Here is a 72,089-nt window from a genome sequence, read left to right on the forward strand (position 1 = left end):
TTTTCCCCCTGGCTATTGCTAATCAGAGGAAAAAACATCATCCAAGAAACATGGAGAGTGTTGTACCAGAGAAAGACCCATTACAGGCACTCTTGCAGCTGTCCTATTAGCCTTTCATTAGACCCTGAAACCTCCAACTCTTTTCAGGTTACTTTTTTGCACCACCCTCCCTCTGCTGAAGCCCAACATGACTGGCTGGGAACAAAAAAAAATGTCTCTCCTTGACAGACATGTTCAGATCTACATGTTATATGGGTGCCTGTTCCTGGTTCTCATGCTCTAAGTTGTAGACCCAGGCCTGGGGTTCAGACCCCACACTTCTCAGAGATAAACCCCCTACACACATTTGAGATATCTTTTCAAAACCTCAGTTGTTGCCTGTAGGAGCAGGGTCAGCATTTTTAATGTCTTTGCCTTTTCTACAAGTTTTGATGTGGTTTCTTCTACATATCCTTGGTGACAGGACTGTTCTTCAGCTAGTGTTTAGTTGGATACTCAGGGTGATTGCTTTAAAAAATTACTTGTATTTCATGTTCAGTTTTGAAAGGAGGTGATTTTAAGATCAACCCACTTCATTGCTCCTTGAAGGTTCTTTCCATTCACAATCTTCCCTATGCTATACCTCTACTTTCTCTTTGTCACTTCTTCACAGTCTGTCCAACAGTGCTTTCACACTCAAACTCACCAGTTGCCCCACCATAGTCTTAAAAAAATTGTTACTCTCTTCTGCAAAACATTTCTCACAATCTTTGCAACCCTTCCTTCCATTCCCTCCCTCACCCTCCAATCCATGTCTGTCTTTCTCTCCTTTACAGCAATTTTTACTCTCTCACAATTCTGCTCAACCTCCGCCTCAACATGTCGCTCAAAATCTAATTTTTTTCTCACTGTCTTTTTACCTTTTTCTTTTATATTCAAACTTCCAAAATATTTGTCCCTCTGACTTACAAACTTTCTCACATTTACTCTCAGATTTTACTTTAAAATACTTCTGACAATTTTTGCAAGCTGCTTATCATAATCTGCACAATATCTTAAATGTTTTTTCTTAGAATCGCCCTCACACTCTTTTGCACAATCATCCACTGTGCCTTAAAGTTTTTTGAAAAATTATTTATCTTAAACTGTTTCTTACCTGCCACTTCACAACTCCCTCACTCTATCCACAACCTGTTTCCAATAACTCTCTTACTATTCCCAGTATCCTCTCCTTTTATCCCAGTATCCCAATTTTTTTCTTCCTCTCCCTGACCTACCTTTTAAAATCTTTCTCAGTCTATTTTAACACAACTTTTATCACTTTCCCATTCACAATCACTCTTAATTTGGTCTGTCAACCCCTCCACAGAAACTTCTCTGGTCCAATTTTGTTACTAACCTTCTGTCCCATAACTTTTAACCATTTGTATACCACTACCTGTGTGATTTATTTTACAATCTTTCTCATCCTCAAAATACAATACTCACTTTTACAACCTTTCTTTCCCCCTTTTTTCTCATCCACTCTTTCAATATTCATCATAATCTTTACTCACAGTTTTCTCTACTGTTTCCCTCTCTCAAAATCTTCCCCATTTTTCTCAACTTCTTCATATAATTTTTAGCCCCTTCTTACATTCTCCCCTATCTTTCCTCTCAATCTCTCGTTTAAAATGTTTGACACATACATTTTTCTCTTACTCTCTTCCTTACAATAAACCTCGCTCTCTCCCTCACACTTGGCATCATAATTTCTCTCACAAATTTCCTACATTTTATTTTTACATCCTCCAGCACATTCAGTACTTTAATTTATACCTTTTCCTTAATATATACCTTTTCCTTAATATATACCTTCAATTCTAACTCACAAAGTCTGTGACCCTCTCCCTAACCCTGGTTTCTACCCTCTATCAATCTTTTTCACCTTTCTCCTTACAATCTCACTGATAGTTACTTTCAGTTGTACCCATAGTCATCCTCAACTATTTTATACCATGTCTCTCAGTCTCTTAACCTCTCACACACTATCTCTTCCTTCCATTTTCACAACCTCTTCTACATTACCTTTCTCTCAATATTCTAGCATACTATATGTCACAATCTCCCAATACCATTAACTTTTTGTAACAACTTTCTTTAAAATTTCCCCAACTATTATCTTACACTTTTCCTTAGAATTTCCTTTATTTTTTCTTTCAACCAGTCCTCACGAGCTTCCCTACTCCTTCCACCATTGTCTCTTTCACAAATTCCCTCACAATCTTATTTGAATTTATTACTGTTTAATATTTGATGCCACGTCTGTCTCACAAGGTTTCTTAACTTCTCATTAACTGTTTCCCTCCAACCTTGCTTTCTAAATATCCCATGTAATCACTTATGCAATTATCATCTCGGTTTTTATGCATTCTCCCTCATAATCTTAATATTATGCCTCTTTCTTAATCTCAGCCTCCTTCACAACACTCTTTCTTTTTATTACAATCCTTCTCACTGTCTCCTTTAGCCTTTCTCTAACAATTGCCGTTTTTATTTTTGTCACAACCTACCTCTTTGGATCACACTTTTCTGACAATATTTTTTATGGTCTTCCCTTAAAATCTTTTCATACACTCCCACTCAAACTATTTTGCAACTGCCTCACAATGAACAACATCCTTTGGTTGAAAAAGCTTCTCACGATCCTTCTCACCCTCTCCCTTATAATCATAATTGCAATCTCCCTCAAACTGTCTCTCAAAATCTTTCTCAAACTCCCCGTCACACTCTACTTCACAATGTCCCTCAAAAACTCCCTCACCTCCTTTCTTACAGTCTTCCTTACAATTCACTTTATTCTCTAAATCATCACCTTCCTGAAAAACACACTTTTTCTCTCCCTTACACATTATCCAGCTATTTTCAACAACCTCTTTATACTCTCTCTCAAAATGAAGCACAGATTTTGCCTAATATCTATCAATTTGTACCTTGTTCTCATTATTCTTTTTATTCAAATCTCATTTAGAATCTTTTACATTCTCTTACATTGATCTCTACTTTGTTTTTTACACAGTCACCATCTTCAACAACATGAATCAAATAATCTTGTTCACATTATTTTAACCCCAATTAACCATCTCTCTCACTCTGTCTTACCACCATACTTATATTCTTATGCAACTTCCTTCAACATCTATTTTTACTCTCCTGTTCATTTTCCATTTCAACCTCTCTCTCTCTCTCCTTCTTCATCATGCACTCTTACAGTTTTCTCACCCTCTTCTTAACTTTTTTGTCACTGTCTCCCTCGAAATCTTTCTTTAGATCTTGTTTTTTAACAGTATGCCTCAAAATACCTGTCATTCTCTTCCACAGTAAAAATTCAATCACTCTCATTCTCCTAATTTCTTGTGCCACCATCTTTCTCTAAATTTTTCTGAGAATGTCTTCATCACCTCTTTCTCACACCAGCACATTATATAATCTCCTGAAAAATGTTATTAACTCTCCTTAAAATAAAATTCAAAATTCTCATAGTTTTCTTCAATTTTCCCTTAACATTTAACTTCTGAACTCAGCCTCTCTCACATTTTTCTTCTTTTTTAATGTATTGAATTTATTGAAGTGACGTTGGTTAATAAGACCATATGTAACTCAAATTTACATTTCTATAATTCATAACCACATATCACATTTTCTGCTGTCTGCCCAAAGGCTCGCCAAAGTGAAATCATTTTCTATCACCATATGTGAACCATTTAACTCTTTATGCTCACCCTCCCAACTTTTGCACTGATAAACACCATACTGTTGCCTACGTTTAAAATTTCTCAATTGCTTTTTTATTTTGTTTCTGTTTCTTACCCTTTGGGTTAGTTGTTACTTTCAGATTTATAGTCTTTCTTATAACTTTCTTATAGCTTTTCTTAAAATACTTATACAGTATTTTACTGCATACATGTACCACAGAGCCTTAGTCTAACAACCTACCAGAGGACACTTCAGGTTTAATGTCTTGGCCACCATGATCAATGCTGCAATAAACATAAGGGCACATATACATTTGCAAATAAATGTTTTTACGCTTTTTGGGTTTATGCACAAAAGAAGAGTGTACTGTTTATGTGGAACTCTACCATCAATTTTTTTGAGAAACCTCCATAAAATTTTTCATAGTATCTAAAGCAATGAATTTTCACCAGCAATGAATGTAGGTGCAGTTTCCTGCACAACCCTTTCACCACCTGTCATTACTCACCTCATCAAAAAATATCCAGTCTTCACAATGTTCATAGCAGCACAATTTACAATAGCCAGGTGCTAGAAGCAACCTAAATGCCCACCAGTAAAAAAGTGAGTAAAGAAACTGTGGTAGGTTCACACAATGGGATACTACAGCAGAAAGAAACAAGGAACTCCTACCCTTTGCAACAGCATGGATGGAACTGGAGAGCATTATGCTGAATGAAATTGCCATGACCAGCATAGAGTGGAGGCCTCTGATTGGGGGCAATGGGAGATTAAGAAAAACACAACACAACACAACACAACACAACACAGGTTAAGAAAAAGCAGGGGCCAGGTGGAGCATTGTCCTAGGATGAACAGACAATTACCATGAACGTGGTCTCCACATTTATTCTCTAGGGTTTGGTTACAGAAAGCTCAAGGGAACCTTGCAGACTTAGGGAAATGCTGAGGGCAATGATTGTTCTGTTCCCAGGCTATCTAAATGATAAATTTGTCTTCTGCAAAAGCTGCAGTCACGTTCAGCTGAAGCTTGCAGTTATCTATTTCATTCTCAATCCCACATGGGTTCTGGCTGCCAGCTGCCCTCTGCTGCTGGCCTGCTCTGCTTTGCAGATGCAAAGGGTCAAGTGTGGTTTTGCCAGAATTCAACCTGTGCCTTGATGCCAGCCTTCACAGTCCTCCACATGAAATAAGCAAGGCAGTGAAAGACAAATACATATGATCTCACCTATAAGTGGAACCTAATCAACAAAACAAACAAGGAAGCATAATGTAACCTGAACCATTGAATTAAAGAACAAACTGACAGTAACCACGAGAGAGGGAGGAAAGGGATAATAGGAGAAAAATAGGGGGAGGTCCATCAAGGAACCTGTATAAAGGACACATGATTAAAGTCAAAGGGGGCAGGTGCAAGGGTGGGAGGTGGTGGTTAGTGGGGTGGGGGCTGAGGTGAGGTGAAAATGGAGACAACTGTACTTGAACAACAATAAAAAAGTAAATACATAAAAATAAACATTTTCCATTCTTCAGCTGTGGGATGCTATTTCATTTTAGTTTTAATTTGCTTTTCTCTGATAGCTAGTAAGGCTGAGCATTTTAAAAAATTATACATGTTTAATTATTTTTAAATATTTCATTTATTTATTTTTAGAGAGAGGGGAAGGGAAGGAGAAAGAGTGGGAGAGAAACATAAATGTGTGGTTGCCTCTCATGTGTCCCCTACTGTGGACCTGGCCTGCAACCCAGGCATGTGCCCTGACTGGGAATCAAACCAGCAACCCTTTGCTACACAGGCCCATGCTCAATCCACTGAGCTACACCAGCCGGGGCAAAGCTGAGCATTTTAAAAATATCTTTCTTGGTCATTTTTATGTCTTTTGGCAAAAGTGATTTTTTATGTCCTCTGATCATATTTTATTTTCTAATAATTTTATTTATTAACTTTAGATACAGAAAAAGAGAGATTGACTTCTTTCTCACTTGTGCATTTACTAGTTGATACTTGTATGTGCCCTGAGCAGAGATTAAACTCACAACATTGGCAATCCTGGACAATGATCTAGCCAGCTAATATTCCCAGCCAGGGCCTCTGCCTATTTATAAATTGCATTTTGTTTATTATTTGGTATTGAATGGTATGAGTTCTTTATGTATTTTTGGATATTAATCTCCTTCAGATTTCTTAATTGTAAATATATTCTCTCACTCGATTTGTTGCCTTTTTGTTATGTTTAAATATTCTTTTTTAAAGTGTTTATTTATTTATATATTTTTAATGGTCAAGTACAGTTGTTTCCATTTCCACCCCATCACTCCCCCCTACACCAGCCATCCCTACTCCCCATGCTTGATACTACCCTCTTTGGTTTTGTCCATGTGTCACTTGTACATGCTCCTGAAAACCCTTCTCCCTTTACTCCCATTCTCCCCTCCTACCTCCCTTATGGCAACTGTCAGTTCGTTCTTTATTTCTATGTCTCTGATTGTATCTTGCTTGCTTTTGTGTTTGTATTGTTGATTATGTTCCACCTGAAGGTGAGATCATATGGTATTTGTCTTTAATGGCCTGACTTATTTCACTTAGCATAAGGGTCTCCAGTTCTACCTATACTGTCACAAAGGGTCAAAGGGTAGGAGCTCCTACTTTCTTTCCAATGTGTGGTATACCATCATGTAAATGTACCATAGTTTTTTGATCCATTCATTTACCAATGGACACTTAGGTTGTTTTCAGCACTTGGCTATTGTACATGGTGCTGCTATGAACATTAGGGTGCACAGGATCTCTTGAATGGAAGATTCGGTGTCCTTAGGGTATAATCCCAGCAGTGGAATTGCTGGGTCAAGAGCACTTCCATTTTTAGTTTTCTGAGGAAATCCCATACTGTTTTTCAGAGTGGCTGCTCTCATCTGCATTCCCACCAACAGTGGGTTCTGTCCACTAGGGCTTTGTTTTCTCACAACCTTTCACAACAACATTTGTTGTATGTTGATTTCTTTATGATGGCCATTCTGACTGGTGTGAAGTGTGATCTCAGAGAGAGTTTCTACTTTGCATCTCTTTGACTGACAGTGATGCTGAGAACCATGTGCCCATGGAGCCTTTGTATGTCCTATTTAGAGAAGTATTTGTTCAAGTCCTTTGCCCGTGTTTTTTTTTTTTTTTTAATTTATTTAATTATAGTTCAGGTACAGTTTTCTGTTATTTACTCCAATCCCAGCCCACCCCACGCAATGCTCCCCACCTCCCTCCCATTTCCACTCCCCCTCCATTAGTTGTTGTCCATGTGTATTTTATACTAGTTCCTGTAAATCCTTCCCCTGAAATTCCCTCCCCTCTCCTCTCTGGTCACTGTCCCCCTGTTCTCTATTTCAATGTCTTTGTTTTTATTTTGCTTGCTTGTTTGTTTTGTTGTTTAGCTTCTTGTTAAAGGTGAGACCGTATTGTAATTGTCTTTCAACACCTGGCTTATTTCACTCAGCATAATACTTTTCAGTTCCATCCATGCTGTTGCAAAGGGTAGGAGCTCCTTCTTTCTTTCTGCTGCATAGAATTCCATTCTGAATATGTACCATAATTTTTTGATCCATTCACTTACTGATGAGCACTTAGGTTGCTTCCAGCTCTTGGCAATTGGTAAATTGTGATGCTGTGAACATTGGGGTGCACAGGTTCTTTTGGAATGGTGTTTTAGGGTTCTCAGGATATAATCCCAGCAGTGGAATTTCTGGGTCAAAAGACAAGTCCATTTTTAGTTTTTTGTTTTTTTAATTCCATACTGTTTTCCACAGTGGTTGTACCAGGCTGCAATCCCACCAACAATGGATTAGGGTCCCCTCTTCTCCACAACCTCTCCAACACTTGTTGTTTGTTGCTTTGTTTATGACGGCCATTCTGACCTGTATAAAGTGATATCTCATTGTGGTTTTAATTTGCATCTCCCTGATAGTTAGTGATATTGAGCATCTTTTCATGTCTTCCTGAATCTTCTGTAGGTCCTTTTTGGAGAAATGTCTGTTCAAGTCCTTTGCCCACTTTTTAAATGGGTTGCTTGTCTTCTTAGAGTGGAGTGGTGTAAGTTCTTTGCATGTTTTGGAAATTAAACCCTTGTCTGAGGTATCATTGGCAAATATGTTTTCCCATAAAGTTGGATCTCTTTTTATTTTAATACTGTTTTCTTTAACCGTGCAAAAGCTTTGAATTGTGATGAGATTCCATTTGCTTATTCTTTCCTTTATGTCCCATGCTCTGGGGGACATATCAGTAAAGAGAGTCACTGGGTGAAATATCTGAGATTTTCTTGCCAATGTTCTCCTCTAGGACTTTAATGGTGTCACAGCTTATATTTAAGTCTTTTATCCACCTTGAATTTATTTTGGTGTATGGTGTAAGTTGGTGCTCAAGTTTCATTTTTTTGCACATAGCTGTCCAGTTCTCCCAACACCATTTGTCAAAGAGGCCATTTTATGTTGCTACCGCCTTTGTTGAATATTAATCAGCTGTAGAGATTTGGGTTTATTTCTGGGCTCTCTCTTCTGTTCCATTGATTTACATACCTGCTTTTATGCCAGTACCAGGCTGTTTTGATCACAGTGGCCTTGTTTGGTATGAGGTATTGTGATCCCTCATACTTTGTTCTTCTATCTCAAAATTGCAGCTGCTACTCGGGGTCGTTTATGGTTCTATATAAATTTCCTGAAGTGTTTGTTCTATGTCTGTGAAGTATGTCATTGGTACTTTTGTAGGTATTGCATTGAATCTGTATATTGCTTTGGGTAGTATGGACATTTTGATGATGTTAATTCTTCCAATCCATGAACACGGTATATGTTTCCATTTGTTTGTGTCTCTGTTGATTTCTTTCTTCATGGTTGTGTACTTTTCTGCATACAGGTCTTTTACGTCCTTGGTTAGGTTTATTCCTAGGTATTTTATTTTTTGCTATATGGAATGGGATTCTTTTCCTGATTTCTGGTTCTGCTGTTTAATTGTTGGTATATAAAATTGCCTTTGATTTCTATATATTGTCTTTGTATCCCGCTGTTTTAGCAAATTTCTTTATTAGTTCGAGAAGTTTTTAGGTGGAGTCTGTAGAATTTTCCATGTACACTACTCTGTCATCTGCAAACAGTGACAATTTATTCTCCTCCTTTCCGATTTGAATGCCTTTTATTTCCTTTTCTTGTCTGATCATTGTGGCTAAAACATTCAATACTATATTGCATAGAAGTGGTGAAAGTGGACATCCTGGTCTTGCTCCTGATTTTGGTGGAAAAGATTTTAATTTTTTGCCATTGAGAATGATGTTGGCTGTAGGTCTCTCATTTATGGCCTTTATTATGTTGTTGAATGCTCCCTCTATGCTGAGTGCCTTTTTTATGTTGAGGAATGTTCCCACTTTGCTGAGTGCCTATATCCTAAATGGGTGTTGTAACTTATCAAAAGCTTTTCCCACATCTTTTGATATCATCACGTGTTTTTTTTTGTCTTTGCTTTTGTTTGTATGATGTATTACATTTACTGATTTGTGAATAGTCAACCATCCTCACATCCCTGGGATGAATCCCACTTGGTCATGGTGAATGATCTTTTTTAATGTACTGTTGGATGCGGTTTTCCAATACTTTGTTGAGGATTTTAACATCTATGTTCATCAGCGATATTGGCCTGAATTTATCTGGTTTGGAGATTGGGATGATGCTGTCTTCATAAAAAGAGTTTGGGATTCTTTCATCATTTTGGATTTTCTGGAATAGCCTGTGAAGAATAGGAGTTAGCTCTTCCTTAAATGCTTTGTAGAATTCTCCTGTAAAACTGTGTGGTCCAGGGCTTTTTTGTGTTGGGGGCTTTTTGATTAGCGCTTCAATTTCATTTGTTGTTATTGGTCTATGCAGGCTTTCTGCTTCTGCTTCATTGAGTTTTGGAAGATTATATTTTTCTGGACATTTGTCCATTTTACCTAAGATTTCAAATTTCTTGGCATACAGTTCTTCATAATAATTTCTTACAATCTTTTGTATTTCTGTGGGGCAGTTGTAGTTTCTCCTCTTTCATTTATGATTATGTTTCTTTGGGTTGTCTCTCTTCTTTTCTTGATGAGTCTGCATAAAGGCTTGTCTATTTTGTTTATCTTTTCAATAAACCAGCTCCTGTATTCATCGATCCTTACAATTGTGCTTTTAATCTCTGTGTCATTTAATTCTGCTCTGATCTTGCTTATTTCCTTCCTTCTACTTGCTCTGGGCTGTCTTTGTTGTTGTTCCTCAAGTTCCTGTAAGTGTAGGGTGAGGTTGTTTGTTTGAAATGTTTCTATCTTTCTTAGGTAGGCCTGTATTGCTATGAACTTCTCTCTCAGGACTGCCTTCACTGTGTCCCATAGTTTTGGGTTGTCGTGAGTTCATTTTCATTTGTTTCCAGACACTTTTTGATTTCTTCCCTGATTTCATTCCTGACTCATTCATTGTTTAATAGCATGCTCTTCAATCTCCATGATTTTGAATGTATTGGGTCTTTTCTCTTGGGGCTGGTTTTTAGTTTCAGTCTCTTGTGGTCAGAGAAAATGCTTAAGATGATTTCAATTTTCTTGAATTTGTTGAGGCTTGTTTTGTGTCCTATCATATGGTCTATCTTTGGAATTGTTCCATGCACATTTGAAAAGAATGTGTATTTTTCTTGTTTGGGATGAAGGACTCTATGTATATCATTTAAGCCCATTTCATCTAGGGCATTGTTCAGTTCCACAATATGTTTGTTGAGGTTTTGTTTGGAAGATCTGTCCATTTTCGACAGTGGGGTGTTAAAATCCCCAACTATAATTGTGGTGCTGTCAATATCTTTCTTGAAGTCCTCTAAGATTTTCTTTATATATTGGGTGCTCCTATGTTGGGTGCATATATATTTACAATGTTTATGTCCTCTTGGTGGATTCTGCCCTTGATTATAATAAAGTGACCTTCCGGGTCTCCGTTTATGGCCCTTTTTTTGATGTGTATTTTGTCTGATATGAGTATTGCTACCCTGGCTTTTTTTCCCCTGGCCGTTGCTTGAAAAAATTGTTTCCAGCCCTTCACTTTTAGTCTGTGTAGGTCTTTTGTCCTGAGGTGCGTCTCTTGTAGGCAGCAAATGTGTGGGTCATGCTTTCTTATCCATTCAGCTATTGTATGTCTTTTGATTGGAGCATTTAGTCCATTTACGTTTAAGGATATTATTAATAGGTACTTATTTCTTGTCATTTTATATGTGTGCTTCTCATTTCCTCTCTCTTTTCTTTCCTGTCCTTAATGCAAACCGTGTAGTATTTCTTGCAGAGCTGGTTTGGTGGAGGTGTATTCTTTTACACTTCTTTTGTCTTTGAAGGTTTTTATTTGGCCTTCTATCTTGATTGGGAGACTTGCTGGATAAAGTAGCCTTGGTTGTAGGCCTGTGATTCTCATTACTTGGAATATTTCTTGCCATTCTCTTCTCACTTGGAGTGTTTCCATTGAGAAGTCACTTGTTAACTTTATAGGGGCTCTCTTAGAGGTTACTTCCTGTTTCTCCCTTGCTGCCTTTAAGATTCTCTCTTTGTCTTGAAATGTTGCCATTTTAATGAAGATGTGGCTTGAAGTGTGTTTCTTTGGGTTCCTGTTGATTGGGACTCTCTGTATATCCTGGATTTGTGCAAATTTTTCTGTCATCAAATTAGGAAAGTTTTCCATCATTACTTTTTCAAATAGGTTTTCTATCCCTTGCTCCTCTTATTCTCCTTCTGGTATCCTTATTATTTGAATATTGTTATGTTTCGTATTATCTTGCATTTCTCTTAATCCCTCTTCATTCTTTCTGAGCCTCTTTTCCTTTCTTTACTCTTTCTGGGCATTTTTTTTGTTTGTTTGTTTTTTTACTTTGTACTCCAACTCGGTGTTCTGGTCTTCTGCTTCAATGATCCTGCTGTTGATACCTGCTACTGTGTTCTTCAGCTCTGACATTGTATTTTTCACTTCCTCTTGACCCTTTCTGATAGTTTCTATTTCCTTTTTTATGTTGATATAGTTTTCAGTGAGTCCACTGTAGCTCCCCTGTAGTTTCTGGTAGCTCATTGTGAGCTCTTTTAACTCCCTGATAACGAGTGCTTTGAATTCAATATCTGATAGCTGACTTGCCTCTATTTCATCTAGCATTCTTTCTGAGGCTTCCTCCTTTTCTTTCATTGGGGGGGTGGTTTCTTTGTCTTCCCATTGTTTGTGAGACTCTTCTTGCTAGCTTCAGTGGCTTAAATTAATTTCTTCTGGCTTTCTGGATTTATGGTGTGCACTTCTGTGGTATAATACCTGTGAGATTCAGTACTGTAGTATCCTTAATCTCCCCAGATCACTGGTCTTGGGCTGTCCTTAATGTTGGCTCCGAGTTTGTCTTTGGGTTTTTTTTTTTTCTGGGTCTTTTTTTGTGAGTCCTTCCCTATTGCTGGCAAACTGATGGTCCCTCTGTCCCCTACCCATTTAAATTTGCTGTGCTGGTGAGGGATGGTTGCACTGAAGCTAGTACTTCTGCATATACAGGGTTTTGAAGATTCTGTTTTGCTCTTGTTCAGTTGTTTGCCATGAGAAGTTTCTCTGCTGTTTACTTGTATTTCCAGGTAGATCTTAGGTTGAGATCTGTGTGGTATTATAGTTCAGGCAACAATGCAGTGGGCTAAGATCGGGGGGCGGGGCGCGGTGGGTAGTTGAGTAGTATTTACAACAGCATGCAACAACTATTACAATAACATTAGAGCAACAATTATATGACAGAATCTATGATATACTAGGATTAGGGAGTATTGGACTTTCAATAGTTTGGTAACTGGGCAAGGGGAAGTGAAGGACAGTAAATTAGCAATATGCTATGGTTGAGGGGGCAGGGGAAACCTGTCAAATGATAAAATATATCCATCCGAGGTAAAGAAGACTATACAGAAAGAGGAGGATTACAGAGATACTATTAAAATAAAAGATGTAATAATAATAAAAATAATGAAAAAAATCAAATATGCAGTAACTTGTAGTTTTTCTGTTATAGCAAAATGAATTTTGTCTCTCTGTCTCTACTGTTGGGATGCCTCCTCTTTGAGGCCAACTCTGGTCTTTTCGCCATTCCAAGTCTTTTGTCTCACTTGGGGGGGAGGGGATCGAAAAGAGAGGGGAAAAAAAGTCAGCAGAAGGGAGGAAAAAGTGGTGGGTTTGGAAGGAAAGGAAGAAGAAATAAAACAAAAAACAAGAAGAGAGAGGGTAAAAGTATTGAGAAATAAAACAATAATAAAGTTAAAAATAAAAGATGTTTAAAAACAAACAAACAAGCAAACAAGAAAACCTCCTGTTGGTTTCCAGCCAGTCAAGCCTTTTCTTCTGGTCACACTAGCTGCAGCAGTCTGAGGGTCAATTCGTGCTGTGTTTCTCCCTTCTCAGTGAACTCAGCCAGTCTCACGTTTACTCTCCCCAACCCCTTTCCTCAGCGCCCCACTGAGAGCAAACTTTCCCCAGGATTCAGAGTCCTGGCCCGGAGTGTGGACATGCATTCCAGCCAGGCTTCTCAGGTCCCGCCCGCCTGGGTGCAAACCCTTCCCAGTTCTATGGGGGAACGCAAAGGCAACTCTCAATTCTCTCAAGCTGGCAACCACAGACTCCACGTGTGATCAATGCTCTCTGATTTGCTTCTTCATACCCACTCCTCTCTCTGAAAATCCAAGCAAACAGATCTCTCCTGGTATTTTTCAAACTGTGCCCGGGTGGGTAGGGAAGGAGCTGATGACTGGCTCTCTCCCAGGCACCTTGCAGCAAACCCTCAGCTCCCAGAGTCCATGGCAGACCCAGAAGACCTGGCCCAGGCCCAGTGCAACAGGGGACATAAGGGTGACTCTCAATTCTCCTAAGCTGGCAACCACAGACTCCACCTGTGATCAAAGCTCTCTGTTTTACTTCTTCATACCCGCTCCTCTCCCTGATATTCCAAGCAAACAGATCTCTCTTGGTGTTTTTCAAACTGCACCCAGCTGAGTAGGGAGGTAGCTGGTGACTGGCTCTCTCCCAAGGTCCTTGAGCCAGCCCTTGGCTCCCAGAGACTGAGATGGACCAGCCCAGGCCCCGGCATGGCCTGGTCCCTGGCACGGCCTGGCGGAGGGCCTGCAGCCTCTGTGCACTTCCCTCAGACCTTATTGACCTGCAGCCATCTCCCCTCACCATCTGATCATTCAGAGTCTGCTCCAATTTCTGGAGTCCTACCTTCCTATATGCTGGGTCCGTGTTGGCTGTCCACTGTGCTCCTCCACAGATCAGCCCAGTTTTACTTTGGTGTGTGGGGGGGTGGAGAAAAATCCTTTGTCCTACTCCATCGCCATTTTTCCAAGAGCTCTCCTGCCCATGTTTTTAATTGAGGTCTTTCCTAGACGGAGTCCTGTGAGTTCTTTATATATTTTGGAGATAACCCAAGGTGTCATTGGCAAATATGTTTTTCAGTACAGTTAGTTCTCTTTTCACTTTAATGCTGTTTCTTTAGCCATGCAGAAGCTTTTCACTTCCACAAGATCCCATCTGTTTATTCTTTTCTTCAAGTCTCTTGCGCAAGGGGACAATTTGATGAAATATTGCTGCATGGAATATTTGAGATTTTCCTGCCTGCATTTTTCTCTAGGACTTTGATGGTGTCATGACTTATATCTAAAGTCTTTCATCCACTGTGAGTTTATCTTTGTTATGGTATAAGCTGGTGATCAAGTTTAATTTTTTTGCATGTGGCTGTTCAGATCTCCCAAAACCATTAGATAAGAAGGTTATTTTCACTACATTTTATGCTTCTGCCCCCTTTGTTGAATATTAATTGGCTGTAGAGATTTGGGTTTAATTCTGGGCTCTCTGTTCTGTTCCATTGGTCTACGTGCTTGCTTTTATGCCATTAGCAGGCTGGTTTGATTACAGTGGCCTTGTAATACAGTTTGGTATGAGGTATTGTCATCCCTCGTACTTTGTTCTTCTTTCTTAAAATTGCAGCTGCTATTTTGGGTCATTTATGGTTCTATATAAATTTTTGAAATGTTTGTTCTATATCTGTGAAATATGTCATTGGTGTTTAAATAGATATTGCATTAAATCTGTAAGTTGCTTTGGGTAATATGGACATTTTGATAATGCTCAATCCTCCAATCTTTGAACATGGTACATGCTTCCATTTGTATGTGTCTTTCTTAATTGCTTTCTTTAGTGTTGTGTAGTTTCCTGAGTACAGGTCTCTTACCTCCTTGATTAGGTTTATTCCTAAGTACTTCATTTCTTTTTCTTTCTTTCTTTCTTTCTTTCTTTCTTTCTTTCTTTCTTTCTTTCTTTCTTTCTTTCTTTCTTTCTTTCTTTCTTTCTTTCTCTCTCTCTCTCCTTCCTTCCTTCTTTCCTTCTTTCCTTCCTTTCTTTCTTCCTTTCTTCCTTCCTACCTTTCTTCCTTCCTTTCTTCCTACCTTCCTCTTTCTTTCTTTGTAATCAAATGTATTTTTTTGTTTTCTGTTGCTGATATTTCATTGTTTGTGTACAAAAAAATTGCTTTGATTTATGAATATTGACTTTGTATCTGTTCTCTTCCCATATTAATTTATTAGGTTGCATATTTTTTTAATTGAGTTTATGGGATTTTCTAAGTACACTATCATGTTATCTGCAAACAATGTCAGTTTTACTTTCTCCTTTTCAATTTGCATGCCTTTTATTAATTTTTTTTTTGTCTGATCGTTGTTGCTAGCATTTCCGGTACTATGTTAAATAGAAGCAATGAAAGTAGACATCCTTGTCCGAATTTTATGTGGAAAGCTTTCAGTTTTTTCTCCTTTTGTATGACATTGTCTGTAGGTCTCTTGTATATGGCCTTTATTATGTTGAGAAATGCTCCCTCTATTCCCACATTTCTGAGATTTTTTTAACCATAAATAGGTCCTCTACCTTATCAAATGCTTTTCCACATCTATTGATATGATCATGTGACTTCTTCTTTCTGTCATTTATGTGACGTGTTAGGTTTATTAATTTGCGAATACTGTACCAGTCTTGCATGCCTGGGGTGAATCCCACCTGGTAGTGATATATGATCTTTTTGATGTATTCCTGGATGTGGTTTGCCAATATTTTGTTGAGGAATTTTGTGCCTATATTATTAGCAGTATTGGTCTCTAATTTTCTTTATTGGTTGTGTATTTACATGGTTTTGGGATTAGTAGGACACTCTCTATGTCCTTCTCGAAGAAGTATGTGCTCAAGTGCTTTGCCCATTTTAGGGGGTGGTTATTTGTCTTCTCAGAGTGGAGTCGTGTGATTTTCTTTGGAGAATCTATCCATTTTTGATAGTGGGGTGTGAAATTCCTGTACTATAATTGTTTTGCCATCAATATCTTTCTTGAAATCCTCCAAGATTTTCTTTATGTATTTGGGTACTCCTATTTGGGGTTCATATATATTTATCATGTTTATCTCTTCTTGATGAAATATTCCCTAGAGTGTTATGATGCATCCTTCTGTGTCTCTTTTTATGTCCCTTCTTTGGAAGTCTATTTTTTCCGATATGATTATCACTACCCCAGCTTTTTTTCCAGTCTATTTGCATGCAATATTTGTTTCTAGCCCTTCATTTTCAGTCCGTGTAGGTCTTATGCTCTCAGGTGGGTGTCCTGTAGGTGGCATATGTGTGGCTTATGTTTTCTTATCCATTGAACTACTGTATGTCTTTTGATTGCAGCATTTAATGCATTGACATTTAAAGATAGTATTGATAGATATTTTTCATCCCCCCCTTTCTACCCATGCTCCTCTTTCTCTCACTCTTTTGTCTTCTTATAATAGTCCCTTTAATTATCTTACAGTGCTGTTTGGCTGGAGATGTATTCCTTCAGCCTTCTTTTGTCTGGGAAACTCATGTTATCTTCCATTTTGAGAGTCTCACTGGGTAGAGAGTTTTGATTGCAGGCCTTTGTTTTCCATTATTTGGAATATCTCTGCCATTCCCTTCTGGATCAGAATATTTCTGCTGAGAAATCAGCTGCTAGCCTTACTGGAGCCCCTTATATGTTATTTCCTCTTTCTCCCTTGCTGCTTTTAAGATTCTCTCTTTGTCTTTAAAACTTAGCATTTTCATTATGATATGTCTTCAACTAGGCCTCTTTGGGTTCATCCTGATTGGGACTCTCTGTGCTTCCTGTTTTGTACCTCTCCAGGTTTGTAAAGTTTTTCATCTCTTTTTTTTTTAAGTTTTCTATTTTTTGCTCCTTTTATTCTCATTCTGGTATTCCTAGGATTTTAATGGGGTTTTTTCTCATGTTATCTTGAAGTTCTTTGAAGCTATTCTCATTTTTTCCCTAGTGTTTTCTCATGCAGATGCTCTACCTGGGTCTTTCTTTCCACTTTGTCTTCCAGCTCAGTAATTCAATCCTCTGCTTCATTCAGCCTGCTTGTAATTCCTTCCAGTGTGTTTTTATTTCCAAAATTGTATTTTTAATTTTCTTCTGGTTTTGGTGTATAGTTACTACTTCCTTTTTCATACTGTCAGTTCCTTGTAGTTCCTCTATGAGTTCTATGAGTTCCTCGAGCATCCTTATAACCATTATTTTGATTTCTATATCTGATAATTTGCATAGCTCCATTTCATTTAGCTCTTTTAGTGGAGAGTCTTCCATTCCCTTTGATCAGGTCCTTCTTTGTCTCCCCATTTTAGGTGACTCTTTTTTGCTTGTTTCTGCACTTCCTGATGTTCCACTTTGCTAGCTGTGTTACTAGCGTGAACTTCTGTGGTAAGAATTCTACCAGATTCAGTGGTGTGGCCTCTTTGATCTTGTCCAGATGCTGTAGGTTTGCCTTTTCTTCTGTTTGTGTGTACTCTCTTGTTGAACTTGGGTTTACACCTTTTGGTGCTTCCTTTTGGGTGGATTCTCTCCTCCAGAAGGTATACTGATGTTTGTTCCTCCCATGTATTCTTGTGTGTAATCAGCGGCAGGGAAAAATGCAAAATGGATTAAGAAAGTGGACAGTATTCTATGGGATTCAAAGTACCAACAAGTAAAGATGAGAAAGATCCTTTTGACAAGTACTGCATTAACCATAATAGTTTACCCATCTACTCATACTTTTCTAGAAAATATGAAAAAGAGATAAGATTCTTGCTAGTGGGGAGAAGGAAGGTGAGCTGAATCCAGAAAACAGAGTGCCTGTGTGAGGTGAGGTGGTAAGATATAGTGAGAGTAAAAGAGAGAAAGTAGGTGTTCTGTGGGGGAGCTTTGCCCACAAAGTGCCCCTGTCTGCCACGGATGAGAATAAGTCTACCAAGACATGATCTGCTTGGGAAGGAAAGGTGGACAATCTGTCAAAGCAGAAGGACCAAGAGCCTTTTCCTCAATGGGTTTTTATTAGTTTCAGTTTGCACAGGAATACAGGTAAAGCTCATTAATCATTGTCAGGCCATAAGGACCAAACAATAGATAGCATACAAAGAACTATGAGGGCTTATCCTAAAGCAGGGTCTGTTAGCTAAAGGGCTACAAAACTTTGGGAAACAAACTCATTTCCTGCTCAGACCCTTATCATTTAATTGAGAGCATTCTAAACAAAGCAGGCTTCACAGAATTTTATGCATTCTTCTTTAGGCCTGATCGCCCTAGGGAATCTGCCCATTTCAGCACAGGGCAGTACCCACCACCAGCATTGTTTCAGGCTTAAGGCATTGTTTCGGGCTTTAGTCAGACAGGGGAAGTAAGGCAGCCAAGAGATTAGGAGACCTCTTACAGACAGAATGAGGACCCAGACTATGTCAAAGACCAGGGTTGAGGGTTGAGGGTTGAGGGTCCATCACCCCCTTTTGCTGTAGCCCTCCAAGTTCTTCCTTGGGGCTTCCACATGATTGTGCCTGTCTTAGGCCACTCTCCCCTTGGGGAATCTTACCCATCATTGGCTAACCGATCAAGCATTGGGAGCCAGGCAGAATGAAGTAAAAGTAGCTGAAGCAATGCTCCTAACAGGAGATAAGCTTTGTCTCCTTAGTGGCTCAGCCTTAACCATGGTGGGGGTTACAGCTTCTGAAACCAGGCAGGGCAGTTCTCAACAGTGTTAGAGAGAATACAGCTAACCACACCAGTAATAAAGCTCTAGGAGATAGTGAAACGGTCTAAGGTCCAGGAGGGGTGCTGTGTAATACTTACAATTATATGGAACAGCAATTATCTACAACAATACTGGAATTATAATATTTTTTATGTTATTATTTTTTATTTTTATTTTTATTTTTTTTAATATTAAATTTTATTTAGTTACTTTTCAAGTACATTTTTTTTATCTATTTCTCCCATCCCACCCCCCCCCCCCACCCGGTCTCCCCCCCCCCCTTCCCATTCCCCCCCCCCAATTCCTCATCTCTGTGTCTTTCATACTTGTTCCTCAAATTCCCTCCCCCTTTTTCCCCTTAAGTTCCCTTCCCTCTCCCCTCTGGTCGCTGCCCACTTGTTCTCTATTTCAGTGCCTTTGTTTTTATTCTCTTTGCTTGTTTGTTTTATTCTTTAGCTTCCTGTCAAAGGTGAGATCATATGGTATTTGTCCTTCAATGCCTGGCCTATTTCACTCAGCATAATGCTTTCCAGTTCCATCCATGTTGTTGCAAAAGGTAGTAGCTCCTTATTTCTCTCTGCTGCATAGAATTCCATGGTGTATATGTACCACAATTTTTGGATCCATTCGTTTACTGATGGGCACCTAGGTTGCTTCCAACTCTTGGCTATTGTAAATTGTGCTGCTATGAACATTGTGGTGCATAGGTTCTTTGAAATTGATGTTTTAGGATTCTTGGGGTATAATCCTAGCAGTGGAATTGCTGGGTCAAAAGGCAGGTTGATTTTTATTTTTCTGAGTAAATTCCATACTGTTTTCCATAATGGTTGTCCCAGTCTGCACTCCCACCAACAGTGAACTAAGGTCCCCTTTTCCCCACACCCTCTCCAACATTTGTTGTTTGTTGCTTTGTCTATTATAGCCATCCTGACTGGTGTAAAGTGGTATCTCATTGTGGTTTTAATTTGCATCTCTCTGATAGCTAACGATATTGAGCATCTCTTCATGTGTCTCTGGATATTCTGTATATCCTCTTTAGAGAAGTGTCTGTTCAAGTCCTTTTCCCATTTTTTAATTGGGTTCGATGTCTTCCTAGAGTGGAGTCGTGTAAGTTCTTTGTATATTTTGGAGATTAAACCTTTGTCTGAGGTATCATTGGCAAATATGTTTTCCCATACAGTTGGTTGTCTTTTTAATTTAATACTGTTTTCTTTAGCCATGCAGAAGCTTTTTATTTTGATGAGATCCCATTTGTTTATTCTTTCCTTTATATTCCTTGCTCTAGTGGACATATCCGTAAAAATGTTGCTGCGTGGAATATCTGAGATTTTCTTGCCAATGTTCTCCTCTAGGACTTTAATGGTGTCATGGCTTATATTTAAGTCTTTTATCCACCTTGAATTTATTTTGGTGTATGGTGTAAGTTGGTGCTCAAGTTTCACTTTTTTTGCACATAGCTGTCCAGTTCTCCCAACACCTTTTGCTGAAGAGGCTATCTTTACTCCATTTTATGTTACTGCCCCCTTTGTCGAATATTAATTGACTGTAGAGGGTTGGGTTGATTTCTGGGCTCTCTGTTCTGTTCCATTGGTCTATGTGCCTGTTTTTATGCCAGTACTAGGCTGTTTTGATTACAGTGGCTTTGTAATACAGTTTGATATCAGGTATTGTGATCCCTCCTACTTTGTTCTTCTTTCTCAAAAGAGCAGCTGCTATTCGGGCTCGTTTATGATTCCATATAAATTTTTGAAGTGTTTGTTCTATGTCTGTGAAATACGCCATTGGTACTTTAATAGGTATTGCATTGAATCTGTATATTGCCTTGGGTAGTATGGACATTTTGAAGATGTTAATTCTTCCAATCCATGAACACGGTATATGTTTCCATTTGTTTGTGTCTTCCCTGATTTCTTTTTCAGTGCTGTGTAGTTTTCTGCATACAGGTTTTTTACCTCCTTTGTTAGGTTTATTCCCAGATATTTTATTTTTCTTTTTGCTATATCGAATGGGATTTTTTCCTTGATTTCTGCTTCTGCTGATTCACTGTTGGTATACAAAATAGCCTTTGATTTCTGGATATTGACTTTGTAACCAGCTGTTTTGCCAAACTCATTAATTAGTTTGAGCAGTTTTTGGGTAGAGTCTATAGGATTTTCCATGTACACTATCATGTCATCTGCAAACAGTGACAGTTTTGTTTCCTCCTTTCCCATTTAAATGCCTTTTATTTCCTTTTCCTGCCTGATCGCTGTGGGCAAAACTTCTAATACTATATTGAATAGAAGTGGTGAAAGTGGACATCCTTGTCTTGTTCCTGATCTTAGTGGAAAAGCTTTTAGTTTTTGCCCAATGAGTACGATATTGGCTGTAGGTCTCTCATAAATGGCCTTTATTATATTGAGGAATGTTCCCTCTATTCCCATTTTGCTGAGTGTTTTTATCCTAAATGGGTGTTGTACCTTATTGAAAGCTTTTTCTGCATCTATTGATATGATCATGTGGTTTTTGTCTTTGCTTTTGTTTATGTGATGAATTACACTTACTGTTTTGCAAATGTTGAACCATCCTTGCATCCTTGGGACGAATCCCACTTGGTCATGGTGTATAATCTTTTGGATAGATTGTTGGATGCGATTTGCCAATATTTTGTTGAGGATTTTAGTGTCTATTTTCATCAGCGATATTGGCCTGAAGTTTTCTTTCTTTGTTGTATCTCTATCTGGTTTTGGAATTGGGATGATGCTGGCTTCATAAAAGGAGTTTGGGAGTTTTCCATCCTTTTGGATTTTTTGGAATAGCCTGTGAAGAATGGGGGTTAGCGCTTCCTTAAATGCTTTGTAGAATTCTCCTGTGAATCCATCTGGTCCGGGGCTTTTGTGTGATGGGAGTTTTTTGATTACTGCTTCAATTTCTTTTGCCGTTATTGGTCCATTCAGGTGTTCTACTTCTTTTTCATTGAGTTTTGGGAGATTATATTTTTCTAGAAATGTGTCCATTTCCCCTAGGTTCTCAAATTTCTTGGCAGACCGTTCTTCATAGTAATTTCTTACAATCCTTTCTATTTCTGTGTTATCAGTGGTAATCTCTCCTCTTTCATTTCTGATTGTGTTTATTTGTGTCCGTTCCCTTCTTTTCTTGATGAGCCTACTTAAAGGCTTATCTATTTTGTTTATTTTTTCAAAGAACCAACTCCTGGATTCATTGATCTTTAGAATTGTACTTTTATTGTACTCTATGTCATTTAGTTCTGCTCTGATCTTAGTTATTTCCTTCCTTCTACTTGCTCTGGGCTGTTTTTGTTGCTGTTCCTCGAGTTCTTGCAGGCGTAGAGTAGGGTCATTTGTTTGAAACGTTTCTGTTTTTTTTAGGTAGGCCTGTATTGCTATAAACTTCCCTCTCAGGACTGCCTTGGCTGTATCCCATAAGTTTTGGGTTGTTGTGAGATCATTTTCATTTGTTTCCAGAAACTTTTTGATTTCTTCCCTAATTTCATTCTTGACCCATTCATTGTTTAATAGCATACCGTTCAGTCTCCATGATTTTGGGTGTTTTGGGTTTTTTCCTTTGGGGTTGGTTTCCAGTTTCAGTCCCTTATGGTCAGAGAAAATGCTTGGTATAATTTCAATATTCTTGAATTTGTTGAGGCTTGTTTTGTGCCCTATCATGTGGTCTATCTTTGAGAATGTTCCATGTGCATTTGAGAAGAATGTGTATTTAGCTTCTTTGGGGTGAAGAGCTCTGTATTTATCAGTTAGGTCCATTTCATCAAGGGTGTTGTTTAATGCTGCAGTGTCTTTGTTGATATTTTGTTTGGAATATCTGTCCATTTTTGATAGTGGGGTGTTCAAATCCCCCACTATAATTGTGTTGCTATTTATATCTTTCTTGAATTCCTCTAAGATTTTCCTTATATATTTTGGTGGTCCTATGTTGGGTGCATATATATTTATGATGTTAATGTCTTCTTGGTGGATTCTTCCCTTGAGTATTATGAAGTGACCTTCTGGGTCACTCTTTATGGCTCTTTTTTTGTAGCCTATTTTGTCTGATATGAGAATTGCTACCCCAGCTTTTTTTTCTTGTCCATTTGCTTGGAAAATTTGTTTCCATCCTTTCACTTTTAGTCTGTGATGGTCTTTTGACCTGAGGTGGATCTCTTGTAGGCAGCATATATGTGGGTCATACTTTCTTATCCATGATGCTATTCTGTGTCTTTTGATTGGAGCATTTAATCCATTTACATTTAAGGTTATTATTGATAGGTACTTATTCATTGCTATTTTTGTACCTGTGTTCCTCTCTGTGTGTCTCTGTTCCTTCCTTTCCTTAAAGCAGACCTTTTAGTATTTCTTGTAGAGCTGGCTTGGTGGTAGAACATTTTTTTAGACTTCTTTTGTCTTGGAAGCTCTTTATTTGGCCTTCTATCTTGATTGAGAGCCTTGCTGGGTAAAGTAGCCTTGGTTGTAGGCCTCTGGTTCTCATTACTTGGAATATTTCTTGCCAATCTCTTCTTGCTTGGATTGTTTCCATTGAGAAGTCAGTGGCTAACCTTATGGGACGCCCTTGTATGTTATTTCTTTTTTCTCCCTTGCTGCCCTTAAGATTCTGTCTTTGTCTTGGAATTTTGCCATTTTAATGATGATGTGTCTTGAAATGGGCCTCTTTGGGTTCCTCTTGAATGGGACTCTGTGTGATTCCTGGATTTGTGTGACTTTTTCTTTTGTCAAATTAGGGAAATTTTCTCTCTTTACTCTTTCAAATATGTTTTCTACCCCTTGTTCTTCATCTTCTCCTTCTGGTATTCCTATTATTCGGATATTATTACGTTTCATATTGTCTTGCATTTCTCTTAATCTCTCTTCATTCTTTCTGAGCCTCTTTTCCCTTTCCTGTTCTTTCTGTGAGATGCTTTCTACTTTGTCCTCCAATTCACTAATCTGATCTTCTGTTTCATCCACCCTATTTTTAATGCTTTCCACTGTGTTTTTTAATTCAGAAATTGTATTCTTCATTTCCTCTTGGCCCTTGCTAATAATTTCCATTTCCTTTTTCATGTTGATATAGTTCACAGTGAGATCATTGTAGCTTCCCTGTAGTTTCTGGTAGCTGATTGTGAGCTCTTTGAACTTCCTGATCACCAGTGCTTTGAATTCAGTATCTGAGAGTTGACTTGCCTCTATTTCATCTAACATTCATTCTTTCTGAGGATTCCTCCTTTCCTTTCATTTGGGGATTGTTTCTTTGTCTTCCCATTGTTTGTGAGACTCTTCTTGTTAGCCTCAGCTTCTTAGATTAATCTGTTTTGACACCCTGGGTTTATGGTATGAACTTTTGTGGTGGAATGCCTGTGAATTTCAATGGTGCAGCCTCTTTTGGTTATCTTGTTGTTCTCTGCTTCCTCCTACTCTAATACGCAGCAACTTGTGGCTTCTCTCCTACAACAATGTGCAATTTGTCTCTCTGTCTCTACTTTTGGGAGGCCTCTTCTATGGGTCCAGCTCTGGTCTTTTCATATTTTCAAGTTGATTGTGACTCTTGTGGGTAAAAGAAAGAAATGATAAGGAAAGAAATAAAAGGAAGAAAGAAAAAAATGGTAGGGGAATGGAAGAAAGAGCAATAAGTTTAGAAAGAAAAGAAAAAGAAATAAAACAGAAAATCCGGGAAAAGAGGACAAAAGTATGGAAAGATGAAACAGTACTAAAGTTTAAAAGAAATAACAGATTACTTTAAAAAAGCAAAAAGATAAAGAAAAGGAATGGAGAAGGAAGAAAGGTAAAAAAAAAAGAAAGAATAAAAATAAAATAAAGTAATAAAACAAAAAACAAAAACCGCACAAACAAAAATAATCTCTCAAAAACAACCTCAGAAAAGGAAATGTCACTTGTTGGCTTCAAACTAGCCAAACCGGTTTTCCTGGTTGCAGTTGGCTGAGGGTCGATTGTTGTGATTTTTTTCAGCCAGCCCCTCTCAGGATCCAGACACTTGGCACCTCTCCCCCAGCTCCCTACAATGGGGAACTAGGACTTTCTCACAGCATGCCCCTCCCAGGGGTTACTGCCATAGTCTGGTTTGCTGTGTTTGCAGGCACCCGCACCGGCCTAGTTGCCTGGTTCCCTTGGGATTGAGCACAGGCCTGCCCCCGTTCAGTTGGGAGGCCCCAGACCCTCTGCCCAGTCCTGGGCTCGCTGCCAAGCTTGGTGTGAAGCAGACCAGGCTGCAGTGTCTACTGGATTCAGAGCCCCAGGCTGCACCTCTGAGTTCTCCTGGGCTGGCAGCCACAGAGTCTTTGGTTGGGGCCCTTTGTCCTCCGCACCCTCTCTGTAAACTCTATCAAACAAGTCTCTCCTGGCCCCCCACCTTGCTTGGCCAGAAAGGGAGGGGGTTGAGGGTCTCAGCTCGTTTCCTGCGACCCCTCAGCGCCCCGGGCTTCCAGATAGTCTGAGGGGGGTAGACTGGAAGCCGGGACCCGATCTGAGGACTGGGAGTTGACCTAGAAAGTCTGTGTGCTCATCATGGCATGCTGCGTGGTGTGTATCCCTTCTGCTCCTGTGTTTGTCTGGGTCCCCTGTCCAACCTCTGGCAAAAAAAAAACAAAACCTAGGGATGTAGCAGCACCATGCAGGGTGCTGGACCCAGAACTGTGTGCAGGCTGAAATCTCCTCTGCTCCCCTCTTGTTTGGGTCTCTTGACCAGTCCCAAAACTCCTAGGGAGGGAGCTTTCTGGGTGCTGAAGGTTGGCCTAGGCACCCTCAGGCACTTGCCCAGACACACTGCGTGTGGAGCAACTAGTTCCCCAACTTGCGCGCAGGCTGAAGTTTCTTCCACACCTCTTTGCCTGGGCCACTGGGCCTGCCCGGCAGAAAAATTCCAGGGAGGGAGCCGTCGGGGCGCTGAACACTGTCCCAGGCGCCTTTAGGCACTCTCCCAGACACAATTCCCACCAGGCGCTGAACCTCAGAGCTATGCACAGACTGAAATCACCTCTGCTCCCCTCTGGTTGGGCCACTTGGCAGGTCCCTGGCCCAAAAATCCTCTGAATTATAATATTAAGAGAAGAAATACATGATATGAATAACAAGAATATAAAGTATAGAACCAAGAATAGTGTGTTATTGGGACACACGTAAAGTAAAAGAAGGAAAATTAAAATAGACCATGAAGGAGAGAATAAGAAAAACCAGTCAAGCAAAGAAATTAAATGAAACAAATAAATGAAATGAAGATAACTAGACAGAAAGAAGAGAAATATACAATACTGATAAAATAAAAGAAGAAACAATAATGAAAAATAATAACATTACAAATACAGGATAAAATAAAATTTCTATAGGATAGCAAAGTGAAATTTGTCTCAGTTTCTCAGTAGTTGGGGTTAGTCTTGTCCTCCCTCTTTGGATCTGTCTCTGGGCCTTTCACAGCTCTGGGTCTTTTTGTCTCACTTGGGTGGAGGTAAAAAAGGAAAGAAAAAGGGAGGGAGAGAAGAGAAAAATAGGGGGGTGGGGGAAAAGCCTCCTGTTGACTTTAATCCTGCCTGGAGAGTTCTGCTGCTATTTCTGAATAACTTAAGCAGAGGGTGGTTTGGCTTCACTTTATCCCTTCCTACTTTTTTTGAGGAAGAGGGCCAGGTCTGGGCCTCAATTTTCAAAATTGTGTAGCCTCTGTCCCAGGTCTTCCATTAGCTGCCAGGCACCCACTGTTCATCTGTGCCAGGCTGGCACCTTTACTCCACCAATTGTGCTGTGGTCCTGTGCAGTGCACCTCCTTCTTGCTTTTTGCCAGCCTACCTTGGCCAACACCCATTGCCAGAGGAGCAACGTGATTCAGCTGCCGGGCAAGCCCGGGGAAGCCCGGGGAGTCAAAGTACATGCAAGTGGGGTGAATCGGCCTCCATGTGAGTGGCGTGAGCTGGCCCCAGTGTGGGAGAATTCCTTAAACAGTAGCTGAGAGCCTTTTCTTGAGTAAAATCCTCATTTAATTTAAGCCTGCCATTCTTAACAAGTGTATGGCTTTTCACAAAGCCCAACTTTCTAACCAGACCAGAGACTATCTGGATCAGGGCCTGACATGGCCCAACACTTCTTGCTTCTCCACGTATAACCTGGCCCCCCAATTTCTCTGGTAACGACCTATCCGGCATCCATAGTCCCAGTGGGTAAACACTGCCTCTGTGTGTCTCCCACTTTGATTTATTTCCCTCAGTGATTTAAAAAATCCAGGCCCCTCCTGGTGCTGCTCTGTTCTCCCTGTTTCTTAGGGGAGGGAGCTGTTGATTTGCTCTCCTCCAAGGATCCTGTGGCAGGATCTGGGCTGTGGGCCACAGCAGCCTAGGTCCCCATGCAGGTACCTTACAGTCCCAGCACAATCTCTTTACCATCTGTTTTTCAGCATCCTCTACAGTTTTGGGCTCTGAAACTTCAAAAAAGCTGGGATTCCATTGTCTGTTCTGTCTGTTCCTCAGAAGATTGGCTTAGGTGTTCCAACTGGGTGAAGGAAGTGGGCTCCACTTGCACCTACCTCACCACCATCTTTCCCTTAGAATTAAAAAGTTCCCTTAGAACTTTTGTTTCCTGTGCAGAAGTTTTTTAGTTTGGTATAGTTTTTAAATGTATTTTTTGCCTTATTTCCCATGCCTTTAAAAATAAGTTAATAAAATATTTCCTTAGATCAAAGTGCAAAAGTTCAGTACTTATGTTTTATTTTATGTAATTCAATGTTTCAGGTTTTATATTTAGGTCTTTGGCCCATTAAAAGTTAATTTGTGCGTAAGGTGCAAACAGAAATCAAGTTTTATTCTTTTACATGTGGGCTTCCATTATTTTTAGCATTACTTATTGAAAGAGCTTTCTTTTTTTCATTGTTTATTTTCAGTATTTATGTCAAAGTATATAAGCCCATACTGATGTGGGTTTATTTCTGGGCTCTCAATTTTTTCCCACTAATATGTATGTCTGTTTTCCTTTCACACAATGTTGTTTTGATTATTATTGCTTTGTAGTATAATCTGAAGTCAAATAGTGTGATTTCTCCACCTTTTCTTCCCCTCTGTATTTTTTGGCTACTTAAAAAACAGATTATTTTCCTGGTACTTAAATCCCAGATTATTTCTTTCTATTTAACTAAAAACGTCATTGATATCTTGTTGGGCATTGCATAAAGTCTGTATATTGCTTAAGGTATACATGGGCACTTTTAACTATGTTAATTTTTCCAATCGACAATACAAAATATCTTCATATTTCATTGTCTTTCTCAACCTCTTTTAATAATCATCATGTAATTTGCAGCAAATAGCATTTTTATTGCAAACTTGTTTCACTGCAATACCAGTTTCCAAGTATCTTGGTTGCAATTGCAAAACCAAATATTTTCGTTATTTATTTTTTAACATTTTTATTTTTGTCCAAGTATTGTTCTCTACATTTTGCTCCCACTACTCTCCCAACCCCTGCCATCTCTACTTCCCACCCTTGATCTTACTCCCCTTTGTTTTTGGCCATGTGTCCTTACTTCATGCTCCTGAAAAACCTTCCCACCTTCTCTCCCACTGCCCCACTCCCCCACCCCTTCAGTATTGTCACTTTGTTCTTAATTTCAATGCCTCTGGTTATGTTTTGCTTGTTTATTTCTTGTGTTCTTTAGGTTTCACTTACAGGTGAGATCATATGGTATTTGTCTTTCACTACCTGCCTTACTTCACTTCACATAATGCTCTCCAGTTCCATCTAAGCTGCCACACAGAGTAGGAGCTCCTTCTTTCTTTCTGCTGCAGAACACTTCATCATGTATATGTACCATAGTTTTTTGATCCATTTCTTTACTGATGGGCACTTAGGTTGCTTCCAGTACTTGACTATTATAAATTGTGCTGTTATGAACTCTGGGATACCTAGGTTCTTTTGAAGTGGTGTTTCAGGCTTCATAGGGTATAATCTCGGCAGTGGAATTGCTGGGTCAAAAGGCAGTTCCATTTTTAGTTTTCTGAGATTCCATACTGTTTTCCACGGTGGCCGCACCAGTCTTTATTCCCACCAACAATGCACTAGGGCTCCGTTTTCTCCACATTCTTTCCAACACTTGTCTGTTGCTTTGTCCTTGATGGCCATTCTCATCGGTGTGAAATGGTATGTCGTTGTGGTGTTAATTTGCATCTCCCTGACCGGTACTGATGCTGAGCAATTTTTCATATGTCTCTGGACCCTCTGTATGCCCTCCTTGAAGAAGTGTCTGTTCAGGTATGTGCTCACATTTTAATTAGGTTACTTGTCTTCCTGGAATGGAGTCATGTGAGTTCTTTACATATTTTGGAGATCAAACCCATATCTGAGGTATCATTGGTGAATATGTTTTCCCACATTGTTAGTTCTCTTCTCATTTTAATACTGTCTTCTTTAGCTGTGCAGAATCTTTTTATTTTGTTGAGATCCCATTTGTGTCTTTCTTTTATGTCTCTTGCTCTAGGGGACATAGTGTTGAAAATATTGCTGCATGACTTATCTGAGATTTTCCTGCCAGGGTTTTTCTCTTAGACTCTGATGCTGTCACAACTTATATTTAAGCCTTTTATCCACCTTGAATTGTGTATGGTGCATGTTTGTGATCGGGTTTCATTTTTTGCATGTGACTGTCCAGATCTCCCAATGCCACTTGTTGAAGAGGCTATCTTTACTCGCCTTTATACTTCTATTTCTTTATTGAATTTTAATTCACCATAGATTTATTTATTTATTTCTAGACTCTCTGTTCTGTTCCATTGGTCTGTGTATCTGTTCTTATGCCAATACCAGGCAGTTTTGATTACAAAGACCTTGTAATACAGTTTGATATCAGGTATAATGATCCCCCCTACTTTGTTGCTCTTTCTCAAAATTTTTTCAGCTATTCACAGTTGTTTATGGTTCCATATATCTTTTGAAGTGTTTGGTATATATCCATGAAATATGCTATTGGTACTTTAATAGGATTATGTTGAATCTATAGATTGCTTTGGGTAGTTCTGTGTGTACAGGTCTTACCTACTTGATTTGGTTTATTCCTCAGTAGTTAATTTTATTTTTGGCTATATTCTAGTGGTATTTTCTCCTGCTATCTCTTTTTGGTATTTCATTATTGCGAAGCCAACTTTTTAAGAATATTTGTTTGAAATTTTATCACTAGTATTTAAAAATGCAGTACTTTTGTACATTGATTGTATATCCTGAAAAAATCATATCATCTGCAGAAAGTGACAATTCTTTTTTACTCCCGGTATTGATTTTGAAAAATATATTTCTCCTTCCCTGATTGCTCTAGATAAGATTTCCAGTACTACATTGAACAAGGGAGAGTAGATGCCTTGTGTTGTTCCTGGGAAGAATCTTTTGGTGTTTCAACATTAAATATAATTTTAACTAAGTTATATTATATATGTCCATTGTTACATTAAGGTACTATTCTTCTGTACCATTGTATAAACCTTTTATCATAAATTGATATTCTGTCATATCAAATATTTCCTCTGAATTATTGATAAGGTTTTATAATTTATTTTTTATTTAATTTGTGGTGCATTGTTTTGGTTGGTTTGCATTTGTTGTATACTTATTGTGTAATGAAATTTATTTGATATGGGTGAATTTTTAATGTGTTGTTTCATTTGTTTCCTAGTATTTTGTTTAAAATTTTTGCTTCTGTATTCATCAGATTTATTGATCTATAGGTGTGTGTGTCTTTGTGTGTGTGTGATTCTCACCAGATACAACTGTCAGGGTTCTGTCGACCTCAAAAACGTATTAAGGCATATTGTTCCATCTTTAATCTTTTTTAATGTTGTAAAAATAAATGGCAATCTTCTATTGATGTTTGGTGGAATTCACTAATGAAGATTCTGGTCCTGAATTTTTTTTTTGACAAAGTTTTTGATAGTTGTTTCTATCTTCTCATTGTTGATTCATCCATATAGTTATTTTGTAATGATTTTCATCTAGCAACACTGTATCTTTTTAGAAATAGCCATTACGTGCAGGCTGCAGTATTTGCCAGCACCTAACCTTTCTTTTCTTTTTTTTTTTAAATTTTTTATTGATTATGCTGTTACAGTTGTTCTATTCCCCCTTTCATTCCCCTCCACCCTGTCCCCCCATCCCCACCATTACCCCCCCTTTAGTTTATGACCATGTGTCTCAAGTCCTTTAGATTCTATATTTCCCATGCTATTCTTGCCCCCCCACCTATCTTCTATCTACTTCTATTTTCTATGCTACTTATTTTCTGTACTTTCTCCCCCCTTCTCCTCCTCCCACTCCCCTGTTGCTAACCCTCCTTGAGATCTTCATTTCTATGTTTCCACTCCTGATCTAGCTGTCCTTTTAGTTTGCTTTCGTTTTAGGTGTGGTTGTTAATAACTGTGAGTTTGTTGTGCTTTCACTGTTCATGTTTCTTTAACTTCTTTTTCTTAGATAAGTCCCCTTAACATTTCATATAATAAGGGCTTGGTGATGATGAACTCCTTGAATTTGATCTTATCTGAGAAGCACCTTATCTGTCCTTCCATTCTAAATGAAAGTTTTGCTGGATAGAGCAATCTTGGTTGTAGGTCTTTGGATTTCATGACTTGGAATACCTCTTTCTAGCCCCTTCTTGCCTGTAAGGTCTCTTTTGAGAAATCCACTGACAGTCTGATGGGGACTCCTTTGTAGGTGACTGTCCCCTTAGCTCTTGCTGCTTCTAGGATTCTCTCCTTCATTTTAACTTTCGCTAATGTAATGATGATGTGCCTTGGTGTGTTCCTTCTTGGGTCCAACTTCTTTGGTACTCTCTGAGCTCCCTGGATTTCCTGGAAGTCTATTTCCTTTGCCAGATTGGGGAAATTCTCCTTTATTATTTGTTCAAATAAGTTTTCCACTGGTGGCTGAGCCTTTTCTCCCTTCTGGTACCCCTATAATTCGGATGTTGGAGCGTTTAAAAATGTCCTGGAGGTTCCTAAGACTCTCCTCATTTCTTTGAATTCTTGCTTCTTGACTCTTTTCTGTTTGGCCATTATTTGCTTTCTTCTGGTCCACTCCATTGATTTGAGTCCCAGTTTCCTTTTCATTGCTATTGGTGTCCTGTGCAGTTCCATTCATTTCAATTAGTTTCGCCTTCATATGTTTGTCTAATTTGTTGGTATAATCAACCAGTTCTGTGAGGATCCTGATGACCAGTGTTTTAAACTGGGCATCTGAGAGTTTTGCTATTTCTTCATCGCTTAGATTTATAGGTTCTGGGGCTTTGAGATCTTCTTGTGACATTTTTGGTCTGTTCTGGCCCTTTAAGTGTGAGAAGTGGCGTCTTGGACTCCCAGGTCGCTGGGTTGTGATGCCAGATGTGGGGGCGTGGTCAGAGCAGGGAAATGGCGGCACCCTCTGCTGTTTTGCACCTCTGGGTGAGGATCAGCGTCTTAGGTGGTTCACCTGGGCCGGGCCACTCAGAGTCGCTGGGTTATGACGCTGTATGTGGAGGTGGGGTCAGAGCAGGGAAATGGCGGCGCCCTCCACTGCAGCTCGCCGCGTGGGGACCCGAGGGGCCCCGGTCCAACCGCCCACTCCCTCGCCTGTCCGCCCGCGCACAAATGCGCGACCACAGTCAACACGCAGCACCGCTTCCCCGCCGTCTCCCCCTCGGTCGCTCCCCTGGTCGCTCGCTCAGTCGCTCAGTAGGTCCAACCCTGCTCCTGGATTCCGCGTGTCTGGATTTCGCGCCTGAGTCCGTCTGACGGAGACCTCCTGTGCAATCCCGCTTCACCAGCCGCTGTTTTCGCCCCTTACCGGTCAGGCTGAAGCATTTGTTGTTAACGGACTTCCGAAAAGTTCAATTTTTTGTGTTCAGGCTATGTTTTCTGTTGCTAATATTTAGTTGTCTCTAAACTTGGTTGTGTGAGAAGGCATGGCACATCCACCTATGCCTCCATCTTGGCGGAAGTCCCTAACCTTTCTTAAAACTGTAGTAAATCCTTCGCATTTCTGTGATGTCTATTGTACTTTTTTCTTGTTTACTATTGGTTTTGTTTACTATATCTTCTTTCATTAGTAATTTTAGGCAGTAGTTTGTAAATTTTATTAATGTATTTAAAGATTCATATGTTTGTTGTACATTTTGTGTAGTGTTTTGTTCTCTATTTGTCCAGTTATGCTCAATTTTTATTATTCTCTTTCTTCTGCTGACTTAGGAATTCTATTGTCTTGTTCTAATTTTTTCAGGCTGAATGTTAAGGGTATCTACTTGAGTTTTTGTTTCTTTTTCTTAAGATAGGCATGTAAACATACTCATTTCCCTCTTATTGCACATTTTGCTGAATCCCAATAATGTTTTTGAATTCAAAAGATTTTATTTTGTTTGGATGGTCAAAAGTGAAAAAAATGCATTTAGAATTATAGACATTTTAACCAATGACCTCACAATTTGAGTGTTTATTGCATTTTGCTCTTTACAATAATCTTATTATTGGTCAAGTACACTTGTCTGCATTTTCTCCCCACCAACCCCTCCACCACAACCAACCCTACTACCATCCCGTGATTCCAACCCCACTTGGTTTTGTCCATTTGTCCTTTATAGTTGTTCCTGAGAACCCTTCCCACTTTATTCCTTATTATCCCCTCCCACCACCAGTCTGGTTACTGTCAGATTGTTCTTAATTTCAATGACTCTGGTTATATTTCGCTTACTTGTTTGTTTTGTTTATTAGGTCCCACTTAAAGGTGAGATCATATGATATTTGTCCCTCACTGCCTGGCTTACTTCACCCATGCTGCATAGGTTCCATCCATGCTGTTTCTAAGGGTAGGAGCACCTTCTTCCTTTCTGCTGCATAGAATCCCGTTGTGTAAATGTACCACAGTTTTTTGGCCCATTCATTTACTAATAGGCACTTAAAATAAAATAAAAAGTTTCTGCACAGCTAAAGAAAACAGCATTAAAATGAGAAGAGAACCAACTTTATGGGAAAACATACTTGCCAATGATGCCTTGGACAATAGCTTGATCTAGAAAATATATGAAGAACACACATGACTCCACTCCAGGAAGACAAATAACCCACTGTAAAATGGGCAAAAACCTAAACAGACACTTCTCCAAGGAGGACACGCAGAGGGACCAAGGACACGTGAAAAGATGTTCAGCATCACTAGCCATCAGAGAGATGCAAATTAAGCCACAATGAGATATCACCTCACAATGGTGAGAATGGGCATCAAAACAAGTCAACAAGCAAGCGTTGAAGAGGCTGTGGAGAAAAGGGGACCCTAGTACTCTGTTGGTGGGAATGCAGACTGGTGCAGCCACTGCGGAAAACAATATGGAATCTCCTCAGAAAACTAAACATGGAACTGCCTTCTGAACTGGCCATTTCACTGCTGGGATTATATCCTAAGAACCTTGAAACACCAATCCATGTTCACAATTTACAATTTACAATAGCCCAGTGGTGGAAGCAACCTAAGTGCCCATTGCAAAGTGCATGAATCTCAAATATTTTCATGTGATTCCCTGTCATTCTCATTTTTTCTAAAGGTGTTTTTTTTTTCAAATTTATTCGCTTATTTTTAGATACAGAGGAAGAAAGGGAGGAAGAGAGAGAGAGAAACATCAATACGAGAGAGAAATCTTCATTGTTTTGGTTTCATTTATCTGGGGACGAAACTCACATTCCAAGCATGCATCCTGACCAGGCACTAGCCTGGCAGCCTTTTGCCTTGCAGGATGACACCCAACCCATAAAGCCATTTTGCATGTCTTTTATCCTATTTATCTCTTCTTTGATCCAGTCATATTTAGTTGTATATTGTTTCATTGCCCCATGTTAATGGGATTTTTAATTATTTTGAATTTCATTCTTATTAATTTCAAAACATTGCTCCAGAGAATATGGTTGGCATGAATATATTTTTAAAATTATTTTTAAAGATTTCATGTATTTATTTTTAGAGAGAGGGGAAGGCAGGGAGAAAGAGAGGGAGACAAACATCAGTGTGTTGTTGCCTCTCACATGGCCTCCACTGGGGACCTGGCCTGTGACCCAGGCATGTGCCCCGCCTGGGAATCGGACCTGTGACCCTTTGGTTCACAGCCCACACTCAGTCCACTGAGCTACACCAGCCAGGGCTGGTTGGTATGATTTCAATATCCTTAAATTCGTTGAGATTAATTTTGTCTTCTTTCATAGGGTATATTTTTCTCCCTCTTGGATGTCTTGAGAATACTTTTAATTTTTTTTTTTAGTTCGAGAAATTTATTTTTTAAAAATATTATCATGGGCACATTTATGACTTTTGTTTGAAGGGAACAAAAAAATGTTCCTACAGTGAATGTTAACATAGAATATAAGTGACACTGACATTAATTATACCACAGATTCAAGAAGGCTGTTGTAAACTAATTAGGTGCTCTGTAATTTTTTAGATATGGAGATTAAGCTCTTTATAGATTTAAGGTTTGTCAACTATTTGAAAACTTCTTTGTTTTCTTCTTTCTTTGTTTTTACCTGTAAGCCTGTTGTTATTATATTACTTTTTACGGCAGTGTCAGATAGCTTTTGTAAAGGTCTTCATTATGCTCATATTTTATTCCTCTTTGTTGTTTCTAGATTTTTATCTTTTATATCACTAATTCTCTTCTCCACATCATCTCAATTACTTTATACTCCAGTCTACATTGCCTATGTTTTTATTGAGATTTTCATTTCCAATTTTTTTGTTTTATTTAATAATTTAACCATTTTTTATACAGTGCTCACTTTGTTAATTAATTTTGTTTCTGGGTTCATTAAAGTGCCTTTGTTCTTTTTTCATCTTTTTGAGATTTTTCAGAACTGCAACCATGAGTTCTCTATTGTGTAAGTCATATAGTTCCATGTCTTTAAGTTTATTTTTAAATATTTTATTGACCTTGGTTATTTGTGGTATTCGTTGGATTGCAGCTTTTTCTAGGCATCTCAGTTGTATTTTCTTTTTTTAGTGTTTTTATCATTCAATTACAGTTGTCCCTATATTTCTCCCCATTACCCTCCCATGCTCTATGCATCTGTCCTCTCAAACACTCAGTCCTTCACCCATTATCCCTATCAGTGGGTGCTGTATAAATGTTCCTTCCCCTTCTATCTCCCTTTATCCCCATACTAACTTCCCCCTGGTCACTGGAAGTTTGTTCTTTATTTCCATTTCTCTGCTTCTATACTGCTTGCTTCTTTCTTTTGTTGACTAGGTTCCACTTATAGGAGAGAATTATATGGTATTTGTATATCACCGCCAGACTTATTTCACTTAGCATTATGCTCACCAGATCCATGGATGCTGTCATAGAGTTCCTTCTTCTACTCTGCTGTGTAGTATTTCATTGTGGATAGGTACCATATTACTTTGACCCACTCTTTTATTGATGGGCACTTACATTGTTTCCAACACTTGGCAATTGTAAAATGTGCTGCTATGAACATTGGGCGCATCGGGTTTTTTTGGAATTGCTATTTCAGGATTCTTAGGGTATAATCCCAGCAGTAGAATTGCTCGGTCAAAAGGCAGAACCATTCGCAGTTTTCTGAAGAAATTCCATACTGTTTTCCAGTGACTGCACCAGTCTGATTCCCACAAGCAGTACACTAAGGTTCCCGCCTCTCCACAACCTCTCCAACACTTGTGTATTTTTTTGTTGTTGATGATGATTTGTTTATAATGGTCATTCTGATCTGTGTGAAGTGGTATCTCATTGTTGTTGTAATGTGATTCTCTCTGATGGCTAGTGATGCTGAACATCCTTTCTTGTGTCTCTAGTTCCTCTGTATGTCCTCCTTGAAGAAATGTCAGTTCAGGTTCCTTGTCCATTTTTTAATTGGTTTGTCTTCCTGGAGTGGAATATTGTGAAACCTTTATATACTTTGGATATCAAGCTGTTGTCTGTGGTATCATTTGCAAATATGTCTTTCCATATACTTGGTTCCCATTTCATTTTGTTGATGTTTTCTTTAGCTATGCAGATGCTTTTAATTTTGATGCAATCCCACTGGCTTCTGCTGTCCTTTATGTCTCTCTCTAGGTGACATATCAGTAAAAACATTGGTGCATGGGATATCTGAGATTTCCCCCCGGTTCTCATCTAGGACTTTTATAATGTTGCAACTTACATTTAAATCATTTTTTGAAATTTTTTAATTATGCTTTTTATTATACAAGTACAGTTATCTCCATTTTCTGCCCACATTGCCCCCAGTGTGCACCCATCTCTGCCTCCAACCCTTGAACCTGCCCCCTTTACATCTTTTTTTAAATTTTTTAAAAGATTTTATTTATTTATCTTTAGAGGGGAAGGGAAGGAGAGAGGGAGAGAAACATCAATGTAGGGTTGCGTTTTGTGCATCCCCTGCTGGGAACTGGCCTGCAGGGAACCGGCCTGCAACCCAGGCATGTGCCCTGACTGGGAATCGAACCACGCTTGTCTGGTTCGCAGGCCCACGCTCAATCCACTGAGCTACACCAGCCAGGCCCCCCTTTACATCTTAATTTATATTTGTTTATGGTGTGAATTAGTAGTCAAGCTCTATTTCTTTGCATGTAGCTGTCCAGATCTCCCAATACCATCTCTTGAAGAGCCTATTTTAACTCCATTTCATGCGTGTGCCCACTTTGTCAAATACTAATTGTCCATGGACATGTGGACTTATTTGTAGTCTCTATTCTGTTTCATTGATCTATGTGTCTGTTCTAATGCTGGTACCACACAGTTTTGATCACAGTGGCCGGTGATGTATAGTTTGATGTCAGATGTTGTGATCCACCCTACTTCTTCTTTCTCAAAAGCCTTGTGGCTATTTGGGGTTATTTAAGGTTCCACATAACATTTTGAAATGTTTCTTCTGTATCTGTAATACATGTCTTTGTGATTTTAATAGAGATTACACTAAATCAACAAATTGCTTAGGGTAGTATGGCCATTTTGGTTATGTTAATTATTCCAATCTATGAACACTCTATATGCTTCCAACTCTTTGTGTCTTCCTTGATTTCTTTATTCATAGTTGTACAGTTTTCTAAGTACAGGTCTTTTACCTCCTTGGTAAGGTTTATTCCTAGGTAATTTATTTTCCTCGTCGCTATGTGAAAATGGTATTTTCTTCCTGTTTTCTGTTTCTGACATTTCCTTGTGTACAAAAATGCCTGAGATTTCTGAATACTGACTTTGCGTGCCACTGTTTTGCCAGATTCACTTACTAAGTCAAGTAGTTCTTCGGGTGGTGTCTATAGGCTTTTCTATCTACACTATCATGTCATTTGCAAATACAACAGTTTTCCTTTCTCCTTTCCTTATTGGGTGTTTCTGTGGCCAGGACTCCAAGACCATGTTGAATAGAAGTGGTGAAAGTGGACACCCTTGTCTTCTTCCAGGTCTCAGGGACAAACCTTTCAATTTTTTGACCATTGCCTATGATGTCATAGGTAGGTTTATTGTATATGGACATTATGCCCAGGTACGCTGTCTCTATTGCCCCTTTCCTTAGTGTTTTTGTGATAAGTGGTTGTTTTCTCTTACCAAATGCTCTTTCTGCATCTATTGATACGATCATGTGATTATTGTCCTTCCTTTTATGTGATGTATTTCACATATTTGTTTGCACATATTACACCACCCTTGCAACCCTGACATGAATCCCACTTGATCATGGTGTATAATATTTTAAATACATTTCGGGATGCAGTTTGTCGATATTTTGTTTAGGATTTTTGTATCTATGTTTGTCAATGATTTTGGTCTGTGATTTTCTTTCTTTGTTGTGCCTTTATATGGTTTTGGAATTATGATGACAATAGCTTCTTAAAAAGTCTTCCATCTTGTTCGATTCTTTGGAAGAGTTGGAGAGTGAAAGGAGTAAAGTATTCCTTGCATACTCATTGTAAAAATCTCCTGTGAAGCCATCCAGTCCAGGCCTTTTGTGTGCCAGGAGTTTTTTGGTTAATACTTCCATTTAGCCAGATGTTATCAATGTGTTCAGGCTTTCTGCTTCCCTTACATTCAGGTTTGGGAGATTATATTTTTCTAGAAAGTTGACCATTTCACTCAGGTTTTCACATTTCTGGTCATACAGCTATTCACAGTATTTTCTTACAACCCCTTTTATTGCTGTGATATGAGCAATATCAGAAAGAATGCTGAGAATTCTTTCTCCCCTGTTTCATTTCTGATTTTATTTATTTGGGCCCTCTCTCTTTCTTGACTGGTCTGCTTAAACCTTTGTTGATTTTGTCTATCTTCTTTTAAGATTTGGCTTATTTATCTTTAGGGAGATGGAAAGGAAGGAAGAAACAGCGGCAGAGGAACCATCAACATGTGGTTGCCTCTGGCCCGTTCCCCTATAGGGAAACTGGCCCTCACTGCAGGCATGTGCCCTGATTATCAAATAAGTGACCCTTTGCTTCACAGTTCAGCACTGTATCCACTGGGCCACACTGGCCAGGTCTTGTTTTGTTCATCTTCTCATAGAACCAGCTTCTGGATGTATTGGTCATTTGAATTGTTCCTTTAATCTCTATGTCATTTAATTCTGCCCTGATCTTTGTTTTTTCCTTCCTTCTGCTTGTTCTGAGCTTTGCTTGTTGTTCCACCCACCAGTTCTTGTAGATGTGTGCTTAGGTCATTTATTTGAAATGTTTCTATAGTTTTTGGTAGACCTGTATCTCTTTGAACATTCCTGTCAGTATGGCCTTCACGGTGTCCCATAAGTTTTGGACTGTTGCAGGTTCATTTGTTTTCAGAAATCTTGATTTCTTCTTTGATCTCATTATTAATCCATTCATTGTTTAATAGCATGCTCTTCATTCTCCATAAATTTGAGTGTTTTTGACTTTTTGTCTTGAGGTTATTTTCTGGTTTCAGGCTGTTGTGGTCTGAGAAAAAATGTTTCACATGATTTCATTTTCTTGAATTTTGTGGGGCTTGCTTTTTGTCCTATCGTGTGGTCTACCTTTGAAAAGATTCCATCTGTATTTGAAAAGAATGTGTGTTTTCCTTCTTTGGGATGAGACTTTAAGTGATTGTGTAATCACTCAAATTCATCTGATCTAGGCCATTCAATAAGGCAATATCCTGGTTGATATTTCATTTTGAAGATCTATCTATTTTGTCCATGTCTATATCTTTCTTAAAGATTACAAGTTTTTTCTTACTATTGGGGGTGTCCTATGTTGGGTGAATATGTTTATCATGTTCACATTTTTTTTTTAATAAACCCTTTCCTTGGTTATTATGAAGTGTTCTTCTCTGTCTCTTTTCATGTCGTTGTATTGAAATGTACATTTCTGATGCAATAGTTTCTACCCTGCCTTTCTTTTTTTTCTCTGTGCATTCTTTCAGAATATTTTTTCAACTTTTTACTTTTAGTCAGTGTAGGGTTTTTTTTTTTCTGAGGTGGGTCTCTTGTAGGCAGCATATGTGCAGGTCATGCTTTCTTATCCATTCTGCTACCCCAAGTCTTTTGATTGGAGCATTTAATTCATTAATATTTGAGGTTATTATTGGTAGGCACTTATTCATTTCCGACTTGGTACCTGTATTCCTCACTCTCTCGCTTTTTTCCCCTCAACTTCTTAAAGCAGTCCCTTTAGCATAGCTTGTAGTGCTGATTTTGTAGAGGCGTATTTTTTTAGTTTACTTTTGTCTGGGAAAGTCCTTATTTCACCTTCCACTTTAAATGACAGCTTGGCCAGCAAGAGTAGTCTTGGTTGCAGACCTTTGCCCTATATTACTTGGAATATGTGTTTCCATTCTTGCTGGTTTGTAGTTTTTCTGTTGACAAATCAGCTGCTAGCCTTATCAGAGTAGCTTTGAATGTCACTTCTTGCTTCTCCTTTGCTGCTTTTAAAATTCTCTCTTTGTCTTTGAAACCTAGCATGTTAATTATGCTGTGACTTGGGGTAGTCCTCTTTGTCGTTCATCTTCATCAGGACCACCTATGCTTCCTAAATTTGCTTGGTTTTTCCTTCTCCAGTTTCAGAAAGTTTTCTGTAATTATTTTTCTTCAATAGGGTATCTATCCTTTGCACCTTTTCTTGTTCTTCTAATAGTCCTATAATTTGAATGTTGTTGAATTTTATGTTTTCTTGCAGTTCCCTTAAGTTATCTTCATGTTGTGGACCACTCTGCCTGGTTTCAGGAATTGTAACTCTACCTGCTGTGGCTAAGGATGAGCAAGTGACCTCTGGAATGCGAGCTGCAGAAGACAAGGCTTGTCTCTGATAGAAAATGCTGCCTCAGTTTCCTCCCTGCCTCCAAAGCATGGTCAAAATCCTTGACGGGTAAGACCCCTCAGAGGAGGGGCAACCTAGGCCAGGCATGATCACTTGGGAGGCCGTCATGGAAGGACTCAGGACGCTGCAACAAAGAGCAGTGGACTCTCGCTTCCCCAGCTTTGACATAGTCCAAGTCCCCAGGTCCTCTGGGAGAAGTGGCTCTAATCCCCTTAAGCCTGAATACCTGATAGGGAGGGGTGCAACTCCTTGCCTTGCCAGAGCGTGTCCAGGGGAAAAATCTGGCATCACAAAGAATTCCTGAAAAACCTGTGAAATCTGCTCTGCTAAGAGTGCTTTCATTCATATGTGAAGGGTTCAAGCAGGAAACCGTAAAAACTCTCTTCCTGACAGACTCTGACTCAGGCTAAGCCCTCAGATTTCTTTGAAATGTTATCTACTGTTTGATCCTTGCCACCCTGTATTCCTGTGTATTAGAACCCAATAAAAGGCCCTGAAGGTGGGGGCTCAAGGCCTTTTTCTCCTTGGAGAAACTGGCCACTGCTGGCCTTTTTCCCCTGGAAAACTAGCCACCTCTCCTTCTGAAGCAGATCACATCATGTCTCTGTCATGTTTATTTTCATCTGTGGCACACTGGGGGAGGTGCGGGAAAAGTCACCCCCACATCTTCATATGTTTGAGGCTTTTTTGTGCAGCTGATCTACATGGATATTTCTCCTACCTTGCCTTCCAGCTAACTTATTCAGTCATCTGTTTCATCAGGTCTGCGTGTAGTTACTTCTTGTGTACTTTTTAGTTCATAATTTGTATTCTCCATTCTTCCTGCTTCTTGTTTATAGTTTCTGTTTCCTTCTTCTTACTGTTGCCATTCACACTCAGCTCCTTGACCTTGAGTGAGTTCCTTGAGTATCCTTATCACCATTTTTAAAATTGTGTCTAATAGGTTGCTTGCCTCTATTTCATTTAGAACTTGTACTGGGAATCTTCAATTACTTTTGATTGTGTGTTCTTCCTTTGTCTCCCAATTTTAAGTGACTCTTTTTGATGCTCTGCTTTACCAGATGTCTTTGTGGGTTGATCTTCTGTGGTAAAAATTTTGTGGGACTCAGAAGTGTGAGTTCATGGATCTCACTGTCTAGATGCTCTGTTTGCCATTTCTTCTCTCTGTGTGGTTTTGCCTGTTGCATTAGGGCTTTACCTATTGGTGACTCCTTTTTTGGTGGGTTCTCTCCTTCAGTAGGTTTACTGGTATTCCTAAGTGCCACCTTGTCTTATATGTGATCAGGGTTATGGTCAAGGTGAAATGGAGTAAGATGGGGTAGGGCATTCTATGGGATGTAATGTACTAACAAGTAGAGAACAGATAGGTGGTCATTTAGGGAAACACAGCACTGGTCATGATATTTTACTCAACCATCCACTGTCTATAAGATGTGAGAAAGAGACTTTAGAAAGCAGAACTCTTAGGTGGTGAGATGGTGAACAAGGTTAGATGGTGAAATATAGTGAGAGTAAGGAATAGGAACTTGATGTAGCGTGTGAGAATGAAGTTATCCACAACAGTAGTTAAAATCAGGAACATGGAGAAGGGTTCCATGTGGGATTTGAAATATTAACAATATGATAAGGAATGTGTAATCTGAATAAAAGGAAAAAAGACCAACGTAGAGTGTTATTGGCCTATGCATGAGGTGAAAGAAGAGATATTAAAATGGAATATACAAGGAAGAATAAATACCACCATCAAACAATGAAGCCAACCAAAAGAAAAAGAAAAATAAACTAAACAGATAGGTGAGAAATAAAAGAGGGAAAGGAAGGAAGGAAGGAAGGAAGGAAGGAAGGAAGGAAGGAAGGAAGGAAATTAAAATGCAAGTTTAAGGGTAGCAATGTGAAATTTTTCTCTGCTGTTAGTGTTAGCCTTCTCACTTCTTTCTGGTTCTGTCATTGGTATTTTCACAGGTCTGGGTCTTGTTGTCTTACACTGAAAAGAGGAGCCTACTAGTGACAATTTAAACCTTTCAAGCAGATTTTGATCTTCTTCCTGGATGCTGCATGTAGACTGGGGTGGCATTCAATATTTTCCTGGTGTCTATAATCCACCTCAGTGTAAAACCCTTCAATTAATCTGTGAGTGGCACTGAATGGGAGCAAATTGCCTCTCACCTCCTCTTTCTTCATTGGTCTGCACTTGCACAAAGTCTCTTCAGGGAAGTTTAGTTCCCCTATTGAATTAAGTCTCTCTGAGCCCCTGCTTCCCACTTTGATCAACATGTGACATGCCATGAGTGGGAATAAATCATGCTACCCATCCTCCTTCTTCATTGGCCTGGTCACTGCATATGATAGGTCTTTGCAACAGTGGCTGAGATTCTATTAGAGCCAATTCCTCCTGTTTGTGGCCAGACTTCCCAAATAAATGCCCAGTTATCTACACAGACTAACTCTCTGACTAGTTCAGAAACTCTCTGGGTCATGGCCATTCACGGCTCATCTCTTCTCCAAACTCCATATGTCACTGAGCTCCCCCGTGTCTCTGGTAGTGCCTCAGCCAGTGACCCCTGTCCCAGCCAGAGTATATAACCAGGTGTGTGTCTCTTATTGTATCTTTGGTGACCCAGAAACTCTAAGCTTCCAGGTCTCTCCTGATGCTGGTCTGTGAATTTACCACTTTTGGAGAGGTGGGAGCTACTAAGTTACAATCACTCACCTGGCTCTTCTCCAAATCTCTTTTGGAAGCCATGGTCTTACCACATAAGAAACTCTGAGAAATGGAATATTAAACAATTCCATTTACTACTGTGGCAAAAAATAAGGTACCTACCTAGGAATAAATTTAACCAAGGGAGGAAAAGACCTTTATTGTAAGTACTACAGGCTACTGAAGAAAATAGAGCAAGAAATATATTGTATAAATAAGTGGAAGCATATACCATGTTCTTAGATTAAAAATTTAGCATCATTAAAATGGCTATTCTACTGAAAGCAATTTCTACATTTATACAATTTATACATTCATGCAGTTCATTCATGTAAAATACTAATGGCATACTTCAGAGAACTAGAAAAAAATACTCCAGGAGGGTTGAAAGATGGCAACAGAGTAGGAGGGAGCAGATTCTACTCTCCCCTATACAAAACAGAAAAACCTGGCCAATCTACGGAAAAACAGAGCAAACAGTACCCCAGCGTATATGAAAATAAGAGACTAGAAATTGTAGCAGACACTGAAAAACCAGAAAGTGAGGAGACTACTCCAGGACAATAAGGTCCCAAGGATCAGCATGGAGATGTGGCTGTGGCCCTGGCCAGGGCACCCGGCATTTGGCGCTCTCAGCATTGGGTCTATCACAGACTCTTTGGGGACCTGCCACAGAGTCCTTGGGAGAGAGCCAGATCAATTGCTCCCTCCCTCCCTGGCCAAGCAGGGTTTGAGCAGCACCCGAAGAGACCTTGTTGCTGAGATTGGAATAAGGACAAAGAGGCAAACACATAAGGGCCATGATCACTTGCAGAGTCTGTGGTTGCCAGGTTGGGAAAATTGAGAGTTGCAGTGTTGGGCTCTGGCCTGGATGGTCGGGCTCTGACCTGGCTAGAGAATTGGGATGTGCTGAGCAGCAGGAGATTGAGTGGGAGGAATTTCTCAGAAAGTGAAACCGTTTTGGGGATTCTCCTGCAACAGCCACTGGGGCAGCAATGTGAGGTTGAGCAGAAGTGTCTGCATTGCCCTACAGCACTGGGAAAGGTTCGCGCTCAAAGCCCACGTGACCCAGGTGGCATGGCCAGGGTGCGTGCCCACCTGCACCCAGGCCACAGTGATGACCTCCAGGGGAAGAGCACTCTGAAGAAGACCTGAACCCCCAGCCTGGGGTGCTGGGGAGAGGCCCCAGACCAGCTCTGGGGAGAGTTATTGCAAGACTGGCTGAGTACACGAGAAAGGCCACAGCAATCACCCCTCAGCCTGCTGCAGCCAGCAAGACCAGAAAAACTGGCTTGGCCAGTTTGAAACCAAAAACAGATGCTTTTCAATTTTTAGATATTTTATCTTTTAAATTTTTTATTATTGTTTATCTTTCAATGCCTTTTTTGTCTCTCTCCTTCCTTCTTCTTTTACTCCTCCTTTCTTTCTTTCCAATTTTATCTCTTCTTCCTCACTTCCCTGCCTTTTTTTAAAATACCCACAAGTGAGATAAAAAGCTTGGAACTGTGAAAAGACCAGGGTTGGACCCAAAGAGGGGGCATCCCAAAAGTTGAGACAGTGAGACAAATTTCACTTTGCTATTTCAGAGAGACTACAAGCTACTGCATATTTGTATTACTATTTTTTTTCATTATTCTTACATCTTTTGTTTTAATAGTATTCTACTCCTCTTCTCTCTCTATAGTCTTCTTCTAAGCTTGGCTCATTATACTGTATCATTTGAAAGGTTTCTCCTGTTCTCTCTTCCACAGTGTATTGCTAATTTACTTTCCCTCACTTCACTCATGTTCCTTTAGCACACTACTCAAAGTTCTGTACTCCCTATTTATGTTATCCAGATCACATAGATTCTGTCATATGTTTGTTGCTCTAATATTATTGTAAATAATAGCTGTTCCATACAATTATAAATACTTCACATCACCCATCCCAGGTCTTAGTCCACTTCACACTTTCCTGAAGTCTATTACTGTAGTGATTAACTTTATTCTATCACACACTACACCTATTTACCACCCTTTCCTCTCAATTTACCTCAGAATCAGACCTCCCACAGCCTCACTGCTTTCTAGATCCAACTCACAATCCTCCCCTCCCCAACAAGAGTCTTATCTTCTTTCCGTGCCTTCTTAAGAGTGGCCAGTTGGGTTGAAAATCACAGTTAACACTATACATAACCAAAGGATCTCCTATCTCTTCTCTACAGGCTGCTACTGTAAATATTACAGAATACTCTCCTGCTGTCATAAACCAGTTTGCCTTCCCCTCCAACGGATCACAAAAGCAACAACAAAAAAGAGTAGGTGGAAGCGGTGAACACCAGGATACCCACTGGAAGAGGAAATCCAACAACATAGAAACCACCAACAGATAGCAACACAAGAAGGTGAAAGAGGGAGTGGAAACCATATGAACCTCAATCCAGGACCTATCTGGAAATACAACTAAGGAGTGGAGAATCTACCCAGTAAAAACAACTGAACAAGAGCAAAAGAGAATCCTCAAAATTTGGCGCACATGAAAGAACTAGCTTCAACACAACCTGCCCTCACCAGGACAACAAACTACACAAGGTGGTGGACAGACTAACCATCAGTTAACCAAATGGTGGGAAGGACCGACAAAAGTAAGACCCCCAAATGATCAAAACACAAAGACAAACACAGAGCCACAAACCACAGAGCCAAAGGACAGCCCAAGACCAGTCGGCTTGGGAATCAAGGACACCACACCACTAAATTCCAGGGGTATTCTACCACAGAAGTTCACACCATAAACTGAGGGATCAAGAAAAAGTCAATTTAAGAAGCTGAGGCTAACAAGAAGAGTCTCACAAACAATGGGAAGACAAAGAAACAATCCCCAAATGAAAGAAAAGGAGGAAGCCTCAGAAAGAATGCTAGATGAAACAGAGGCAAGTCAACTATCAGATATTGAATTCAAACCACTGGTTATCAGGAAGTTCAAGGAGCTCACGATGAGCTACCAGAAACTACAGGGGAGCTGAAATGATCTCACCACAAACTATATCAACATGAAAAAGGAAATGGAAACTATTAGCAAGGGCCAAAAGGAAATGAAGAATACAATTTCTGAACTGAAGAACACAGTTGAAACTATTAAAAATAGTTAATGAAACAGAGGATAGAAGTAGTGAGTTGGAAGACAAAGTATAAAGCATCTCTCAGAAAGAAAAGGAAAGGGAAAAGAGGTTCAGAAAGAATGAAGAGGGATTAGGGGAAATGCAAGACAATATGAAATGTAAAATTATACGAATAATAAGAATACCAGAAGGAGAAGAAGAAGAACAAGAGATAGAAAACGTATTTGAAAGAGAGAAAACTTTCCTAATTTGATAAAGGAAAAGGTCACAAAAATCCAGGAAACACAGAGAGTCCCAGTCAAGAGGAACCCAGGGAGGCCTACTTCAAGACACATCATCATTAAAATGGCAAAATTCCAAGACAAAGACAGAATCTTAAAGGCAGCAAGGGAGAAAAAAAGAAGTGACATACAAGGGAGTCCCAATAAGGTTAGCTACTGATTTCTCAATGGAAACACTCCAAGCAAGAAGAGAATGGCAACAACTATTCCAAGAAATGAGAACCACAGGCCTACAACCAAGGCTACTTTACCCAGCAAGGCTCTCAATCAAGATAGAAGGCCAAATAAAGAGCGTCCAAGACAAAAGAAGTCTGAAAGAATTTTCTGCCACCAAGCCAGCTCTACAAGAAATACTAAAAGGTCTGCTTTAAGGAAAGGAAGGAAAAGAGACACACAGAGAGGAACACAGGTACAAAAATGGCAATGAATAAGTACCTATCAATAATAACATTAAAGATAAATGAATTAAATGCTTCAGTCAAAAGACACACAATAGCTGCATGGATAAGAAAGCATGACTCACACATATGCTACCTACAAGAGACCCACCTAAGGGCAAGAGACCATCACAGACTAAAAATGAAAGGCTGGAAACAAATGTTACAAGCAAATAGACAGGAAAAAAAAAACCTGGGGTAGCAATTCTCATATCAGACAAAATAGATTTCAAAAAAAGGGCCATGATAAGAGACACAGAAGGTCACTTCATAATACTCAAAGGAAGAATCCACCAAGAAAACATTAACATCATAAATATATATGCACCCAACATAGGAGCACCCAAATATATATTAAAAAATCTTAGAGGACTTCAAGAAAGATATTGACAGCAATACAATAATAGTAGGGGATTTTAACATCCCACTATGAAAAATGGACAGATATTCCAAACAAAATATCAACAAAGATATTGCAGCATTAAACAACACCCTTGATGAAATAGACTTAACTGATATATACAGAGCCCTTCACCCACAGAAGCTGAATACACATTCTTTTCAAATGCACATGGAATATTCTCAAAGATAGACCACACAATAGGGCACAAAACGAGCCTCAACAAATTCAAGAAAATTAAAATCATACCAAGAATTTTCTCTGAACATAAAGGAATGAAATTGGAAAAATCAAAAACACTCAAAATCATGAAGACTGAATGGTATGCTGTTAAACAACAAATGGGTCAAGAATGAAATTAGGGAAGAAATCAAAACGTTTCTGAAAATAAATGAAAATAATCTCCCAACAACCCAAAACTTATGGGACACAGCACAGGCAGTCCTGAGAGGAAAAATTATAGCAATACAGGCCTACCTAAAGAAGATAGAAACATTTCAAAAAACAACCTTGCCCTACACCGGAAAGAACTGAGGAACAACAACAAAAACAGCCCAGAGCAAGTAGAAGGAAGGAAGTAACCAAGATCAGAGCAGAACTAAATGACATAGAGACTAAAACCAGAATTCTGGGGATCAATGAATCTAGGAGTTGGTTCTTTGAAAAGATAAGAAAAACAGACAAGCCTTTAAGTAAGCTCATCAAGAAAAGAAGAGAGAGGACTCTAATAAAAACAATCAGAAATGAAAGAGGAGAAATTACAACTGATACCACAGAAATAGAAAGGATTGTAAGAAATTACTATGAAGAACTGTATGCCAAGAAATTTGAAAACCTAGGGGAAATAAACACATTTCTAGATAAATATAATCTTAATGAAAAAAAAAAATGGAAAATCTGAACACACCAATAACAGCAAAAGAAATTGAAACAGTAATAAAAAAAAAACTCCCATCACACAAAGCCCTGGACCACATGGTTTTACAGGAAAATTCTACAAAGCATTTAAGAAGGAGCTAACCCCTATCTCCACAGATTATTCCAAATAATCCAGAAGGATGGAAAACTCCCATATTCTCTATATGAAGCCAGCATCATCTTAATTCCACAACCAGATAGAGACACAACAAAGAAAGAGAACTTCAGGCCAATATCGCTGATAAACATAAATGCTAAAATCCTCAAGAAAATATTGGCAAATTGCATCCAACAATATATCCAAAAGATTATACACCATGACCCAGTGGGATTCATCCTAGGGATGCAAGGTCGGTTCAACATTCGAAAATCAGTAAATGTAATACATCACATAAACAAAAGCAAAGACAAAAACCACATGATCATACCAATAGATGCGGAAAAAGCTTTCGATAAGGTACAACACCCATTTAGGATAAAAACACTCAGCAAAGTGGGAATACAGGGAGCATTCCTCAATATAATAAAGGCAATATATGAGAGACCTACAGCCAATATCATACTCAAAGGGCAAAAATTAAAAGCTTTTCCAGTAAGATTAGGAACAAGACAAGGATGTCCACTTTCACCACTTCTATTCCATATAGTACTGGAAGTTTTGGCCACAGTGATTAGGCAAGTAAAGGAAATAAAAGGCATCCAAATAGGAAAGGAGGAAACAAAACTGTCACTGTTTGCAGATGATATGATAGTGTACATGAAAAATCCTATAGACTCTACCTAAAAACTGCTCAAACTAATTAATAAATTTGGCAAAACAGCAGGATACAAAGTCAATATCCAGAAATTAAAGGCATTTTTTATACCAACAATGAATCAGCAGAAGCAGAAATCAAGGAAAAAATCCCATTCGATATAGCAAAAAGAAAAATAAAATATCTGGGAATAAACCTAACCAAGGAGGTAAAAGACCTGTATGCAGAAAACTACACAGCACTGAAGAAAGAAATCAAGGAAGACACAAACTAATGGAAACATATACCTTGTTCATAGATTGGAAGAATTAACATCATCAAAATGTCCATACTACCCAAAGCAATATACAGATTCAATGCAATACTTATTGGAGAACCAATGGCATATTTCACAGACAGAGAACAAACACTTCAAAAATTTATATGGAGCCATAAACAAGCCCAAATATCAGCTGCACTTTTGAGAAAGAAGAACAAAATAGGAGGAATTATAATACCTGATATCAAACTGTATTACAAAGCCACTGTAATCAAAACAACCTGGTACTGGCATAAAAACAGGCAGATAGACCAATGGAACAGAACAGAGAGCCCAGAAATGAAACCAACTCTCTACAGTCAATTAATATTTGACAAAGGGGCCAGTAACATAAAATGGAGTAAAGATAGCCTCTTCAACAAATGGTGTTGGGAGAACTAGACGGCTATGTGCAAAAAAATGAAACTTGAGCACCAACTTACACCATACACCGAAATAAATTCAAGGTGGATAAAAGACTTAAATATAAGCCGTGACACCATGAAAGTCCTAGAGGAAAACATTGGCAAGAAAATCTGATATTTCACGCAGCAACATTTTTACTGATATGTCCCCTAGAGCAAGGAATATAAAGAAAAGAATAAACAAATGGGATCTCATCAAAATTAAAAGCCTCTGCATGGCTAAAGAAATTAAATTAGCAAGAAAACCAACTGTATGGGAAAACATATTTGCCAATGATACCTCAGACAAAATTTTAATTACCAAATTATAGAAAGAACTGACATGACTCTGCTCTAAGAAGACATCTAACCCAATTAAAAAATGGGAAAAGCCTGGCTAGTGTAGCTCAGTGGATTGAGTGCGGGCCTGCGAACCAGACAATCACGGTTCGATTCCCAGTCAGGGCACACACCCGGGTTCCAGGCCAGTTCCCTGCAGGCCAGTTCCCAGCAGGGGATGCATGAAAGGCAACCATACATTGATGTTTCTCTCCCTCTCTCCTTCCCTTCCCCTCTAAAGATAAATAAATAAAATCTTTTTAAAAAATGGGAAAAGGACTTGAACAGACATTTCTCCAAGGAGGACATACAGAATATCCAGAGACACATTGATGGCTCAATATCGCTAGCCATCAGAGAGATGCAAATTAAAACCACAATGAGATACCACATTACACTGGTCAGGATGGCTATCATAAACAAAGCAACAAACAACAAATGTTGGAGAGGGTGTGGGGAAAAGGGGACCTTAGTTCACTGTTGGTGGGATTGCAGACTGGTACAACCATTATGGAAAACAGTATAGAATTTTCTCAGAAAAATAAAAATTGACCTGCCTTTTGACCCAGCAATTCCACTGCTAGGATTATACCCCAAGAATCCTAAAACATCAATTTCAAAGAACCTATGCACCACAATGTTCATAGCAGCACAATTTACAATAGCCAAGAGTTGGAAGCAACCTAGGTGCTGTCAGTGAATGAATGAATCAAAAAATTGTGGCACATATACACAATGGAATTCTAGGCAGAAGAGAGAAAGAAGAAGCTCCTACCCTTTGCAACAACATGGATGGAACTGGAAAGCATTATGCTGAGTGAAATAGGCCAGGTGTTGAAAGACAAATACCATATGATCTCACCTTTAACAGGAAGCTAAACAACAAAACAAACAAGTAAGCAGACTAAAAACCAAGACACTGAAATAGAGAACAAGGGGACAGTGACCAAATGGGAGAGGGAAGGAAATTTAAGGGGGAAAAAGGGGAGGGATTTGGAGAAGCAAATATGAAGGACTCAGGGATGAGAACTGGGGGGGGGGTGGAAATGGGCGGGAGGTCGGGAGCACTGGGGGGGGCTGGGATGGGAGAAACAGGCAAAAATCTGTACTTGAAAAATAACTAAATAAATTTATTGAGAAGAAAAAAAGATAGACGGCCAAATAAACGGCTTCCAAGACAAAAAAATTCTAAGAGTGTACCTCCACCAAAGCATCTCTGCAAGTGTTGCTGAAAGGACTGCTTTAAATAAAAGAAGAAAAAGAGAGAGACAAAGAGGAGCACAGTTAAAAAATGTCAATGAATTAGTACCTATCAATAATCACCTTAAACATAAATTGATTAAATGCTCCAATCAAAAGATATAGAATAGCTGAATGAATAAGAAAGCATGACCCACACATATGCTGGCTACAAGAGACCCACCACAGGACAGAAGACCTACACAGGCTAAAAGTAAAAGGCTAGAAATAAATTGTCCAAGCAAACAGACAGAAAAAAAAAGCTGCATAGCAATACTCATATCAGATAAACTAAACTTGGAAAAAAAAACCATAGGAGACCCAGGAGATCACATCATAATACTCAAAAGAAGAATCCACCAAGAAGACATAAACATTGTAAATGTATATGCAGCAAACATCGCAGCAAGCGATGTATTGCAAAATGTATTGCAGCAAGCACCCAAATATATATAGAAAATCTTGGAGTACTTCAAGAAAGATAGTGACACCTACAAAATTACACTAGGGTTTTTAACACTCCACTTTCAAAAATGGACAGATCCACCAAACAAAATATCAACAACATATATTATAGCATTTAACAACGACCTAGATAAAATGGACTTAGCTATATATAGAGAGACCTTCATCCCAAAGAAGCTAAATACACATTCTATTCAAAGGCACATGGAACATTTCCAAAGATAGACCACATGATAGGACACAAAACAAGCCTCAACAAATTCAAGAAAATTGAAATCATACCAATCATTTTCTCTGAGCACAAGAGACTGAAAAAACAAACCAACCCGCAAGGAAAAAAAAAAAAACACGTCAAAAGCATGGAGATCAAATAGCATGTTATTATACAATGAATGGGTCAAGAGTGAAATTAGGGAAGAAATCAAGTAGTTTCTGGAAAAAATTTAAAATGAACTCAGGATAACCCAAAAGTTTTGGGACACTGCCAAGGCAGTCCTGAGAGGGAAGTGTATAGCAATACAGGCCCAAGTAACTAGGAAAAAAAACCATTTCAAAAAAACAACCTAACCTAATGCCTACAAGAACTCATGGAACAACAACCAAGACAGCCCACAGAAAGTAGAAGGAAGAAAATAACCAAGATCAAAGCAGAATTAAGTGACATAGAGACTAAAAGCACAATTGTAAGGATCAATGAATACAGGAGCTGGTTTATTGAAAAGATAAACAAAATAGACAAGCCTTTATGCAGGCTCATCAAGAAAAGAAGAGAGACAACCCAAAGAAACACAATCAGAAATGAAAGAGGAGAGATTACAATTGACCCCACAGAAATACAAAAGATTGCAAGAAATTATTATGAAGAACTATATGCCAAGAAATTTAAAAACTTAGGTGAAATTGACAAATTTCCAGAAAAATATAATCTCCAAAACTCAATGAAGCAGAAGCAGAAAGCCTGCATAGACCAATAACAGCAAATGAAATTGAAGCAGTAATCAAAAAGCCCCCAACACAAAAAAAGCCCTGGACCACACAGTTTCACAGGAGAATTCTACAAAGAGTTTAAGGAAGAGCGAACTCTTATTCTTCACAGGCTATTCCAGAAAATTCAAAATGATAGAAGAATCCCAAACTCTTTTTATGAAGCCAGCATCATCCCAATATCCAAACCAGATAAATTCAGGCCAATGAACATAGATGTTAAAATCCTCAACAAAATATTGGAAAAACGCATCCAACAGTACATTAAAAAGATCAATCACCATGACCAACTGGGATTCATCCCAGGAATGTGAGGATGGTTCCCTGGTTCACTATTCACAAATCAGTAAATGTAATACATCATGTAAACAAAAGCAAAGACAAAAAAAACACATGATCATATCAAAAGATGTGGGAAAAGCTTTTGATAAGTTACAACACCTATTTAGGATAAAGGCACTCAGCAAAGAGGGAGCATTTTCCTCAACATAATAAAGGCCATAAATGAGAGACCTACAGCCAACATCATTCTCAATGGGAAAAAATTAAAATCTTTTCAACTAAGATCAGGAACAAGACAAGGATGTCCACTTTCACCACACCTATGCAATATAGTATCGGATGTTTTAGCCACAGTGATCAGACAAGAAAAGGAAATAAAACGCATTCAAACCAGAAAGGAGAAAATAAATTGTCACTGTTTGCAGATGACATAGGAGTGTACAGAGAAAATCCTACAGATTCCACCTGAAAACTGCTCAAACTAATGAAGAAATTTGGCAAAACAGAGTGATACAAAGTCAATATATAGAAATCAAAGGTGTTTTGTATACTAAAAATTAAACCGCAGAAGCAGAAATCAAGAAAAAAAAATCTCATTCTATATAGCAAAAAATAAAATATCTAGGAATAAACCTAACCAAGGACATAAAAGATCTGTATGCAGAAAACTACACAACACTGAAGAAACAAATCAACAGAGACACAAACAAGTGGAAATATATACTGTGTTCATGAATTGAAAGAATTAACATCATCAAAATGTGCATACTACCCAAAGCAATTTACAGATTCAATGCAATACCTACAAAAGCACCAATGACATTTCCCAGATATAGAACTAAAAACATTTATATGGAGCCATAAACGACCCCGAATAGCAGCTGCAATTCTGAGAAAGAAAAGCAAAGCTGGAGGGATCACAATACCTGATACCAAACTGTGTTATAAGGCCACTGTAATCAACACAGCCTGGTACTGGAATAAAAACAGTCACACAGACCAATGAAACAGAGCAAAGAGCGCTGAAATATACCCAAGTCTCTACAGTCAATTTGACAAAGGGGACAGCAATATAAAAAGGACTAAAAATAGCCTCTTCAACAAATGGAGCTTGGAGAACTGGACAGCTACATGCAAAAAAAAAAATTGATCACCAACTTACACCATACACCAAAATAAATTCAAGGTGGATAAAAGACTTAAATATAAACCATGACACCATTAAAATTCTAGAGGAGAATACTGGCAAGAAAATCCCAGATATTTCACCCAGCAACATTTTTACTGATACGTCCCCCAGAGCAAGGGACATAAAGAAAAGAATAAACCAATGAAATCTTATCAAAATTCTCAGCTTTTGCACAGCTAAAGAAAACAGTATTAAAATAAAAAGAGATCCGACTGTATGGGAAAACATATTTGCCAGTGATACCTCAGACAAGGGTTTAATTTCCAAAATATACAAAGAACTTACACCACTCCACTCTAAGAAGACAAGCAACCCAATTAAAGAGTGGGCAAAGGATGTGAACAGAAATTTCTCCAAGGAGGACCTACATAAGATCCAGGGACACATGCAAAGATGCTCAATATCACTAGCTATCAGAGAGATGCAAATTAAAGCCACAATAAGATACCACTTTACACAGGTCAGAATGGCCATCATAAACGAAGCAACAAACAACAAATGTTGGAGAGTTGTGGGGAAAGGGGGACCCTAGTTCACGGTTGGTGTGATTGCAGCCTGGTACAACCACTGTGGAAAACGGGATGGAATTTTCTAAAAACATCTAAACATGGACCTGCCTGTTGACCCAGCAATTCCACCGCTGGGATTATATACTAAGAACCCTACAACACCAATCCAGGAGAACCTATGCACCCCAATGTTCATAGCATCACAATTTACAATAGCCAAGAGCTGGAAGCAACCTAGGTGCTCATCAGTACAATTAAAAAATTATGGTACATATCCAGAATGGAATTCTATGCAGCAGAAAGAAAGAAGGAGCTCCTACCCTTTGCAACAGCATGGATGGAACTGGAAAGTATTATGCTGAGTGAAATAAGCCAGGTGTTGAAAGACAAATACCATAAGATCTCACCTTTAACAGGAAGCTAAACAAAAAAACAAAGAAGCAAGCAAAATAAAAATGACACTGAAATAGAGAACAGGGGGACAGTGACCAGAGGGGAGAGAGGAGGGAATTTCAGGGGGAAAGGGGGAAGGATTTACAGGAACTAGTATAAAGGACACATGGACAACAACTAAGGGGGGTGGAAATGGGAGGAAGGTGGAGAGCAGTGGGTGTGGTGGGCTGTGATAGGAGTAAAAGACAGAAAACTGTGCTTGAGCAAAAATTAAATAAGTTTAAAAAATAAAATAAAATTTAAGTGGAAAAATGTATATTCTCAAAGAATAAAATGCTAAAGGAGTTTGTTACCATCCAACAGGTGCTGCCAAATATGTTATCGAGCTTGTTTTAAAAAGAAGAAAGGAGGAGGGGGAAGGTGAGAATAAGAGGGAGGGGAGAACAAGGAGGATAAGGAGAAAGTGGAGGAGGCAGAGGAGAAGAGGAAGAAGAAGAAAAAAAGGTAAGAAGGCAGGGAGGAAAAGAGAAAGGAGGAGCAGGGAGAAGAAGAATAAGGAGGAGGAGGGGCAGGAGAAGAAGAAGAGGAAGAAGAAAAAATTGGTAGTAAGATGACAGTAAATACATATCTATCAATAATTACCTTAAATATAAATGGCTTAAATTCTCCAACCAAGAGACATGGTAGCTGAATGGAAAATAAAAGAAGATTTGTATATATGCTGGTTATAAGAGAGCCATCTCAGATTGAAAGATAAGCACAGACTAAAATAAATGGATGGATATAGATATATCATTCAAATGAAAAAGCTGAGGTAGTAGTACTTATATCCAAAAAATAGACATTAAAATCAAGACTATAGTAAGTGACAAAGAAAGACATTATGTAATGACAAAGGGGACGATCTAAGAGGACATAAGCCTCATAAACATTTACACATCCAAAGTAGGAGAACTAAATATGGGTAGCAAATCTTGATGGACATAAAGGGCCAAATTGACATGAATAAACTCATAGTTAAGGATTTTAACAGCTCATTGATTTCAATGGATAGATGTTCCAGAGAGAAAATTAACAGTGGGACAGTGACTTTAAATGACCCACTAGACAAAATCTTCAGAACATATTATCCCAAAGATGCAGAGTATGCATATATTTCAAGTGCATATAGAATGTTTTCCAGCACAGACCACGTATCAGTAAAAGTCTCAATAAACAAGTCTCAATAATCTTAATAAGAATGAACTTATAGCAAGCATTTACTCTGACAGCAAGGCTATGAAACTAAAGATTAATCATAAGAACAATGCTGGAAAACAGACAGTGACACTGAAGTTAAATAAGATGTTGTTAATGAATGAGTCAGCAATGAGATCAAGGAAGAAATAAAAAAAGTACTTGAAACAAATTAAAATGAGAACAAAATCATCCCAAAGTGTGAGACACTGGGAAAGCAATGCTAACAGGGAAATTCATAGCACCACAGGGCTATCTTAAATAAAAGAAAAACCCTCAAATGAACAATTTAACTTCACATGTAAAGGCACTTGGAAAAGAACAAACAAAGCCAAAAGTGAGTTGAAGGAAGAGAATAATAAAGATCAGAGCAGAAATAAACAAAATAAAATATATAAAAGGAACATAAAAGATCCATGAATCCAAGAGCTGGATCTTTGAAAAGGCGAACAAGACTGAAAAAACCTTTAACCAGATTCATGAAGAAAAAAAGAGAAAGGATGCAAAAAAAAATACAAAACCAGAAATGGAACAGGAGAAACTATAACTGACACCAAAAAAACCCAATTTATAAATGTGTGTATATATATATATATACACATACATATATACATACACATATATATACGTACATATATGTACACATACATATATACATACATATATATACATACATACATATATATATTCTAAGAAAACATTGTGAACAAAGCAACTACTACACCTAATAAATGCATTTGGCAAAATGGTGGGATACAAGGTCAACATTCAGAAATAGATGGCATTTTGCACACCAACAATGAAATATCAGAAACAGAAATTTGGAGGAAAATCCCATTTATTATAACAACCAGAAAAAAAATTAAATACAGCCCTGGCTGTTGTGGCTTGGTGGATAGCATGCCCGCCTGTGAATAAAAAGGTCACTGGTTCAGTTCCTGCTCAGATCATGTCTTGTTTGTTAAACAGGTCCCTAGGTGGGAACATGTGAGAGGTAACCCATTGGTGTGTTTCTCCCACACTAATGTTTCTCGCTTTGTGTCTTCCTTCCTTCTGCTGTCTAAAAATACATAAAAATAAAATCTTTAAAGAAATAGAAGTGAAACACTTAGGAATAAACTTTATCAAGGAGGTAAACGTCTTGTACTCAGAGAACTACACAATGCTAAAGAAAGAAATTGGGAAGACACAAATGAATGAAAGCATATGCCCTGTTTATGGATTGGAAAAATTAACATCATTAAAATGTCCATAACCCAGAGCAACCTATGGATTCAATGCAATCCCTATCAAACACCAATGACATATTTCAGATATACAATAAATACTTCAAAATTTATGGGAAGCATAAACAAACCAAAATAGGCTCAGGCAATAGAGAAAGAAGAACAAAGTTGGATCCATCACAATATCTGATATCGAACTGCATTATAAAGCCTCTGTATACAACACATTCTGTTTCTGGCACAAGAACAGACACATAGACCAATGGAAGTAAATAGAGAACCCACAAATAAACCCTTGTCGATATTGTCAATTATTATTTGACAAAAGTTGAAGGAATGCTAAATGGAGGAATGCTGAAGGAACATAAAAGTAGCCTCCTCAAAAAACAGTGTTGGGGGATCTGGACAGCAAAAAATTGCTGTTTTCAATGCAAAGAAATTGAAAGTCGACTACTAAATTACATCACATAAGTAAAATGAACATTACACCAAAATCAACACCATTATACAAAAATAAACTCAAGAAAGATGAGGCTTAGATATAAGTCATGCCACCATAAAAGTCCTAAAGGAAAGAAAAGGCAGGAAAATGTCAGATATCCCACATGACATTTTCATTGATATATCCTCTAAGGCAAGAGACAGAAAGGAAAATAAAGATACGGGGCCACATCAAACTTAAAAGATCCTGCGGGCTATAGAAGACATCAGTGAAATAGAAGGGGAATGAACCACATAGGAAAACATATTTTTGCATGATATGTCAAACAAGGGTTTGATTTCCAAAATACATAAAGAACTGACTTGACTCCACTTCACAAAAACAAGTAAGCCAGTTAAAAAATGGGCAAAAAGACCTGAACAGACACATCTCCAAGGAGGACATACGAAGCGCCTGGAGACATATGAAAGGATGCTCACAACACTAGCCATCAGAGATGTGAAAATTAAAACTACAGTGAAATATCACTTCACACTTGTCAGAATGTCCATCAGAAACAAATCAACAAACATCAAGTTCTGGCGAGGTTGTGGAGATAAGGGAACCCTACCGCATTATTGGAAAGAAAGCAGATTGGTGGGGCCACAGTGGGAAGCAGTATGGAATTTCCTCAAAAAAACTACAAATGGAAATGCCTCTTGACCTGGTATTTCCACTGCAGGTATTGTACACTAAGGATCCTGAAGCTGCATTTCAAAAGAGCCAATGCACCCCAGTGTTCATAGCAGCACAATTTAAAAGAGCCAAGCGCTGGAAGCAACCTAAGTGCCCAACAGTAAATGAATGGATCACAAAACTATGGTACATTTACACAGTGGAATACTGCACAGCAGAAAGAAAGAAGGAGCTTCTACCTTTGAAACAGCATGGATGGAACTAGAGAGCATTGTGCTAAGTGAAATAAGCCAGGTGGTGTGGGACAGATGCCATATGATCTCATCTTTAAGTGGAACCTAATCAACAAAACAAAGAAGCAAGCAAAATATAATCAAAGACATTGAAATTAACAACAACCTGACAGTAGCCAGAGTGGAGGTGGAAGATGGTAATGAGGGGAAAGGGGGAAAGGGTTTTTGGGAGCAACTATAAAAAACACATGGACAAGACCAAGGAGGGGGTTGGAATCAGGCTAGGGAGGTGGGAATAGCTGGGGTGAGGGGTTGGTGGTGGGAGGTAAATGCCGGCAACTGTACTTGAACAACAACAAAATAACTTTAAAAAAAGATTTCACATATTTCTTGTAGCAATAATGTATTAAATATATCTCTCCAGGCATGCGAAGCAAAGAAAAAATATGAGACTACATCAAACTAAAACTTTTTGCACAGAAAAGGAAATCATCAGCAAAGTCACACGACAGCTCATAGAATGGAAGAAGATATTTGCTGATATATCTTATAAGGGGTTAATATCAAACATTTATACAGAATTTATAAAACTCAACACCAAAAGATCCAAACAACCAAATTTAAAATTGGGCAAAGGACTTGAAAGGTCTCTTCTCCAAAGAGGACATACAGATGGTTAATGGGCATTTGAAAAGATGCTCAATGTCACTGATTAGTGACATTGGAAATGCAACTGCAAATAGTGGAAAGGCAAATTAAAACCATGAGATACCAACTCGCACCTATCAGAATGGTCATCACCAATAAATCAACAAACAACAAATTCTGGTGAGGATGGGGTGAAAGGGATGCCATTCTTGCATTTTTGGTGGGAATGCAAACTAGTGCAGCCACCGTGGAAAGCATTATGGAAATACATCAAAAATTAAAAATTCGTTTGCCTTTTGACCCAGCAGATATGTTCTCTCATATAGTTGGTTCTGTTTTTATTTTGATCACCACTTCTTTAGCAGTATAGAAGTTTCTTAGTTTGATGTAGTCCCATTTCTTTCTTTCCTCCATTTCCCTAGCCCAATGAGATATACTCACAAAAATATTGATAAGTGAGATATCTGAAAACTTCCTGCCCATGTTTTCCTCTAGGACTTTTATCGTTTCATGAAGAGATTAGTGAAGGAATGTGTAGGAGTGACCATGAGCATGCGCAACATTTTAGGAATTAACTTTGAGAGTGGGGGGGGCGGGTAATGGGATGTGTGGAGAAGGGCAAATGGGGAGAAATTGGGACAACTGTAATAGAATAACAATAAAAATCATTGAAAACAAAACATATCATGGTGAATTTTTCTCAATAATTTGAGTGGGCAATTTTAATTTTATTGTCAGACATTTATTTCAAAAATAGTTACATAAATGCCTCAGATTTTACTGCCTATGGCTTCTTCCAGGATTTTTATGGTTTCAAAACTTACATTTGTTTTTTTATTGATTTTATTCTTCTATATGGTGGTGTATTTCACTTTTTTCCCACTTGTTCAATTATTTAATACTACCTATTAGACTGTCTAAACACTCTGTATATTTTTACATCCTTTGTAGAATATTAGCTGACAAGAAGGTATGAATTTATATTTGGGCTGTCTGTTTTGTTCCATTGATCTATGTGACTGTTTCATGCCAATGAACAGACAAGTCTGTTTCTTTCCAATTGTTTTGATTGCTATGGCCTTGTACCATATACCAGCCATAGACTGGTATCAGGCAGCATAATTCCTCCAACTTTGTTATTTTTATCAATATTTCTGTAGATACTTAGTGGGTTGTTTTGGTTTGTTTGTTTGTTTGATATAATTTTTTTTTGCCCTGGCTTGTATGGCTCACTTGTTGAGTGGGGTCTGAGAATCAAAGGGTTGCTTGTTTGGTTCTCAGTCAGGGTACATAACTGGGTTGCAGGACAGGTCCCCTGTAGGTCTGCTCGAGAGGCAAACACACATTGATGTTTCTCTGCTTCTCTTTCTCCCTTCCTCCCTCCCCCTCTCTACATGAGGAAATAAATAAAATCTTTAAAAATCAAATGTAATTAAATTTCTGGAGTATTTGTTCTAATCTCGTGAAATATGTCATTGGTATACTGATAGGAATTGTGTTGAAACTAGATTGTCTTGGATGATATGGTACTTTTAATTATTTTAATTCTACCCATCCATTAACACAAAATATAATTCCACTTATGTACATCTTTTTGAATTCTTTCATCAGCCTTACAATTTATCAAGTACATTGTTTTCAGCTTTTGTTAAACATACCACTAATCATTTTATTATTTTAAATCATTATATATGTAATTGTGTTCTTAGTTCACTTTGTGATAGTTCATTATTGGTGTGTATAAATGCAACTAATATCTCAAGACATTTCATATCCTGCCACTTTACTGAATTCCTTCATCTATTCCAGTTGTTTTTGGGTGAAATAAGGTCCTATATGTACAGTATGATATCATTTGTATGAATAAGAGAAAGTTTTACTTCCTCCTTTCTGGTTTCAAGGGCTTCCCTTTCTTCTTCTGTCTGATGGCTTTGACTAGGACTTTTAGTAGTATGTTGAATATGAGTAGCGAAAGTGGACATCACTGTCTTGTTCCTGATCTTAAAGGAAACATGTAAAGTTTTAGTCCATTGAATTTGATGTTGGCAGTGGGTTTGTCATACGTGGCCTTTATTACATTGAGGTATGTTCTGTGGGCCTGTCCCATATGGCTTTTACTATGTTGAGGTATGGTCTTTCTCTTTCCACTTGCTGAGTTTTTATTATAAATGGATGCTAAGTTTTATCAAATGTTTGCCTGCATTTATTCATATGACTATATGATTTTATCATTTTTTAATGTATGGTTTATCAGGTTTATGGCTGCACAGATATTGGAACAACACTGCATTCCTAAATTAAGACCCACATGATCATGATGTATTACCTTTCTAATAACCTGATTCAGTTAGCTAGTATTGTGTTGAGGATTTCCACATTTTATCAGAAAAGTTGGCCTGTAATATTTTGTGGTTTCTTCATCCATTTTACAGTTAGATTAATGTCAGTTTTATAAATTGAGCTTCAGAGTCTTCTTAAAATTTTTGGAATAATTTGAAAAGATAGGTGTTATTGAGTAAATGCTTGGTAGATTTCACCTGTAAAGCCATTTAATGTCTTTTTAAAGGACTTTTGTTTGTTAGGAGTTCTTTGAGCACAGCGTCACTTAACTTGGTTTACCTACACACATAGATTTTCTGATTATTCTTGATTTAGTTTTGGAAGATATTATGTTTCTAAAAATTATTTATTTCTCTCATATTGCCTAATTGTTGACATAATTTTTCTTACAATCTTTTGTATTTTTCTGAAATCTCTTTTTACTCCTTTTATTTATGATTTTATTTATCTGAGTTCTCTCTTTCTTGATATCTGGTTAGTGATTTTCCTATTTTTGTTTATTTTTAATTAGCTTTTTCTCTCCTTGATTATTTATATTATTTCAAGAATCTATTTTGTTTAACTGTCGTCTTAACTACTTTGTTTTACTACTCACTGGTAGTAAAAAAATTTTGCTGTTTCTCCCCCCTAGTTTTTTTAAGTGTTAGATTGTTTTGTAAGATCTTTGTTGCTTTGGGAGGTAGGCTTTTAATGGTATGAATTACTTTCTTAAGACTGCTTTTAGTCTTATTCTGCCAAGATGGAGGTGTAGGCAGATATGCTTCACTGCCTAGCTCAACAAAAAGAAGAATACAACCAACTTAAAAATAAAAGACAGGAATGCCAGAAATCAAAATACATGGAAGTCCAACAACCAAGGAGTTAAAGAAGAAACATTCATTGACACTGGTATGAAAGCCAGAGTCAAGCAGCCATAGCACAGAGGGCACACAGAAAGGCAGAGGCTGGTGAATGGGCAGGCAAGGTGGTGGCTGGTGGACCATGTGGTCCCACATTCATGTGCTCATAAATTGAGAGGAAGAAATGGGGGCATGAGACAGGTCCAGGGTTCCAGAAAGGAGGAAACGAAGACTCCAAACATCTCGCTGTAGAAACCCTCTGGGGGGGTGTGGCAGTGGAAGAAACCGCTAGTCTCTTGAAAGTTGGGTGAGAGCCAAGCAAGCAGCATTGTTCACTGTCACACCTCACCCTCCCCTGCAATGTAAAGCACTACACGGCAGCAAAGCGGGTTGCCCTGCTCTGGTGAATAACAAAGGCTCCACCAATTACAACATAAGAGGTGTGTTGAGACAGGAATATATGGTCCAAATGAAAGAACAGATCAAAGCTCCAGAAAAAGAATAAGTGATAGCTACCCTATCAGATATAGAGTTCATAACTCTTAATAATCAGGATGCTCAGAGAAATGATTGAGTACAGCCACAAAATAAAGGAAGAAGTGAAGGCTATCCGAAGTGAAATGAAGAAAAATATACAGGGAACCAACAGCAAAGGGAAGGAAACTAGAATTCAAGTCAAGGCTTACAACAGAAGGAAGAAATAAGCATTAACCAGAACAGAATGAAGAGACTAGAACTGAGAAACATGGAAGAGGTTTAGGAACACCTGGGACATCTTTGAAAATTTCAACATCTGAATCACATGGGTGCCAGAAGGAGAGGTGGAAGTGCAAGAAATTGAAAACTTTTTGAGTGCTCTGAAGATGGCAGTGAGGTAGGTGGGAGCTGAATCCTCTTGCCCATGAACCCAACTGAGAAGCCTAGTAAATCTGAAAAAAGAGTGCGCACATCCAACAGAATCCTCGTTCATATGAATTTTCAAAGCAGGACATTGCAGAGGACCTTTAACAACAGATGAACCACAGGAAAGAAACAAAACAAAACAACAAAAAAAGCCCAACCTCCTTCAACCTGCAGCATCCAGAAAAAAACAAACAGCAAAACCTGTTTGGTGGGTTTAAAGTCTACAGGAGGCTTGTTTTTCCAAGTGTAAGAAAATAACAAATGGAGCTGTAAAAGGACCAAAGGCAGATCCATAGAGAGATCAGAGACTAAAGCCAACAACTGAGACAAATTTCATTTCATGTTGCTATCTTACATAACCTGCATTTTCATTTTAATTTTTTTTCATTTTGGTTTTATGCTATTATTTTCATTTTATATTTCGTATTTTTCTAAATTAAGTTACTTTTATTATGTTCGAACACAGTTATCTTCATTTTCCCACCACCACTTTCCCCCATCTTAACCACCCCAACCTCCCACCCTCAATTGTGCCGCCCTTTGGCTTTGTCCATGGGTCCTTTATACATGTTCCTTGACTACCATTTCCTTCCTTTCCCACATTATTTCCCTCCCTCATCCCATCTGCTTACTGTCAGTTTGTTCAATGTCTCTGGTTATATTTCCCTTGCTTGTTTGTTTTGATAATTATGTTCCACTTATAGATGAGATCATATGGTATTTGTCTTTCATAGCCTGCCTTACTTCACTTAACCGGTGAATGGATGCTGCCCAATTCCATCCAGTTCCATCCATGCTGTCACGAAGGGAGGAGTTCCTTCTTTCTTTCTGCCATGTGGTATTTCATTCTGTAAATGTACCACCTTTTTGTTTTTTTGTTGTTTTTTTAGATAATACTGTGTTTATTTACTTCTCACGTGTGGTACAAGGTAGGTATGTGGCTCCGATCCAGGAGATTATTTGAGGATTCCAGTTACCTCTACCTTGTAGTTCTGTCTCCTCTAAAATGTTAGCCTCATCGGTAAGGCCTATGTTCAGAAATGGCCCAAAGCATCATGTCCATAATCCCACCCACAGAGGGGGAAAGAGGTAAAGTGGAGGGGAATTAAATTCCTTTAAAAATGTGATCAATGGTTGTATACTTTACTTTTACCCACTGGTTAAAATTTTAAAAATTACATAAAGCATCTTAGTTTATACAGTATATCAGAACAGCACCAGAACACTTCTAACATCATTAGAAAATTCCAACAGTTCTTTTTAATCTTAATTAATATGTGTACATGTTACATAACGCTAATAAAATTTTTAATTTATTTTTTATTGATTATGCCATTACAGTTGTTCTATTCCCTCCCCCCCCCCTTCATTCCTGATGGGCACCAAGGCTGCTCCCAGCACTTGGCTATTGTAAATGATGCTGGTATGAACTTTAGGATACATAGGTTATTTTGGGTTGGTGTTTCAGGGTTTATAGGACATAATCCCAGAAGTGGAATTACTGAGTCAAAAGGCAGTTACATTTTAAGTTTTCTTAGGAAATTTCATACTGTTTGCCTCAGTGGCTGCACTAGTCTCCATTCCCACCAACAGTGCACTAGGGTTCCCTTTTCTTCAAATCCTCTCCAACACTTGTTTGTTGCTTTGTTTATGATGGCCATTTTACCAGTGTGAAGTTGAATCTCACTGTGGTTTTAATCTGCGTCTCTCTGAGGGCTGGTGATGGTGAGTATCATTTCGTAGGTTTCTGAGCCCTCTTTATATTCTCTTTGGAGAAATGTCTGCACAGGTCTTTTGCCCATTTTTTAATTGGGTCATCTTCCAGGTGTGTAGTTGTATGAGTTCTTTGTATATTTTAGAGATCAAATCTGTCTCTGAGACCCATATTATTGGCAAATATATTTTCCCAGTGATTGGGTTCCTTTTCATTTTGCTAACATTTACTTTAGTCATAAAGAAGGTTTTTATTTTGATGACATATCAGTTGTTTATTCTCTCCTTAATGTTTCTTTCTCAGGTGGATATATTGTTCAAAATATTGTGGCATGGCAAAATATTGTGGCATGGAATATATGAGATTTTCTTGCCTAGGTTTTCCTCTAGAACTTTTATGGTATCATGACTTATTTTTAAGTTATTTATCTATCTTGATTTTACTTTTCTTTATCATGTAAATTGGTGGTGAAGTTTCATTTTCTTTTTTGTCAGTAGCCGTACAGATATCTGCAAAAACATTTGTTAAAAAAGTTAATTTTACTACATTTTTTTTGCTTCTGCCCACTTTCTCAGATATTAATTGGCCATGGAGACTTGGCTTTATTTCTGGCCTCTATATTCTGTTCTCTTGATCTACATGCGTGTTCTTATTCAGTACCTGACTACCATGGCCTTGCAATATATTTTGATGTCAGGTATGGTGATCCCACCTACTCTGTTTTTCTTCCCCAAAATCACTGCAGCTATTTAGGGTCATTTATGTTTCCATGTAAATTTTTGAAATGTTTGTTCTATATCTGTGAAATACACTATTGGTATTTTAATAAGGATTTTGTTGGAACTATACATTGCTTTTGGTAGTATGGACATTTTGATTGATGTTAATTCTTTCATACCATGAACATGGTATATGCTTTCACTTATTTTTCTCTTCATTTATTCAGTGTTGTGTAGTTCTCTGAGTACAGACCTTGTTCTCTCGAAAAAGGTCTTTTACCTTTTTCATCAGCTTTATTCTTAAGCACTTAACTTTCTTGTTGTTACAGCAAATGGAATATTTGCCTGAGCTTTATTTTTGATAATTCATTGTTGGTGTACAAGAATGCCTTTTTCACATTCTTGACATCATAACCCAATCAACAATTAATAAGTGCTAGCGAGATGAGGGGGCGGTGAATGCAGACTGGCATAGCCACTGTGGAAAACAGTATGGAATTTCCTTAGAATTTTCCTTAGATGGATCTGCCTTTTGACCCAGCGATTCCACTGTTGGTATTACACCCTAAGAATCCTGAAACATCAATTTGAAATAACTCATGCACCCCGGTGTTCATAGCAACAGAATTTACAATTGTTAAGTATTGGAAGCAACCTAAGTACCCATCAATAAATGAGGGGACAAAAAACTATGGTACACTTACATAATTGAATACTACACAGCAGAAAGAAAGGCCTACCCTTTGTGAGAGCATGGATGGATCTGGAAGTATGATCCTAAGTGAAATAAGCCAGGCAGTAAAGGCAAATGCCATATAAATTCAACTATAAGTGGAGCCTAGTCAATAGAATGAAGAAGTAAGCAAAATATATCCAGAGACCTTGAAATAAAGAACAGACTAACAGTAACCTGAAGGGTGTGAGGATGGGTATAATGGGGAATAATGGGATAGTGTTTTCTTTTTTTTTTATTTAGTTACTTTTCAAGTACATTTTTTTAATCTATTTTCAAGGAACATGTAAAGAAGACACATGGACACAACTAGGGGGTGTCAGTTCAAGAGTGGTAGGTGGAGATGGATGGTGTGGGGAGGAGTGATGAAGGGAAAATGGAGGCAACTATACTTGAACAATTAGAAAAGGAAGAAAAAGAAAAGCAAGCACCTACAATTATGTTTAATAACAGTTTAATACCAATACATGAATGAATTTATGAAACTATATCCAGAATTAAAGCATCAATTAAATCAAACAAAAGAATTTATACCAAAAATGAATAGAAAAATTAAATAAACAGTTTTTCAAGCAACACATACACATGTCCCAAGTCATATGAAGTGAATGTTCATTACTAAATACAAAAAACCCCAAAAGCTCAAAACAAAATTGTAATGAGATATTACCTCAAACTTGTTAAAATGACTATCATAAAAATGCAGGAAATGATAAGTTTCAGTGAAGGTATAGAAAAGAGAGAACCATTGTGTAGTCTTGGTGTTCATTTAAACTGATGCAGCCATTATGCAAAGTAAACAGACAACTGCCAAAATGGCTATTATTGACCAATCAACAAATAGCAAGTGCTGGGGATGATGTGGAGAAAAGGGAACCTCAGTGCGCCATTGGTAGAACACAGCCCTGGGGAGCAAGGGGGAAAACAGTATGAAAATTTCCTCAAAAAACTAAAAATGGAACCATCCTTGGAACTAGTGCTTCCACTGCTAGGAATATACCTTAAAATCCCAAAACAGCTATTTGGAAGAACTTCTGCACACCTATATTCTTAGCAGTGCTATTAACAATAGCCTGGAGGCAGCCTAAGTGTCAGTCAGGAGATGAGTGGATTAAACATAATGGCACACTTACACAATGGAATACTGCACAGCAGAAAAGAAAACGGAATCCAAAATGGTGGAGGAGTAAGTGGAAGCTACACTAACTAACCTCCTCCCAGGACCATTGTAGAATTACTACTACATTTTTGAGAAATCACCAGGAACATACAACTGAACAACAACAACAAGAAAGAAACCCTATGACGATGGACGGAGAGAAGATTCAGCTTCAGCACAACCTGACAGGAAAGGAGAGAGGTGGAGACATAAAAAGGCTGGCTGGGTTCCCACAGGTGGCACGTTAAGTGCCAGAGGGAAATTAAGCAGACAGTTGGATTCCTCTGAGAAGTGTATGGACTAAACCCCAGTCCACAGTACCAAAGCCCAGAAAATACACAGATAACACCCAGCTGTGACAAGAGGAAGGGTTGCTCTCTGCCAGACATAGAAGTCTGGAGACATAAAGAGTTGTTTAAAGGGTCAAAGCATACATTTTCATGTACAGCCACTTACCCTGAACTCCAGCAAAGGGGGCAGTGGAGTGGAGATGCTTAAGTAGAGACTGGGGATGGAGGCTTGGATAGAGAACTGAGAGTAGCCACCAGGATTCCGGTGATGAGCTAACCCTGATATGGCAGCAGTCATACCGCACAGGTAGACACTCCCCTCTGAGTGGCAGCAGCCTGAAGGAAAACTATAGCCCCACCTGCAGGGAGGATACTGCCACAACTTGTGATGTTTAAAGCTGACAGCCAAGTGCAGAGTGACTAGATTAACAACTGAGAGACAGTCACACAGTAGACCCCTGGAAATTTCAAACAGGCTATCTGAGATCAGACAGCGTCACTATTTGACTTCACGAGAGTTGGATACAAAAATTAAAAAAAAAACTGTGGTAAATACTAGATGCTATCTAGGTGAATCTAGGTAGGTGGAGATTTGCAATATCTTTCATTCTGCATAGCTTTTCAACATTCACTTCGTGTCCTTCAAGTTGTGCGTGTTAAGTCAGTAGATTTAATACAGTAGTTTATTTCAATTCACATATTAGCCCTTCCCTTCTCTTACCCGATTTTACCTCCTCTCTTCCTCTTACTGTTTTTTATTTTAAATTTTGTTTTCTGTATTGATACAACTTTTTTCTATTTTCTTACTATTTGCCCCCTGTCCAGCCTCTCAAAACATTTTTGCACATTTTTAATTGTTGTTCAAGTAGAGTTGCCTCCATTTTCCTCCTTCCACTCCCCCCACCCCAACCATGCCCACTTCCCACCCTCGATCCTACCCCTCTTTGGTTTTTCCCATGTGTCCTTTATACATGTTCCTGAAAACCTTTTACCCCTTTTTCCCCATTACCCACTCCCAATTCCCCTTTGGTTACTGTGGGTTTGTTCTTAATTTCAATGCCTTTGGTTATATTTTGCTTGCTTGTCTGTTTTGTTAATTAACTTCCACTTATAGGTAAGATCCTATGGTACTTGTCTTTAATGGACTGGCTTATTTCACTTAGCATGATGTCCAAAACTATTTTCTTATCAATGGTCAGCTCACATTCTTTTTCCCTCTCTTAAAATACCCACATTCTCTCTCTACCTTTTGCAATCTTTGCTCGCTGGTTGTAAATAGGGTAGTTGTTTTGTACTTTTTCTATTTTATCTCTATATATCACTATTTTTGTATTTGAAATTTCTAACTTTACTGTTTTCCCTTTCCCACTCTTCTATTCATCTGAAACTTTAATTTTGCCCTGTCTTAGCCTATGTTTTTTCTTTCATTCTGCCTTTTTTCTCTTTTGCTTTTCTTTTATTACAAGTTTCAATTCTTCCCTGTCTTATTCTCATTTTTGTTCCTCATTCTTAGTGTTCCCTCTCTCTCTCTGATATCAAAGGCACTTCCATTTTCTCTAGACATCTCTTATGATTTTCTTTTTTACTTTTTCCCTCATATTCCCATCCCACCTATATTAATTTAAACTCACTTGTCATTGATAGTGCTGTTGTGGATTTTTCTCTCCAAAGTGTTTTCTATTTTTTTAATGTTTGTTTAACATTTTCCTTTCCTCCCTCATTTTATCTTTTACTTTACCTTTAAAACTAATACTATATGCTTCCCTTCTCTTACTCCATTCCACCTTCTTCATTCCCTTTTTTATCTATGAGGTAAATTTTACTTTCTCTCTTCACACTGCTCTGATTCCCTATTCTTATTAGTGCACCTCCCTCTTCTCTCTCAAAATCATTTTTCTGTCAGTAGGCCATCTCATAGTCACCCTACTTCATTACAATAGTCTCCATCTCTTTACAATCTTATTAATACTTTCTGATTTGTTGTTGATAGTGGGATTACAGGAGGGAGCTATTTTTGCAGGCATGGCTTTGTTTCCTGGGCTTTGTGGTATTGTTTTGGCAGCACTTGCACAATAACATACAACACATGATTTAAAAGGCCTAGGGAGCTGCATATATTGGGTAGGGAGTCCCATGTGGGCACCAACAAAGTCATTTTTAGTGAATTTGTGGACACTGTTGACTAAGTATGTTGGTCTTTCTATTTTAAGTGATGGGCAGCTGTTAGGGGACTACTTGTGAGAGACTGCCCCAGTGCCACTTTGTTTTATGTTGGCCTGTGGCATTTCAACTATAGGAGAGCAGTAATGATTCCAAAATATACCCAAGTTACTTAAGCACTGGATGTAAAAATTACCCTTTCAGGCATCAGAGGTCAAAAAGTTGATTAGCTGGGAGGAATCTGCAATTTATAGCATTTGTTCTAAATCCCAGCTGTCACTTTCACTCTTTTAATTTCCTCCAACTTTACTTTCATCCAAGGAGGGAAAACTACCTATAGTATGGGCTTTTCACTCCTCTGGAGGTCTTTGAATAATTTTCCTAATAGTTCATTTAAAACAATATATTGCTTTGCAGAGTAAGGGAGCAATCTTATAACTTTCCCTTACTAAATGCTTATTGTATGCTCAGATATTGTGACATATTTCCTATGTTGCCCATGTCCCTCCCCTTTGGGCATCTCCACCCAGCCTCTGAACCCAGCACCCTATGGCTTTCACCATTTTCGGGCCTGTGTCCATGGGCTCTGCATATGTGTGCTCTGGCTGATCTGTATTTTAGCATTTTTAGAGAACAAGGAGTGTTTTACACAAGAAAGCACCAGAATCAGATAATGTTCAGAATATCAGCCCATTGTCACAAAACTTGCCTGTCTGAATACTCACTCACCTTAAATCCTCAAGTTAGGCTGGAAAAGATCACTGTTAAACATTTTTGTTTTAACTAAGTGAAAGCTCCCTGACCCCTTCAGCATAATTGCTCTCTACCCAGCACAGGCTGACTAAAGCCCATGGTTCCCAAGCATTTAGTGCTTTCCTCAGGTCACGGTGTAAGGATATGAAACATTTTAGGAATGTACTTGGCATCTCCTTATTTGGTCACTGACTTTGCAGGTCACTGGTCCTGCAGCACCATCAGCGGGAAGGCCTCCTCCGACTTCTGGTGGAAGCTGAAGCTCCCATGATCACTCTGGAGG

This window comes from Artibeus jamaicensis, unplaced genomic scaffold, assembly GCF_021234435.1.
Source record: "Artibeus jamaicensis isolate MK-2021 breed Jamaican fruit bat unplaced genomic scaffold, CSHL_Jam_final contig_3212, whole genome shotgun sequence".
In the NCBI taxonomy this organism is placed as follows: Eukaryota; Metazoa; Chordata; class Mammalia; order Chiroptera; family Phyllostomidae; genus Artibeus; species Artibeus jamaicensis.